This window comes from Mercenaria mercenaria, chromosome 16 (assembly GCF_021730395.1).
Source record: "Mercenaria mercenaria strain notata chromosome 16, MADL_Memer_1, whole genome shotgun sequence".
Taxonomy (NCBI): Eukaryota; Metazoa; Mollusca; class Bivalvia; order Venerida; family Veneridae; genus Mercenaria; species Mercenaria mercenaria.
In genome coordinates this window covers 23,090,221-23,162,309 of record NC_069376.1, presented here as the reverse complement: position 1 = coordinate 23,162,309, position 72,089 = coordinate 23,090,221, and the positions used below count along the sequence as shown (strand labels likewise).

General features: G+C 35.0%; 2 protein-coding genes and 1 long non-coding RNA gene across 7 annotated transcripts; 1 reads left to right on the top strand and 2 right to left on the bottom strand.

Moving 5' to 3' along the window:
• Positions 1 to 5,507: 5,507 nt before the first annotated feature.
• LOC123541258 (uncharacterized) lies at positions 5,508 to 10,090 on the bottom strand. The gene is made up of 4 exons (XR_006684477.2): positions 9,959 to 10,090; positions 7,005 to 7,124; positions 6,463 to 6,571; positions 5,508 to 5,607 (listed from the first exon to the last, which is right to left on the bottom strand). It is a non-coding gene; the product is annotated as an uncharacterized LOC123541258 (long non-coding RNA).
• A 4,426-nt stretch (positions 10,091 to 14,516) lies between these two features.
• LOC123540338 (glycoprotein-N-acetylgalactosamine 3-beta-galactosyltransferase 1-like) lies at positions 14,517 to 31,315 on the top strand. 5 transcript variants are annotated; one of them, XM_045325285.2, is made up of 5 exons: positions 14,517 to 14,701; positions 21,147 to 21,411; positions 24,585 to 24,653; positions 25,179 to 25,867; positions 30,334 to 31,315. In XM_045325285.2, exons 2-5 carry the CDS (start codon positions 21,294 to 21,296, stop codon positions 30,490 to 30,492), a joined length of 1,035 nt encoding a protein of 344 aa, XP_045181220.2. In that variant the 5' UTR covers positions 14,517 to 14,701; positions 21,147 to 21,293; the 3' UTR covers positions 30,493 to 31,315. The 5 variants fall into 5 exon arrangements, with proteins under 5 accessions (XP_045181220.2, XP_045181224.2, XP_045181223.2 ...); XM_045325288.2 differs by lacking the exon at positions 14,517 to 14,701 and adding an exon at positions 17,981 to 18,158 and having other exon boundaries at positions 24,588 to 24,653; XM_045325284.2 differs by lacking the exon at positions 14,517 to 14,701 and adding an exon at positions 17,984 to 18,158.
• A 5,347-nt stretch (positions 31,316 to 36,662) lies between these two features.
• On the bottom strand, positions 36,663 to 71,723 carry LOC123539667 (peroxisomal acyl-coenzyme A oxidase 1-like). Its single transcript, XM_053525806.1, has 15 exons — positions 71,519 to 71,723; positions 69,582 to 69,744; positions 69,095 to 69,255; positions 67,972 to 68,079; positions 67,618 to 67,737; positions 64,536 to 64,651; positions 63,094 to 63,263; positions 54,711 to 54,873; positions 54,121 to 54,298; positions 52,823 to 52,878; positions 47,092 to 47,258; positions 46,735 to 46,840; positions 45,817 to 45,963; positions 45,416 to 45,622; positions 36,663 to 37,293 (listed from the first exon to the last, which is right to left on the bottom strand). Exons 1-15 carry the CDS (start codon positions 71,631 to 71,633, stop codon positions 37,213 to 37,215), a joined length of 2,058 nt encoding a protein of 685 aa, XP_053381781.1. The 5' UTR covers positions 71,634 to 71,723; the 3' UTR covers positions 36,663 to 37,212.
• Positions 71,724 to 72,089: the final 366 nt, after the last annotated feature.

The following is a 72,089-nucleotide window of genomic DNA, read 5'->3' as shown; positions in this document are numbered from 1 at the left end:
ATACCCCGCAAATTGAAGTTTTTTTTTTACTTTAAATAGATCCATCTCAGTTCATATAGACTCTGTTGGAAGCGGGACAAAAATGACTTCTTCAAATGTAAAAGATTAAATATTTTCCGCAAAAAAAATTTAAAAAATTAATAAACGGTATCCCTAAAAATGTAGATAGATTACTAAATATTCAATTTTTGTTAGAAAATGTCCTATTTAGAAATTTAAAAGAAAAAACAACAACAACAAAAACGCACACACAACACACACATACACACATGCACGCACGCACGCACGCACACACGCATACTCGTATTGCCTACCATGTGGACACTGCAGTTTTAACCCTTACTGTGGACACTTTACTTTCTAATGGTATTATTCAAACAGAATTGATAATTTTCTTACTCTATCTTATTATTGAGGCTACTCATTCGATGATTTACTGAAAATAGCCAATATAAATGAAGAAGGGGTAACCCTCAATATGGACACCAATTAGTCGTTGTGGACACCAGCCTTATATGGTAGGTGTCCACACGGTCATATGGTTTCTAATGTGCGAGTGCGCATACTGTTTGATACAGGTAAAGGATAATGACTAAGGGATCATTCAACAAAATAGTATTTAAAGGCCTAGATCCACTACTATATAAGTGTCCCCCCACAATCCAATGAACAACTCCCATCTTATCTGCTGCTTATCAGCGATTATGTAACAGTAGCTAATTAAAGGGCAATTAGCTCAGCAGGGTCCCAACTAGACCATGAAGATGTGTGCAGTGGAGTTGAAAGAAATTAATTTTCCTTCAATGTGGAATACCGGTCATAATAATAATTACTATTATTTTGATATTATATAGATAACAATAATAATGTAACATTACAAATAAAATAATGAAATATATAGTAATATTATTACAAATAATAATGATGATAATAAAACACAGTTATAGTGAAAACTCAATGATTTCTTTGTGTTGACAAACAATATTTTCCAATATCATAATTATTATGAAATTCATATTGATGAAGGTGAACCTTATATTTATTTAGAATACATTTTTGTATTTACAAAAAGAATGGGAAAATGGTTTTCTCGTATTTATGCAATCACCATTATTTGAATATAATATACTGGATAAAATCAAATTATTGTGTTCCATCTATACTGAATTTTCAACTTCAGTAAGTTGCCAAAAGTGAACTTTTTTCATGCTTTATTTTGTAACAATGAAATGCACATTCGGTTTCAGTCTTAGACAAATGTTATATACAGTATTCTACAAGCATTAAACAAAACTTTTAGATAAGTGAAAGTCACATTTTCTGCAATATCACACGTCTTCATACAGAATTTGAAAAAAATAAAAGCCTGCTTTTTTCCTAAAATAAAGTTTCTTGTTATTTAATTATTGTGTTTGACCAACAGATATTTTCTTTACATAAAAATGCCAACAAACAGGTATAACTTTAAAAGTTATCAATATTTATGTTTCCCCTTCTCACTAATTGATACATTTGTAAGGTAGACTGACCTCCAATAAACAATCATCCTTGTTTATTGGAACTATACTGTGATAGTCATTATCCCAAACTGTGCTGGAGAAGATAGATAGCCCACTGCCAAGATCTAGGCATTTAATTAAAAATTTCTATCACTGTTAAGATGAAAACAAACACAGTGCAAAAGATGAATAGATGTATTCGGACCGCGAACACGTATTCATCGTAAATAAATGTAAATGAATGATAATGGACTAAACTTAAACAAAAGTTCTGTACAAATTCTGCAAGAATGAATTGTTTGAGAGGTATAACTTAGAAGAATGGAAAAATCTTTAGCTTTCATTAAGAACGACAACCTCAATTGAAGAACTACAATACTTTTGTTTCAGTCAATTTATTATTTTTTTCATGAACGAATCCGTGATAGTAATTTGTCGATATTTCATGACCTCTTAACATGAACATCCAGCAAAATAATACTGTACATGAACGAGTGTCTGGGGACTTTATGTAAAAAAAACACACATAAACATTTTTACATTTTGAAAATATATGTCTGTTAGATTTCATTGCAAGTTTAACGGATGTTTCTTTTTCTTTTAACTTTTTTTTTCTTTAATCTTTGTACTTCATGATGGTCACGGAATTTATTGTTCTTCCAATCACGAGAAAGCAACAGGCTCTCATTTTTCCTTGCTCGTCCGCATTCCTGCTTGTTAGGAACTCTTAAGCAGCGGATATTTTTGACGAATGACCTTCGCATGGCGCTAACTGCTTCTCTGTCCAAGGAACGACCTTGATCTTTTTGCCTGTTTGTACTGGAAATTCTAATATATACAAGAAAAGTGTTTCAGTTACTTTGTAAAAAACACATAAAATCATAGTACAAAGAATCATGAAGGATAAAAAGAATAAAAAAAAGAATAAAGAAAAAATAAATAAACAAAGCCTTGAAATTAAAATGAATTCAATTTATCATATTCAACAAAGGGTTCTAATTACATTTAAGGTTTAGAAAGTACAAGTGGTAAAGAAGAAATATAAAGTTGTTAAGCCTTTACATTAATGTCTAATTTATTTGAATGACAACTATTATTGACTGCAAACAATTCATGCAGTGATTGTGTTAACACAATACCTGCTTTGCGTTTCGAAGCCGATGTTACACCACTGTTGTTGTTCTCATGACCAATCGAACTGCAGACCTTCCTTTGGTATTCACACACTCTGCATTTTACAGGAGACTGAACTGGCTCATCGTCGCAGTTTTCATTACAAGTCAAATCTGAATGTGCATTAGACCAAAACAAAGTGAAGTACCCGGTAATGATTGAAAAAAAAACAGGTCTTTTTTTAAATTGTCCTACAAATGTTATTTAAAAGAAATTACTTCTGGAACAGTGAAGATTGAAATGGAAGTTCTTTTAGGCGAAAGATATATTGATAGAGTTGAACGCTCACTGACTTGGTGTCCACAGTGCGGCTTAATTAAAACAGTGAGAGGAATTGTTTACATTTTTGACATGTTATTTATGATATTTTATTGTTTGATATTGTTCAAATTATATTTATTTTACATATCTGTTGAAATTTATGTTTGTTTTCTCTTTCTGCAATGGCAGTTAGTCATTCGTTTAAACTGTCTCTAAACATTACACTGAAGCGCTATTTGACAGTAACTATACTTTTAATGGAAATTACAATTATACATTTACTTTTAATTCTAACTGTCGTATCTGTAAATATGTTAGGTCGTACTTATGTAGTATCAAGAATCTTAATAAACATGTTAATGTTTTATTAACCCCCGACTGCATTTAGTGTGGAGAATCTTAATTACATAATGACTACAAGTTCAACTGCTTAGATTATTCCTGTTTTCATAATCAAAACATGTTAGAAATACCATGTGTAACCAGTTACACATCAGTTAGATTCCGATTGTTAAAACAAATCGATATTAACATTATATAAACTACAATTACATTTTAAATTTGGTGTCCACAAGGCTGATAGAATGATTAAATGAGCTGTAACTTGGTGTCCACAGTGCAGACTGATAATAGTTGAACGCTCTCTGACTTGGTGTCCACAGTGCGACTTAATGAAAACTGTGAGGTGTAAATGTTCTCTATTTTTATCATGCGTTTTATCAAATATGATGTTTTATTGTTTGATATTGTTCAAATTACAATTTTACAGTTCTGTTGACATTTATGTTTGTTTTCTCTTTCTGCAATGTATATTAGTCATTCGTTTAAACTGTCTCTAAACAGTACAATGACTACAAGATCAACTGCTTAGATTATTAATGTTTTCATATTTAAAACAAGTATGAAGTAACACGCGTAATAAATCACACGTCATTGAAATTACATTTGGTAAAAAATAATCGATATTAACATTAAATTATCTACAATCACATATGTAATTTGGTGTCCACAAGGCAGATAGAATGATTTTGTGAGTTGTAACTTGGTGTCCACAATGCAGATTGATTGAGTTGAACGCTCACTGACTTGGTGTCCCCAGTGTGACAAGAAAACACTGATGAGTAATGTTCAATTTTTTATCATGTATTTTATTTATGATATGTAATTGCTTGATATTGTTCAGATTTGAATTTAACATATCTGTTGAAATTTATGGTTTTTTTTCGCTTCTGGCATTGACTGTTAGTAACTCGGTTAAACAGTCTCCTAACCATATATTTCATATATTTAATAATTGCTTTACAGTGACTATACTTTTGATGGGAATTACACAAATGCATTTACTGACTATTTGTAACTATTGTATTTGTAAATATGTCATGTTGCATTTACGTAATAATTGTTAATTATGAAGAATCTGAATAAACATGTTAATGTTTAATTTAAATCCCCTATTGTATTTCAAAACATGTCAGAAGTAACACGCGTAATAAATAACACATCATTTAAATTTCATTTGTTAAAAACTAATATTTATCAACATTAAATTATCTATAATTACATGTGTTTATATGTTATTTGGTGTCCACAAGGCAGATATAATGATTTAGTGAACAGTATCTTGGTGTTCACAATGAAGACTGATAGATTTGAACGCTCACTGACTTGGTGTCCACAGTGTGACAATAAAAACAGTGAGGAGTAAATGTCCAGAATGTTTATTATGTATGTTAATTACGATGTTTTATTGTTAAATATTATTCAAATTAGATATATTTTACATAGCTATTGATATGAATGTTTTCTCTTTCTGAAATAACCGTTAGTTATTCGTTTAAACTGTCTCTTAGCCAGATATTGAATCGCTGCTTGACAGTAACTATACTTTTGATGGAGAATCTTAATTATATAAAGAGCGCAAAATCAACTGATCAGATAATTCCTGATTTCATATTCATAACATGTGTAATAAATTACAGCAACAATTAACCTAGTCGCAAACAGTACAAGATGAGGAACCCCATTCACACCAATGACTGTTATTCTTGAATTTCTCTGTAGTTTTTTGTCTGCATGATTTACTAGCCGTCCTAACGATGGTTGATACAGTTTTGGTTCCTCTGAGGCATCAATGGTACCAAAAATATGATAATAACAAAAATTAAAACGTACTGAACAGACAAATGTGTCAAACTAGTGCGATAAAGTCTTAAAGTTAATTATTTTATCTTAGATAATCATTTATGAGACCAAATGTAATCATGTAGATTTCAAATGGATGTTTTTAATTTTGAAAATGCATTTTTATTCACACGAGTATTTTCATGGATTATACAAATAAAAGAAAGCATTAACATTAGTTTTCTTGAAACCGATTCACAAATAATGAATGTAAATGTTACACAGTACTGTCTTGACTTTGATTACCTTATTCTAAAACAGACACAGATCCGCCTTTGCGTTTGATATCCAATTTTGTAGCTTGAATTTAAAGGCTTGTATTATTTAAAGGTTGAAATATTTTACATACCAGTACTTGACACCATTAAAGTCAAAGAAATATGTGTAGTTGTATCTTTGTCCTTCATGTCGTCAGCTTTGGATAAAACGCCATGGTATTCCGCAAGGAATTTTCCATTTTTGATCATTTTCTTTTTGGCAAAAACACCTCGACCTGAGACATAAAAAGTGAACATAGTGTATTTCATATACGTTAAAAATAAATGGTTTTACTTAGACAGGTAGTGAAGAAATACTCCTATTTCTGTTTTTATTTACTGCAATTTATAGCGGCTGAAAGATGAAATCAACGATTCTTATATTATCTCAAACTATAAAATGTTTTCAGAGTAGATTTTTTGTTGCAACGTCTTTCAATTAGTAGTTTTGATAAGCTGGATATTGTTATACATATTAAATGATGCATTTGATTTACTAACGAGAGACCGATAAAATGGTCATTAAGCACAGCTATCTAATTATCTCTGACAGATGCTTGCTGCCGTCTAGTTTATCTGTAGCAGTAGAATGGTTCCTCTTGAACAGTAGTATCACCTTTCACAAAAACAAAAATGTAAATTTGCACTGCATTCATTATCAAAAAAATGTCATATAAAAAGACATCTTAAAGACCATTTTGCTTGTAAAGCATAAAGGATGTTCAGAAAGAAAAATAGAATACACTAAAACGTGTTTTTAGATTAAATCCTATGTTAATGAAATTCTAGCCTTAGCTTATCAGCAGTTACATGTGATTTATTGCTTTTTATTGATTACATGCTGATGAACTGGCTATCACCTCAATTACTATGAAGGCTGCGAGTAGTATCTACTCTCTGGGTCTGAGACAATCGAAATAAGGCATACTAAATCTTCGATCTAGCTCGTGCAGCATAAAAGAAAGTGATGTTACAGAAAAAAAGGTGTTTTCGAAGATATCACTGTTTTACTATTTACTACTGTATCGTTATCAAGTAAACTACTATAGAATGAAAGAGCTATTTATAAAGGTTTTCATTAACTAGTTTACCTATAAAATCGTTGATATATTTTTCGCATATATCTTCAGGGTCATGATGTCATAAAACGAACCTCAGAGCTTCCTCCACCGGGTTTATCCTTTTCTCTGTTCGCTGAACCTTTGACATCAACAAATAACTCATAATACATCTTGCGTTTTAAAAATAATAATAAAGAATTAATAATTTGTAACTGAATGCACGATTTATCTATTTATCCTCATTCAAAACATATTTCTTATAAAATAATGAACTCATTTACTACCACTGTCTGGAGTTGGCAGTCTCGTGTTTTATGTCATACAAGCAATGTACAAACAGGATTTAAATGCCTGTTAGGTGTGCATAATGTCTGTAGAATCGAATGGTTAAGTCCCATTTCCGTTCCTTGACACTGCCACATACATTCACTTCCATAATTATGGTTGTTCAAATAGTTATATTACTTTCAACTGTGTATACTCTTAGTATTTTCTTCAATACTTGAATGCAAAATTACAAATTCATTTTACATTTGCTTGCTAAAGATGCATCATACTTATTGTAAAAATACCTGTTTTAGAAATTGGAATTCTTTTCCATTTATTAATATGACCGCAACATCGGGAAGAAGGGCCACACCGCTGACGACTTGTCCATCGAGAGTAACTGGTTTGAAACATCTGAGGAATGCCTGAAAATTATATCGCAGGAACAAGATTAGGAACAAATTCCTCATGCATTTTTTGTCATTCTTTTTTTTTCTCTTCTTTAATTTACTAGTTTTTACTCTCCTCGTCTTTTTACCACATTTTCCAATAATACTTACATTTATAATTAAAAAAAAAAAGAATACTGCAGATTAATTAAGAATGTACTTCCTTTTCAATATTAGAAGAAATAACCTGTTACTGATGTATTTGTTGTAGATGTACTGTATTTATTGGAAAATAAAAATATATTACAAAAAAAGAGAAAAATATTTAAATTGATGTTACATTAAAATACAACAACCACTGTTCTGCATTCGACAAATTGATAATTTATTTTCATCAAGATACCCTTACAAGTAAAATCTGACCTCTAAGCCGTGACCTTATAGAAAAATGTGTATTTCTGCATGAAATGTATTTTATTGAAAAATGTTAGATCAAAAATTATAAGGAGAAAACAATGTTAAATCTGGGGGAATGATCATGTGTTATCAGTAAAGAATATAGGATCTTTCGATGCTTTTCTTCAGGGTCGTAGCTCATGGGTCAAATTCTCACTATATGTGGATTATGTACTTTTTAAAATAAAATCATATCAGCAGAATGTAAATACATCAATAAAAGAGGAATGTGTTTTTTCCCCGATCAGGGTAATTTCATCTAGTGCCACTAACTTTGAAATGTTTATTATCATGATTGAAACAAACTACCACTTGCTATTAATTCATAATCAATTACAAAAATAAAAAAGTATCACAAAATGGGGAAAATGTTCCCAGTGGGGATTCGAACCTATGACATTTTCGAATATTGATTCACTACCTCCGTCAAGCTAGCTTACGTAGGCTTAATTTTCTGAGAATTAAGATGAAAACAAAATCGTGTGGTAAATAAATGTGAAAAAAGGATCCTTTATCATGAAATTACTTACTCACGAATAATACCAACAGTCATTACAAACCAATATTTTGATAAGCATTTTTTTTCTTTTAAGGTATTAGACACCTAATAGTTTTGTTGAAAATGGTATGCTAGTATTCTTAAAGTTAACCTTATTTCGCACTGTTTCATTAATTTAGGCAATTTTCATCGTGGCTATTTTCATAAATTTTGTGTATAAATATTACTTCCTCAAACTTTTATAGACATATTTTAAAGCGACGGTATATGGGGCCGTCTTATCATTATCGTAACTTTACGAGAAAATTGCGAAGTCTATTTCTCGTAAGTATGTTGTTGAGACGGGTTCAATGTACATAATGCATTCAGAAAATTCATTACTTCAATGTAATGGTAAATAATTGCAAAACACATTATAAAACTTAATATAACTTTTTTTTCTAATGTGTCTACAGCAATAAGGATCTAATCAGACAGAAATCTGTTTCCGGCGTTAAAAAGTAAGGACCAGTCTTTTGAGACTGTTAAAAATGTTGCTTTCTACATTAGAAAAATAACCATGGGACTGCGCAATTTCTAATTTCTATTCCTGAAAATTGTTTTTTTTTCCAGCTAAATTTTACAAAGATTGCAATGCTCGATCTGGCATTTTATGTAAGTTAATGTTTATGACAATACGATTTTGCACCTATTTTGTTTTTAAAAAAGAAGATAAAATAGGCCCTCAAAAGTCAGTTTTGCTTAACGCAGGTAATGTGGAATGCCGCAATGGCAACTTTATAAAACAAGAGCTGTCGGAGGACAGCAACGCTCGACTATTCAACAGCCTTGTCAATTGAATGAATACAAAAGTTGAAAAAGGGGCATAATTTTGTAAAATGCAAAGTAGAGGTATTGAACCTCTGTACTGCATGTCATATCATGACAGTGAACAAGTGTGTGAAGTTTCAATCCTTTCCAATTTGTGGATACTGAGATACCAGCTTACATACAAAAACTTAACAAAAAACTGCTAAGTCAAAGGGGCATAATTTTGTAAAAATGCCAAGTAGAGTTATGGGACCTTCACAGTGCATGTTAGATCATGACAGTGAACAAGTGTGTGAAGTTTCAATCCATTCCAATTAGTGGATACTGAGATATCAGATTACATACAAAAATTTAACCAAAAACTGCTAAGTCGAAAAAGGGGCATAATTTTGAAAAAAAAGAGAGTAGATTTATGGGACTTGCTTAGTGCATGTCAGATCATGGTAGTGAACAAGTATGTGAAGTTTCAATCCATTCCCATTAGTAAGTACTGAGATACCAGCTTACATACAAAACCTTAACCAAAAATTTCTAAGTCGAAAAAGGGGCATAATTTTGTAAATAAGCAAAATAGAGTTATGGAACCTGTGCAATGTAGATCAGTTCATCACAGTGAATAAGTGTGTGAAGTTTCAATCCATTCCCACAAGTGGTTACTGAGTTACCAGCTTACATACAAAACCTTAACCAAAAATTTCTAAGTCGAAAAAGGAGCATAATTTTGTAAAAAAGCAAAATAGAGTTATGGAACCTGTGCAATGTAAGTCAGTTTGTCACAGTGAATAAGTGTGTGAAGTTTCAATCCATTCCCACAAGTGGTTACTGAGATACCAGCTTACATACAAAACCTTAACCAAAATCGGGACGCGGACGCGGACGCCGACGCCGACGCCGACGCGGACGCCGACGCATGGGCGAGTGCAATAGCTCACTATTCTATGAATAGTCGAGCTAAAAATCAATCATCTGTTAATAGCAGGCAGTGTGTCATCATAAAAAATGGTAATTAAAGCGCGCGCCTGTTATAGTCACAACTTGGTACTAGAATAGTAAAACAAATTTAACACTAGATCTGTATATTGTTGAACACTGAGTAAAAATGTACCTGCTTCTCAGAATTAAACTCTTTTGAAAATGCGTCGGAATCGTGTCTTTATATCACAGCCGTCAGCACTGAAGAATAAATCATTACATACTGATTCATTGACCGGTAAAGAAAAAACGCACATCAAATAACATCAAAACTTGATAACATTGTTTTGCCATATAACTATTTGCCATGCTTTAATTAATGATACTTAACTCGATAATATGGATAGAAATAATAATGTTCAACTACACGTGTAAAATAAATTATCTTCATTCGATTTGTAGAATTCTAATATTATTAATATGAATAGAAATAATAATGTTCAAATTCACATGTATAATACATTATATTGTTTGAATTATCTTAATTAGACTACTACCTTCCAAACAGACAGTATGGATTCATTATTGGATACACATGTCCTTTAACAACCACTTTTCTAAGTAAAGCCTCGAAGTGAGAGAAAATTTTTTCCTTATCGCGTAAGACCGCAATATTTAAAAATCTAACGATCAATAGCATATAAATCTTTCTCCATGATGATCAGTTATGTTATTAAAACACTTTAAAATCAGAGATTGGTAGCATTGTATTGTTTAACAGCATTCTTTAAACACATATCAAATACATAATTCTCAAATTAATTAAAGTAAGAAAAACTAAAATAACTATAAGTAAAAAGCTATGAAGTAATAAAAAACATTACCTTTCCCATTGTGAAATATTCCGCATTGAATTAACTTTCTCTGTTGACATAAATTAGGGACAGATGGGGTTCATAAAACATATTATCGCCTGCTTTATCAGAAATTACTGCAAATTGCCCTTCAGACTGCCTCGGTAGATATAATTGCTACACTGCGGTGTCAGGTTACCGCACGGATCTTTGTGTGAGCAAAACATAAAATTTACAAGTTTAATGCCCCAGTCAAGATGTGAGTTTCGCTGGTCCATAACGTTGGTTGACAGTTCCTGATTTAAAGGGAAGATAACCCCTCTCTGACTTGTCTGGAGGTGTGATCTTTGTGGACACCATGTTCCGGTGTCCACAACGAAAAATGTGTCCACAATGAAGGTCAAAATCATACAAATGTGTCCACAACGGTAGGAATATGAGGGCACGCACACGCATACACACACACACACACACAAAACAACAACAACAACAACAACAACAAAAAAAACGGTACCCCACAAATTGAAGTTTATTTTTTTCCGGTCTTATGAATATTTAAAAAAAAACTTTAATGTGGGGTTGGTCCTTTTTGTCTTTTGTTATGTGTTATTTGATTTAAAGTTAATACTGGTTATGATATGATATTTTTGGCAATAAATTGTGGGAAGGGAGATGTCATGCCACCAGAAATTGACAGCAGGTCCTGAGACTTGGTATCTTTGTACCCCATCCCCTTCCACGACGGAGTAGGGTTGAGTAGCCACCTCGCAGCACATTGACCGGCAAAGTATATTCATAAATGTACGTTTTCCGTGTAGGAATTAAAGAACTGATATTTTATTATGACTGAAGTTGAGTTGAACAGGTTAAACTATAATAATATTTGCTTTACAGTATAAACAGGTGCAGTGTTCGTTTAGTTTTGAAAGCTAGAAACTATGTTAACAGTGTAGATACAACAAATCCTAAATGTGAATTGATGTATTTGTTCTCCTTTCTTCCCTCGATTTTACTTTATTAATGGATAAATAACTTATTTACCTTTGACCATAGTGAATTAGGAAATAATTGATAATAACAATATTAACTTGTAAGTATTATGTAAAAATATAAGTGTAAGATTACTTTCGCTAGTATGACACTTTTTATTATCATAATATCGGCAGATGTTGTTTGTCAATAAAAGACTAAATCGTCGAGTTTTCACTAAACAAGTTCTAAATATCAAAGCCGTATCGCTTACAAACAGAAAAGATGTTGTATAACTCGTTTAAATGGGTCAACAGTGTTGTTGTACTTATAAAATAGACTGGCCCGGTTTATATGTTGGTCAGGGCTACGGATATGTATTGTATTTTTCCATCTAAATATGTCTATAAAATACTTCTTCCCCTTCAGTTTGGATCCGTCCATTTTTACAAACACGTTTATTTATTTTATGGACTGTAAAAACAAATATGGTCGTGCTAATATTTTCGTGGACCGAGTATTCATTATAAGTTGGTCTACAGTCTCTTTTACGGCAGGTCAGTTCACGAATTTTAGAACTCTAACAAAATATCTTGTATAATTATATTCATAATATACCTGCTCTTTTTCTTTAGATCTGTGTTGTAGACAATTTCAGCTGGATCTAAATGAAGCCGCTCTTTGGAAATTACAAAATCTGGCTTCTTCTACCATAAGCGTCTTGTTAGTTGTTGTTTTTGGAATTAACGCCTCGTCGGTTTAGATCATGATATAAATAGTTCTTCTTTTTTTTTTAAATTAGTTGTCTTATATCATAACTGGAATTTATTCGTATGTTTATATGTAATATGCATTCTGGTAAATACAAATAAAACTTGGTAAAACTTGGTTACATGACGAGCTTCTAGAAAGCTTTACCCATATACTTTAGAAGATGATGAGTTTCAAGAAAGCTTTTCCGGTATATATTAGAAGGTGGCAAGCTTCACCGATATATGTTGAAAGGTAACGAGCCTCTAGATTTTACCGATACATGTTAGAAGATGACGAGCTTGTAGAAAACTGCACCGATACATGCTAGAAGATGACGAGCTTGTTGAAAACTGTACCGATACATGTTAGAAGATGACGAGCTTGTAGAAAACTGTACCGATACATGTTAGAAGATTACGAGCTTGTACATGTAAGATGACGAGCTTGTAGAAAACTTTACAGGTAAATGTTAGAGTTAGAGAATGACGAGCTTGTAGAAAACTGTATCGTTACATATGTAAGAAGATGACGAGCTTGTAGAAAACTTATCGGTACATGTTAGAAGATGGCGAGCTTGTACATGTTAGAAAATGACAAGCTTGTAGAAAACTTTCAGGTAAATGTTAGAGTTAGAGAATGACGAGCTTGTAGAAAACTGTATCGGTACATATGTAAGAAGATGACGAGCTTGTAGAAAACTGTACCGGTACATGTTAGAGGATGACGAGCTTGTAGAAAACTTTACCGGTACATGTTAGAAGATGGCGAGCTTGTAGAAAACTGTACCGATACATGTTAGAAGATGACGAGCTTGTAGAAAACTGTACCGGTACTTGTTAGAAGATGGCGAGCTTGTATATGTTAGAAGATGATGAGCTTGTAGAAAACTGTACCGATACATGTTAGAAGATGACGAGCTTGTACATGTAAGAAGATGACTTGCTTGTAGAAAACTGTACCGATACATGTTAACAGATGACGAGCTTGTAGAAAACTGTACCGATACATGTTAGAAGATGACGAGCTTGTAGAAAACTGTACCGATACATGTTAGAAGATGACGAGCTTGTAGAAAACTGTACCGATACATGTTAGAAGATGACGAGCTTGTAGAAAACTGTACCGATACATGTTAGACGATGACGAGCTTGTACATGTAAGAAGATGACGAGCTTGTAGAAAACTGTACCGATACATGTTAACAGATGACGAGCTTGTAGAAAACTGTACCGATACATGTTAGAAGATGACGAGCTTGTAGAAAACTGTACCGATACATGTTAACAGATGACGAGCTTGTAGAAAACTGTACCGATACATGTTAGAAGATGACGAGCTTGTACATGTAAGAAGATGACGAGCTTGTATAAAACTTTACCGGTACATGTTAGAAGATGGCGAGCTTGTACATGTTATAGAAGATGACGAGCTTGTAGAAAACTTTACCGATACATGTTAGAAGATGGCGAGCTTGTACATGTTAGAAGATGACGAGCTTGTAGAAAACTTTACAGGTAAATGTTAGAGTTAGAGAATGACGAGCTTGTAGAAAACTGTATCGGTACATATGTAAGAAGATGACGAGCTTGTAGAAAACTTACCGGTACATGTTAGAAGATGGCGAGCTTGTACATGTTAGAAAATGACAAACTTGTAGGAAACTTTACAGGTAAATGTTAGAGTTAGAGAATGGCGAGCTTGTAGAAAACTGTATCGGTACATATGTAAGAAGATGGCGAGCTTGTAGAAAACTGTACCGATACATGTTAGAGGATGACGAGCTTGTAGAAAACTGTACCGATACCTTAGATGATGACGAGCTTGTAGAAAACTGTACAGACTGTACCGGTACATGTTACAGAATGACGAGCTTTTATAAAAACTTTACCGTAGCGTGTAAGAAGATGACAAGCTTGCAGGAATGGCACGTTTTAATCCATGAGGTATTAAAACTGTCTTAATCCAAATGAAACAGTAAAAACTGTGATATTTACGGTAGCTGGTAATATATATTTATTTGGGGTAACAGAAAAGTGACCATTATAAAGTAACATTATAATATTTTGTCAGTAAAGGCATTCCATAGCTTTGTTTGAACAGTATGGTTTATCACCAGCTCAATAGATAACACGCCAGGTCAGCTTTTGTCAAGTTAGTGCACTAATCTATACGTCATATTGGCTTAAAATAACCACGGATATGACAATTTTATAACGAGTTATCACATAAAAATACTCACACTGCTTTTTCCTATCTTGATACAAGGATTTAGTCGGAATATGATATAATACGAATGTTAATTGGATAACATTGCATTCTTGTTTCACTCATCGAAATCTATTTGATGTTCTCCGTAAAAGGTATGCTATGTGTTTAATTCATCTATTGGTTTAGTATTATACTAAATTGTGATAAAAGTTTCAAGCTTATTTTAACCACTCTGAGTGCGCTTCCTGGAAAAACCAGCACTGATGTCATATGAGAAGTCGAGGTCGAGACCCTTGTGGAACTCGAACCCTCGACCCTCGAGTTGAGCGGCCGACACCTTAACCACAAGACTACCGCAACTCATTTTTTTAATTCATCTGTATTAGAAAGGCTATGGTCAGTATCTTCTAATGCGCCTTTTATCATACACTTTTATAGCTGGAAAACCATTAAATAATTGTTTTATTACGTTACATCAGAAATAAATTTCAAACAGAACAGAATAGATCAAAACTTCTATTTTTGGGATTTTTTTCTTTGGTTTTGCTTGAAAATATATTCTGGCTTCTACATACTGAAATCACATACTGAAATACTCCCAAACACTGGAAAAAAATGTTTCCAAATCAGATTAATTTTTTTCCATATTCTTTGCTATGAAATTTCGTTTAGATTTAAGGTTTTATAATTATATAAAAAGGTTAGTATATATATCATAACATTTTTTCTTCATTATTAAGGAAGAGCAGCGTTTCAGTCAGCGTATAAATATGATGACGGGGGCGAGATTGATTTAAAAGTATTAAAGCTGTGTGGTGTAATTTTGTCTGCATTATGTTATACTAATAATTTCAGTACATGAACATGTAAACATAGGCGTAAGAGGAGGGAGGTGGGGAAAGGGAGCACCATCTTGTAAACGTAGGCGTAAGAGCTGGGAGGTGGGGGAAGGGAGCACCATCTTGTAAACATAGGCGTAAGAGCAGGGAGATGGGGGAAGGGAGCACCATCTTGTAAACATAGGCGTAAGAGGAGGGAGGTGGAGAAAGGGAGCACCATCTTGTAAACATAGGCGTAAGAGGAGGGAGGTGGGAGAAGGGGGTACCATCTTGTAAACATAGACGTAAGAGGAGGGAGGTGGGGGAAGGGAGCACCAACTTGTAAACATAGGCGTAAGAGGAGGGAGGTAGGGGAAGGGGGTACCATCTTGTAAACATAGGCGTTAGAGGAGGGAGGTGGGGGAAGGTAGCACCATCTTGAAAACATAGGCGTAAGAGGAGGGAGGTGGGGGAAGGCGGCACCGTAAGAGGAGGGAGGTGGGGGAAGGGGGCACCATCTTGTAAACATAAGCGTAAGAGGAGAGAGGTGGGGGAAGTGGGCACCATCTTGTAAACATAGGCGTAAGAGCAGGGAGGTGGGGGAAGGGAGCACCATCTTGTAAACATAGGCGTAAGAGGAGGGAGGTGGGGGAAGGGGGCACCATCTTGTAAACATTTTAGTATACAATATATATATACACACACACACACTCTCACACACACACACTCTCACGCACACACACACACACACACACACACACACACACACACACACACACACACGTCTTTCTTATTATATAAGACCATACTGATAATTTTATCTGAAAAGCTCGCTAGAAGTCAGCATTTGGTTTTTGAATTATTCAAAATCATCTACAGAGTACAAGGATATTTCATCCTAATAAGGATTTATACTCAAAATTCCTTTATTTCCAATCTAGTTGACATTATATAACTAAAACTAAAGTAATCGACAACCATAATTTTCAATGTTGAAATTCTCTAAGAATTCAGAATTTGGCATACACAAAGTGCAACATTTTATGCGGGAGAACCCCAATACCCTCCTATACAGAAATATTACAACACCTTCTCCAAATAAGATTCTATTGAGAACAGTTCTCAAACACATAGACCAAAGAATGTGCGTAACAATATTGATAATTTTTAACGCTTTATGATAAAGATTTCATTTAAAATATAAACTTTTCTTGAAGTAAAAACATAAAACACTTGTAAAACTTCAGTTAATGACAAAATACTTTCTCTTAAAACTCAACAAAATGCAGGATTTAGTGTTTAAAGTAACAAAATATTGCAGGAAGTGGTTTCCCCTCGAACAGTCTCTCCCACCCTCCAACACCCTGGTATACACTTTCTGAGTAAGGGGTGCACCCAACGCACCATTGTTCCTAAAAAGTCTACAAACATACATTATAAAGCCAAGGTTCAGATCTCGGGGCATTTTAAGAGAACTTTTCTAGTCACTGCGCTCGCAAATCTGGTATCAGTGGTATTATATTAAGTTGAAGTCCAAGAGAGAGCAGAAAACAGACCCACTGTCTTCTAGTTATACAAGATATTTTGCTTTTTCTCCACCCATCAGACTGCTTGTACATTGCATTAGATCTAGACAGTTATCACCAAAGAAATTAGTATTCAAATATATTGGTGAACTTTATTCTATAAAAAAAATTCAAAGTGGGGAGAGTATATCTCCAATGCACCAGAGCTGTTCTGCAAATCATTTTTTTTTCATTGGAGCATGCCCCTGACCCCTACTAATTTATCTTGATCAACATCCAGTTTTGGCTGGCTTTGCCCCTTGGGACTCATTTGTCGTTAGGTATCAATTATATGATATATGTACATGAACATTAAAAGCATTATTTGTTTACCATTTTTGCTTAAAGAAGTATTTTACTAAGCGACTGTAATTTGGGTCAAATCACTTCTTATTTAAACATTCAATCATAGCTATTTCATGTGTACAAAGGCAAATTACTCAATACAGAATATATCCCAGCATGTCTGTATATCTCGCGTTTTACAATGAAACCTTTGTTGTGCAGAGGTTGTTTCTGTGGAGGAGTTAATTTCACTAATAAGTGAGATATTGGATAGAAAGTAGTGAGCGAGTTTAAGCGCACGGAAATGATAGTGTTTGTGGCCGTACATGACATTATCATTATTTGTTGACGGATCGTTTTAAATGTGTGTACTTTTTTTATCATAAACACTTTCTAGATACTTAGTAATGAAGAGAGGTGTGGTGTCTATGTTTGTAGCTATCTTAGTCAAGGTCAATAGAGTGTAGGAAGTGATAAGGACAGTTTAAGTAAATATTGATTCTACACCAGGCTGTAATTGTTAGTTGTAAAACTCTTGGATTTCCTATTATTATAAGTGTCATTAGATAAAAGTTTATATGGGTGGATATTTTGCATTCAAAAGACGTCCCCGCCCCATCCCCTCCTCTACGAAAAGAAAAACATCGTGAAAATTTTATTTAGAAAAGCAAGACAATTATGCCTCCTGATGTTTTTTTTTAGACTGTGGCAGCTCTTTTTATAAGTGGACTATACTACATATATCAAGTTAATTGAAATTAATCTGGGGTTGTTTTGCAGGCGCTGAGATGTTATATAATAAACTATTTTACTTGGCCTAATATTGGTAAAGCAAGAAAAAGTAAACATCATATGAATGGTAGGAAAATTCATTGTGTTGTTCTGACGCGGATGTATTGCATTAAAACTGTCAATTAATCCACTGGATTTTAATAACCTTTGTGAGTACATTCTTTTGCACACTGCTACAGATATGTTATGATAATTTGGTGGTAAATAATCTCTCAAATACGATAGTAAAATGTATTTTACAAACAAAACTTCTTGTTTCAACGTTATTGATAATGTTGTCTAATTTTTGCTTTCATACTTATCACCGCTCGTACGTAACATGGTAAGAGACACAAGATAAGAGTTAAAGGTACAATGTGACAGCACAAATGGTATAGTATAAGGGCAAATGTATAGATGATACATACTTATTTGGCAGCAACAGGTTAAAAAGGTTATACATGCATACATACAAAAATGCACAGAAAAAAACAACATGTGGTTTGCACATAAACACGAATTTTTTCGTAGGCATGATATATGTTACTGACTTAGGCTCCCGAAACGTAGATATGTGATAACATATAGGGTACTATATGTCGTCGAAATATAGTGAGGAAAAAACACAACAGATGTACAGACAAGAAAACCTATCATAGTTATAATTACATGACTCAAAATAGATATAATGCGCATCCTGATCGTCAACTCAAGTGTTACAGGAAGAATACATGTCAACTCTACATTCTGTTGTTATACATTCCACACAATGAACATGAAAAAACAAGGACATTATAAATGAGGTTTGAACTGTTTCTATATTTGTGGTTATTTTGAACAAGAAACTGAACGATTATTATGAACAATTTGACAATCTGTCTTCGGTGAAAATACTTACTAAGGTCTAAGATATGCATGGCCGATCCTTTCTTTGTTGTTAGCGTTTATGGTGTAAGATAACCTGTTAAAGGTACAATATCATGAATATGGCTGTCACTTTTTTTGTTATGAACATAAAATACAATGTGTTAAATCCCATATCTGATGTTTGACATCGTTGAATGCAATTGTTTTTCATGCTTTATTCGTTTATTTCAGTCTCATCCAATACATTACAAATATACACACATAGATTTTAAAAACATATAGAACATAGTATTGGCCAGTCTTGAAATAGAATTATAAGAGGCTTTATATCATATAGCATATCAATGAGTAAAAAAAAAAAAAATGTGGACGCAACTTGATCCCGATGGTTGACCTTTGCATTATAATACATAATGAGGCACAACCTATTATTGAAAAGAAGCGTACGTAAAACACGAGCTGCACGAGAAAAAGGAAATATAAATTTATGTAAATATGAATTAGTGTATTGGAAAGTTTTAACTGATCACATGTAAGTATATATACTTTGATACTGCAATGTATACAAACTAATTCAATATAAATATACACGGCTACCCTAAGCACCCTTGATTACTATAATGAAATAATCGATATGAATAATCAGCCTAAGGTCAACCATCGCGGTCAAGTTGCGACTACTAGTAGACGCAACTTGACCCCGATGGTTGACCTTTCTATTACAATACATAATGAGGCACAACCTATTATTGAAAAGGAGTGTACGTAAAACACGAGCTGCATGAGAAAGTGGAATTTTAAATTTGTGAAATTATAAATCAGTGTATTGGAAAGTTTTAACTGATCACATGTAAGTATACATACTTTGATAATGCTCTGTAAACAAACTAATTCCATATAAATATACATGGCCCCGAAATAATCGACATGAATAATCAGCCGAAGGTCAACCATCGCGGTCAAGTTGCGACTACTATATATATCGATAAAATTATCTGGTTATCTAGTTAATCTCCAGTAAGATATTTTCATGCATTATCGCAGGAAGTAAAGAGTGCAGATAAGTTATCATATCCACCAGACATTAACTAGATAAGTTAAGATTCGCGTTAACAATGGGAATACTCTGGGCATATTTGCATTTTAGATAATAAGCCGATAATTTTATCTAGCTAACATGAATCTGTTCGTGTACCTTAACATGTTATCTTATTCGTGTAAAACGCTATATAGGTTATAACACACTAAATAGTTATTGTTCTTTATTCTATATAAAATTGACCTATTTCCATTGGCCGCAGCACACATCAGGACCCATTTTAAATGTCTGTAACCTACATTTTCTTGAAGAGTTTTGTCAATGCTAAATAACAATCAAAAGAAAAGTGGGTGTCATGTTTGATGCCAGAAAAATTTCAGTCAAACACACAAACTGCAAAATCAGCTAAAAAATGAGACCCCAAATAACACTGGTGGTGTATGATCTAAGTTTCCATGAAAAATTTTGTCATGTTGTTATTTCGTTATGAAAATGCTACCTACATGTCAAGCATAGATCTGTCATGTGATTTTAGCAAAAAAAATTGCAAAGAAAATAAGGAAAATAGCTCTACAGAGCAAAAAAAACCCTGAGAACTATTTGTATCCGCCATTATGCGATACCATATTTTTTCGCGCCATTTTTCTATTTAGTGTCTGTATGCCTATACACATGCGTAAATATTTCGCCATTTGAAACCAAACGTACCTAGAACAAAATCTTTAGGGTATATTTTTTACACCTAGCAGGAACTTGTACAAATCACAATTGCGCCTACGCATATTTTGCGCACATGTATATTTTGTCATGATAACCAAAAATACACCCCGCGCTGTTATCAGTATTTGTGATGGAACCTTCTTGAAAACAAAGAAATATAAATAACTTACTGACATACACGATGTCTAAAAGCTAGGAAAGGCTTTACAGTAAACAATGAGTCATCAAATTAAAAAAAATAAAGTAAAGCATAATGGTGAATGACATGTATATAACAACTTTCAATGAGTCAGATTAAAAAAAAAGAAACTTAGAATGAAATAAGTAAATATGAAACTTTAACAGTCAAATTGATTTAGCTTGAAAATATAAAAACAATATATAAAAAGTAAAATTTAAATTTACATACATAGCAACCGTTAAACCTGCTTGGTTTGAAAGAATCATCAGTACATACTTATTGAAGAGCAACATAAAGTATAAAGTGAAAATTGGCTTTAAGAGCTAACCAGATACATCTATTTTTTTCCAGGGGCAAAGCAGCGAACGCTTTTACCTCAGTCCGCATATACACACGGACATGACACCTGTCAAACTTCAAGAACTGGGACACACGAGAGGATTACTGTCATAAACAATCAACTGTGTTTATTTATGGACTTGTTTACCTCGGTACGGGATGACTGACTCTGCAGTACGGGCTGGGAGATGCCAGGTTCACTCGAAGACTGTATTGAGTTTTGTTTCCGCTCTAATGATATTGTTGTTGTATGCGGCATACGGACACATTGGGAAAGGTATAAACATTTACACAATATATAAGGCGTTACTACTGTGTCAAGATAATTGATTGATGATGAGCCTGTTTGTTATATCCGTTTTTCTCTCTCTGTTTTCGTGTGCGAAATTTGCATAAGCTTATTTGAAATACAACAAAATGTCATGCTTTAACGAAAGTAAGGACACGGCTGCTAAACCTTTATAGCTCTGTTACCAAAAAGTGGATGGAGTTGTCCGTGGTGCAGCTATTACCGGTTTCAAATTGTAATACTTTTATTGGTATAACTTTTATTGATATAATTTATTTCGAAAATAGGAGGGTTCAGACCCGGAACCGGGGTCGGACCCGAACCCATCCCCTCCCCCAAATCGGCTGAGAAGTGACATAAACTCATCAAAGTTGCACCCTACAATTTTGCCAAAGCAATAATATTTTCTCAAAATTTAGACAAAAAAATGAACCCGAGCTCACCAGTTCGTACCTACATTTAAAAATTTCCAGGTAGCCCCCACCCTCCCCCCTATCTAAAAATATATATAAAAGGCCTACATTTTATACCTATATTTCAAAAATTACAAGGGGAAACGCCCCCTCCCCCTTACTCAAGGGGGTGCCCTCCCTCCCATACCTACCTCCACTTGTTGCTATATACCTCGCCGATGACGCCTTCATTCTAAACTGGGAACCCTGGTTATTTAAGTGTTTACAAATGCACATGTATTATGAAACTATCAGATAGCGAAGGCATTCATAGTCTGAAAATGTCACTCGGAACAGTCGGCTTTGATCCCAAAATGTAACGTGCGGGCTACGTCAAAGCTACCCTTGCACCATTACTGTTTGTGCCTTACATGTTTTTACGAACAAAACTGATTGGGCCGAGAAATAATCCAATGAACAATTACTACTCAAGCACTTTATTTGCAACTATAACAAGTTTATGTTTTCATTTAGAAAAGGGGTACCGGGTAGTGAAACCATCATCCATGACAAAATAGTTGTACTACTTTTGAATCGTATTGGCTATAAAGAAAAGCCTGAATTATATGGTGGCATATTTCTGCCAACCACATATCTACTTATTTATCTCGAAAATGTTCGTAAAAATGTCACTTATTCAGTTATTATCTGGCAAGTGATAAAACTGCGTGTTATCCACATAAGTATCTTAACAAGACAAAACTTCCTGTTAGTGCCCATAACTGTCATCCACATATTCACTTATGTTAACTAGGTATCGCAATTTTTTGACACTTAATTATGATTGGCAATATCCCGTAATTTTACGGAATGAATGAAATGACATAAAGGGACATCCACGCATTCATTCCGTATACCGTATAGGGGACGAAAAGTCTTACTGTTAATCTCCAAATTTGGTACGAATATTAACTGGATATCAAGAAAACTTTCACTATAACCACTTATTTATGTGAATATGTGGGTGGCAGAAGTGGGCACTAACAGGCAGTTTTATCCTGTTAACATAATTATCTGGATAACATGCAATTTTGCCACTTGCCAGATAATAACTGGATATGTGTCAGTTTTAGAGAAAACTGTTTACATAAATAAGTGGATATGTATGCCACCATAATAAGTAGAAAATGATAACGAAAAATTATCGGAAAAGCCGATTAATTCTTTATTTGTAATTCTATGGTGGCATATTTCTGCCAACCACATATCCACTTATTTATCTCGAAAATTTTCGTAAAAATGTCACTTATTCAGTTATTATCTGGCAAGTGACAAAACTGCTTGTTATCCACTTAAGTATATTAACAGGACAAAACTTCCTGTTAGTGCCCACCACTACCATCCATATATTCACTTACGTTAACTATGTCAGTTAGTCAGTTATGATTGGCAATATCCCGTTATCGTCCGCTATCATTACGGAATAAATGAAAATACATAAAGGGGCATAACAATTATGCAAATTTATAATTCAAAATCATATCTATAGGCACAAACCATTAGGGGTGGTGGTAGGTGATAAGGCACATATACACTCTTTCATTCTGTCACAGGGTGAGAGAAATGTGAAGTCAAACCAAGACTCGAACACGGGGCCTCGTAATACCGTTCCGTTAATCTATCCGACCGCCAACACATTTTCTCCCTGTTTCAGTATTCAAGTTCTATACCGTGGCATATTTCCCCACCATTTTGAAATTCGTCCTCGAACTTCAACGGGTACTTTATAAATCAAGCAATTACAGGTGTCGAGACTAACCAGTCATACCAAACTTTTTTCTTCCTCTAAAGGCGTCTTATCAAGCCATTCGCAGCGGGGTGCGAGAACAGCCGTCACGGGCCCACGTTGGGCGCCAAATGTCACAGGATGAGAAAAATTTGCAGCCAGACCGGGACTCGAACCAGGGGCCTCGGAATACCGTCCAAATGCTCTACCGACTGAGCTACCCGGCCGCCTATACATTTTCTCCCTGTTTCAATATTCTATACCGTGACAATTTCGTATAGGGGACGAAAAGTCTAACTGTTAATCGCCAATTTGATTACGAATATTAACTGGATAACATGAAAACTTTCACAGTAACCACTTATTTATGTGAATATGTGGATGGCAGAAGTGGGCACTAACAGGCAGTTTTGTCCTGTTAACTTAATTATCTGGATAACACGCAATTTTGCCATCTGGATATGTGACATTTTTACAGAAAACTGTCTACATAAATAAGTGGATATGTGGTTGGCAGAAATAGGCCACCATATTTGAGCAATATTCAAATGCAGGATTCGAATTTATAATTTCCGGCGAAAGCGTTGCAATTGGTCAAATTAAAATGGGTGAATTAATTCATTTATACAAATTACAGCTCACACAGCTGGTAGCATTTATCTTCTATACATAAATAGATCAGTTTTTCATTGTTGTAAGTGTTGATTGTCTGATTAGCCTAACACAATTGATTTCGTAAGTAAACAATGTATTTTCTGTTGTTTCCGCCGTTCCCCCATACAAAGCAATCGTGACTTCATGGGTCTAGTCAAAATGTCTACGATCAGTGCCACTGCCATCTCGCTGATTTACCGATTTCAATATTGCTAAGTAAATTCTATGAGAACAACAAGTTTTTGTGAATGTTTTAACAAATTTTTCCATTCTGCGCAACTGCGTAAAATGTATCCCTGAAACTTAAAGCCTAACAATTTTATATAAAGCAGGAAATCACTTGAAGACAGACTACATGGACCGTGAGCAGTGGAATAAAGTTATGTACAACGCAACGGGTCAGTTATGTGCTTATCTAACTAAGTTGGTACCCCATATATAATTTTGTTCAAAAACTAGTATTTATAACATGAACTTTTCGAAAAACATTGTAACAACAACACTTGCTAGACACAATATATGAAGACACTTATAACAGTTGTAAAGTCACCCTTTTTCCATCATATAGTTAAAAATAAAATGTGTAATTTGCTCGCTTAAATATTGAAAGCAGAATTCCCGGCTCATATGCGTTTTGGAAGAATTTGTAATATTTTCAGACGACATTTTTTTTTGTTCGTATGCCTGGACCCGTTCAGGAGCTTCCGCAGCAAAAGATAGGTAAAACTTTAGATAACATTTAAAATGAACTACAGAAATGATGTTGCTCAGAGGCAAGGTCTAAAGGTCGCCGACCTCCTCAGGTGAGCGATTTAGGCCTAAATTAGGGCCTCTTGTTTTATTATAGTCTGCTTCAGCATTATTAGAGATTTATGTTTAGCAAATGCAGACGCTTTGTTGTGTTACAAGTCTACTATTTTCAGAGTCACATGCCATGAAACAGAAGCAAATGGCTGCGGCCGTGAAGAAGGTGCGACTATTATGTTTAATACTCACCATGGAAAAAGACTTGAACACTAAAGCGGCAGCAGTGAACAAAACATGGGCAACTCGCTGTGATAAACATTTTTATGTCATATACTCAACACAGAAGCGACATGACTTTCTAAATGTTGCTGTACCAGACGACAGACATAAACTGGTCTTTAAAATGAGAAAAGCTTACGAGGAAGTTTATCAAAAATATATAAACGATTTTGATTTTCTGCTCAAAGCGGATGACGACACGTATGTGATAGTTGAAAATTTAAAATATCTTTTGTGGCACCATGACGCCAATAAACCCGGTTATTTAGGATTTCATTTTAATAAGTTTGTAAACAGTGGTTATATGAGTGGTGGTGCTGGTTACGTCATCAGTAACCGTGGACTACGTAATTTAGTTGAACGGGGATACCAAAATGGAGTCTGTGAACTCCAAAAACGTAAAGATGATCCGGAAAATTCTGAAGATATTGAGACTGGAAGGTGTTTAGAGACTGCGGGAGTGCCTGTTTGGACTTCCCTTGATTTGCATGGTAGAGAGACGTTCCACGCTTATCCGTTAGAAAGACACCTTTTCGGGAATTTACCGCAGTATATATATAGCTGGGCGAAACACCCTATACGAAACGTAAGTTGAACACCTTTGCAGTTTCATTTCTAAGTGTGGTCACGTCAGATCATCTTCATAGTTGAAATCAGTTCAGTAGCAAGGCAGCAAGAAAACTTTTATAATATTTATGCTGTTTGACCATTTTTAAAATGGGAGACGTACAATGTATGGTGATGTCTTTTGTCATTTGCAATATGTTTGAAAATGCCTAGATCTTCAAATTAATCTTACCAGAGCACAGCGCGCTCAAGGTGAGCTGTTGTAATCACTCACTGCCAAGAGCCTATCATACAGCGTCTGTTAATTCTTCGTCCATTATAAACATTTAAAGCTGGTCGTTACGAAAGCCATTAGGATATTCTCGGCGTCGTATGTAGACAACTTTTTCAGCAAGCTCTTGTCCGTGTAATTACTACCAATAACTATATGAAACTTCTAACATTTATTTCCTATGATAATACCAACTGAATGGGGTTGGACCCATGACTTTTGCCATCGATTTGATGAATATTTTGCCCCATTTTTTAGCAAATTCTTTTTTTTTTTTCAACAATATTGTTTTCGCAATTTTCAGCGTAATATGAAAAATAATTCTCCACAAACGTATTTCTTATGATAAAACTAAATGCATGGCATAGGTTCCATCACACATGCTAGCATTTTGGTAAAAGTATGCCTTTTTCCCTGTTCACACATATGTGCGTCCGTCCATCTGTCTGTCCCTACCACTTTACACACTAAAGTACCAAAACGCAAATATGTATTTTTCCTTTACTTTTTGTGTCGTGATTTTGTTTCTTAGTATCCCGTCATACTTTACTAACGCCCATCCATTGTTTCGGTTACTGAAGTTTCTTGAAATGAGCCCTCATGTATTTATATTTATTTTATTTCACTAATTGATTTTCTACAATCAAACCCGCCCACCAAACATTCCACACTCAAGAAACCTCCTGTTCAGACTATGCTGTAGTTACACTTTTCATCTTTTGCAAGACAAACAAAAACTCCGTTATCCGCTGACAACACTTGTCTTCAAAACGACATCTCTGAAACCACGCAACGGAATTTGATGAAACTTGACATGGATGTTCTTTGGCTGCTCTCCTTTCAAAGCTATTAAGACGTTTCCACTCCACTGCAGACAGGGTTGCAAGAGCTAGGAATAGAAAACTTTTCAAACAATATCATCTTCTAAACTACTTGTCTGTTTTTTAAATAATTTAACAGAACTGTTCCTAAAGTGACCAACTACCAAACATTTTCAAATTATTGGCTGCGAGTGATTTCAAACTAATATAACACGAATAATCCCTGTGAACATGTACAGTGAATGTCCAAATTATTGCTAGTCATATAAAAATGTACCCGCTCGGGAGTTTGGTCACATTTCTCTATATAAATTGAGTGGAAACTTTAAAAGTCTTCTTGTCAGAAATCACCAGTCGGATTTTTATATAATTTCACACAAATCATCAGATGACTGTATATTCACTGCGATCCGTCGAAAATATGACTGCTATGCGCGTGGTCATATATGTTCTCCAGTATGAAGTGGAACCAAAAATGTTCTTTTCGGAAGCAGCCAGCCAGATATTAATATGACTTTAAACGAGTGTTTCAGGGTGACCTTAGACCAGTTTTTTAGCTCACCAGAGCCAAAGACTCAGGGTGAGCTATTCTGATCAGTCACCGTCCGGCGTCCGGCGTCCGTTGTCCGTCGACCGTAAACTTTTACTTTAAACGACATCTCCTCATAAACCGCTAGGCCAATTTCATCCAAACTTCACAGGAATGTTCCTTGGGTGAAGCTCTACAAAAATTATTCAAAGAATTGAATTCCATGCAGAACTCTGGTTGCCATGGCAACAGAAAGGAAAAACGTTAAAAATTAGATATTTGATGTGAAGCATTGCCCAGTGGACCTCTACCAAGTTTGTTCAAATCATGACCCCGGGGTCAAAATTGACCACGCCCTAGGGGTCACTTGATTTTAGATAGGAAAATCTTAAAAAATCTTCTTCTCAAAAACCAGAAGCCCTAGAGCTTAGATATTTGACATGTAGCATTTCCTAGTAGACTTCTACTAAAATTGTTTAAATCATGACCCCGGGGTCAAAATTGACCCAGCCCCAGGGGTCACTTGATTTTACATAGGAAAATCTTCAAAACTTTTCTAAAAATAAACCAGAAGGCCTCGAGCTTAGATACTTGACATGTAGCATTGCCTAGTAAACCTCTACAAAATATATTCAAATCATGACCCCCGGGGTCAAAATTGACCCCGCCCCAGGGGTCACTTGATTTTACATAGGAAAATCTTCAAAATTTTTCTAAAAATAAACCAAGAGGCCTAGATCTTAGATATTTGACGTGTAGCATTGCCTAGTAGACTTCTATAAAAAAAATTATTCAAATCATGATCTCCGGGGTCAAATTGACCCCGCCCCATGGGGTTACTTGTAAAATTTCTAAAAATAAACCAGAAGGCCTAGAGCTTAGATATTTCACGTGTAGCATTGCCTAGTGGCCCTCTACAAAAAATTTTCAATCCGGATCCCCGGGGTCAAAATTAACCCCGCCCCAGAGGTCACTTGATTTTACATAGGAAAATCTTCAAATTTTTTCTAAAAATAAACCAGAAGGCCTAGATCTTAGATATTTGACATGTAGCATTGCCTAGTGGACCTCTACAAAATTTGTTCAAATCATGACCCCCGGGGTCAAAATTGACCCCGCCCCAGGGGTCACCTGATTTTAAATAGGATAATCTTCAAAATTGTTCTAAAAATTAACCAGAAGGCCTACAGTTTAGACATTTCACGTGTAGCATTGCCTAGTGGACCTCTACAAAATTTGTTCAAATCATGACCCCCGGGATCAAAATTGACCCCGCCCCGTACAAAAAATTTTCATCCCGACCCCCGGGGTCAAAATTAACCCCGCCCCAGAGGTCACTTAATTTTACATAGGAAAATCTTCAAAAAATTTCTAAAAATAAGCCAGAAGGCCTAGATCTTAGATATTTGACATGTAGCATTGCCTAGTAGACTTCTACAAAATTTATTCAAATCATGACCCCCGGGGTCAAAATTTACCCCGCCCCATGGGGTTACTTGATTTGTACATAGAAAAATCTTCAAAATTTTCTAAAAATAAACCAGAAGGCCTAGAGCTTAGATATTTGACATGTAGCATTGCCTAGTGGACCTCTACAAAAGTTGTTCAAATCTTGACCTCCCAGGGTCAAATTGACCCAGCCCCAGGGGTTACTTGATTGTATATAGGGAAATCTTCATAAATTTGCTAAAATAAACCAGAAGGCCTAGATCTTAGATATTTGATATGTTACATTGCCTAGTATACTCCTACAAAATTTATTCAAATCATGACCCCCGGGGTCAAATTGACCCCGCCCCATGGGGTTACTTGATTTGTACATAGAAAAATCTTCAAAATTTTCTAAAAATAAACTAGAAGGCCTAGAGCTTAGATATTAGACATGTAGCATTGCCTAGTGGACCTCTACAAAAGCTGTTCAAATCTTGACCTCCCAGGGTCAAATTGACCCAGCCCCAGTGGTTACTTGATTGTATATAGGGAAATCTTCATAAATTTGCTAAAAATAAACCAGAAGGCCTAGATCTTAGATATTTGATATGTTACATTGCCTAGTATACTTCTACAAACTTTGTTCCATTCATGACCCCCGGGGTAAACTTGGCCCCGCCCCAGGGGTTACTTGATTGTACATCAGAAAATCTTCCAAAAATTATTTTCTAAAAATCATCAGTTTGACATTTGAAACATGTAGCTCATATTACTCTGGTGAGCGATCCAGGGTCATCATGACCCTCCTGTTCTAATTATTCCTGTCCGTTGTAGAGCTTGAAAATATTTAAAAAGACATCTGCTATTTAACCGTTATTTCGATTTCGAAATATTTAATAATTTAGCAGAAACGTTCCTTTCTGATCACCTACCAAGACTGCTGATATTATTAAGATTTGTCAAACAGAACTAAAACTATTTAAATGTAAACATATTTTGACGTCATATTCTCTGAACCGCAGGACAGGTCTGATTTTAAGGTAATGTCTAAAAAATGTTTGTTTGATGACCTCCTGCTAAAACTCTTAAATCCATCTTGATTCGCCAAAAACGAAAACCTGGCTCCTGGGCGGGTCTAGTGTTTTATCTAAGGCTCTATTTGAAACTTGGAAAATCTCCTGCTCTGAATCTGCAGGTCAGTTTTCAAAGTAATTTAACAGAAATGTTTCTTGTTATACCTGTTTGGGCTGTGAAACGCTGGTGGGCGATAAAGGGTCATCATGACCTTCTTTTTTATAATTTAATGAGGACTTGGGAGTAATTCGTTAATGAAATACTGCTATTTAAAGATAAAATTAATATTCAGCATGTATTTGTGTACCTGTGACATTTAGTCTGATTAAATTATTTGTTTATGTCTGTATATTTTTCAGGGAAAAGAATGTTGTTCGAGGTATGCGATATCTTACCACTACGTGAAACCAGATGCCATATACTTCCTGCATCACATGTTGTACGAGACAACCGTGTTCGGGTTAGCCGATAATTTGGAGATTAATGGACCCGTTTTTAAATTTGATAGAATCGAATAATTAAATTTTTAAATGTTTGCAAGCACGTGACACTAGTTTTTCCTGTGTCACATAAGATCTCACCTAAGATTTCAGACATTTTGTAGTTGTACTGGCACACAATCTATGCTACTTTTTTTATTCAGACTTTTTTATGTTGATCAGTTAGAGAGCTGTCGTAACTGGTTTTGGTTTTTGGTAACGACGTTCGGTTAAAATTTGGATTAAGACAGAAATGCCTATTTCCTTAATTAAACAGAGAATACTGTCAAAGTACGAGTTTATAGAAATCAAAATTTTACAAGCTAACTATATAGTCCTTATTAAGGCGCTGGGTCCACTATGATAAAATTGATAACGAAAGAAAAATGTTTCTATAGGTTATTTGTATGCATGTACTTTTTATACTTCGTATGCATCACATACCTTAAAGTGCTCAAGGCTTAAGATTTTTTGTTTATAAAACGATTAATGTTATTGGTGAAGACTGTCGCAAAATGTGCAATTTAGTCGTTTATTTCAATGACAGAGCAGGGAATATACATGGTAAAATGGCCATAACCATTTAGTTATTTCATTGCAGTTGACGGCTCTACTCCAAAAACAATGGAATGCTATTTCCATGGTGTCCACTTATTTATAGAGTAGAATGTTGATAGTTTAATCAAAATGTTGTGACTTGCAAAACAGGCTGAAATCGATTCAATTGTGAACCACATACCGACACAAATTCCAGTGTTATCTCCTGCATTCAATGCCTTATTTGTATTCGACATTGACCTTTCATATTATATCAAAAGTCAGCAAAATATGTTAAATATTACTTATAGATGTTATAAAACAATCAGACTTGTACATTCTGTTAATCCTCGGCCAGTCATTATATTCATCAAATAATCTATGGGGCGTTTTAGTGTAAAGAGAAAAAAACTGATTCTTTCTTAAACATTAATGAGTAAGCACTGCATTTCCCACTCTCCTTCACGCTTCATTTGGCCGCAATGCCCCTACCGGGTATCTTACGCTTTATTTATCAGCGTTTTCTCCATCTTCCCTTGGAATTCTTACTTTTGATAATTTTATTTCCATCTTGATAATCTTGATATATTTATGGACGTTGCATATCTGATTTATGTTTTTATGAACACACTTGATAGTAAACGAGGTTACCAAATTTGTAGCCTAACACTGAAAAAAGTATCGGCCGCACGACGAGTGAAGCGAGCTTCTCAGAACTTCATATCGTCGCATGTCTTAGAATCAAATGAACATTTATTAAGGCAATATTTGAAATACTTCACGCTTGAAACTACTGCCAAACTTTAAATTACAGTACATGTAGCTTTTATCTATCAGCATGGAAACAAGTCAGGGAGACAAATGCGAGAGGCAGGTTATATTTACGCCGTGTCTAACGAAGTGAACACAAATAGACAAGACTATGTTGTATAAATGAACGATGAAATTGTCAAAAATACCTGCCTGGTGTTCAAAAGCATCAGGTAGTAATTTTTCAGGTGAAAATAGCACCATTTTTAGCGCGCCTAGACGAAGTTTATGGAGAGCTGTCATACTCGAACCAACGTCGGCGTCCTTTTCGCGTTTGTAACACCTTTGTTAAAGTTTTAGTGCATTTTCACGTTATCTCTGTTATTATTTGACGAGTTTGCTTCAAACTTAAAGTAGTTGTTCCCCATCATCATACTAATCATATGACTTAAAGGTCATAACTCTGGCACCATTACTGTACGAATTATGCTTTCCCCTTTTACTTGGAATGTCGGGTTCGATGTTAATACACTTTCACTCTATCTCTGTTATTACTGAACGGATTTCCTAGTGTATAGTGTTAAAACACTATTTTGGTATGAATTATTTCGATTCTGATATGCCCTAAATCTAAAACAGTAGACAACCTACGCGTAGGAATATTGTCAACCTCCAAACCAATCACGTGACGGTGGTAAAAAATGGCGGCTAGCTTGGCAGCGTCTGATAAATTAAATGCTTGCCATAAGCTACATTTTTGCACATATTGAAAGTATCTTTTACGGAATGCGATACTTTGACTTCTCTCAAAATATTGTAAAACAATATCATCGTTTACATTTTAGAAGGTGCGCGTCACAACAACAGAAACAGTAAATTTCGTGTTACTGTATTATTTTCAGTTTGTTTATATATATGTGTTTACACGTACATGTATAATATATAATATTTAACAACTGAGATATAAACTTTGTACAAAAAAAAAATCAGAAATGAAAAACGATATAACCCGGCTTAAATTCAGACAAATTTATACGAGATGCCAGTTACTATTTTACCAGTAATGGGAAGTAACACTGTGTTGGTGTTTGAAAAACAGATAATCCGTCTCCTGCAATTTGGGTATGTGCTGGCTATGAATTTCATATCTGAGCTAACAATCGACAAATTGAGGAAGACGACAAAAGAGAGTTCTCAACATTTCTAATCCAAGTTCTTCAAGACTTTTTTTCGATGTTATATATAAATAGACATCGATCAGATGTGGATATTTGATGATCATGACGTGAAAGGTAAGCATTCAAGTGCCCAACGGCTGAGTCATAAACACCACCAAGTATCATACATTACCGTGGTTGGTAGCGAAGGTAGTACGAGGCTCATATCTCGGAGAATGGTATTACCGTATTTGATGGCCACGGTAGTTCTAGGCTCAGTGAATGGTATTACCGTGATCGATAGCCAAGCTAGTTCTGGACTCATATCTCAGTGAATCGTATTATCGTGGTCGGTAGCCAATGCAGTTCCAGGCTCAGATCTCAGTGAATCGTATTATCGTGGTCGGTAGCCAATGCAGTTCCAGGCTCAGATCTCAGTGAATCGTATTATCGTGGTCTGTAGCCAATGCAGTTCCAGACTCAGATCTCAGTGAATTGTATTATCGCAGTCTGTAGCCAATGCAGTTCCAGGCTCAGATCTCAGTGAATCGTATTATCGTGGTCTGTAGCCAATGCAGTTCCAGGCTCAGATCTCAGTAAAGGCTCAGATCTCAGTAAATGATATTACCGTGGCAGGTGGCCAAGCTAGTTCTGGACTCAGATCTCAGTGAATCGTATTATCGTGGTCGGTAGTTAATGCAGTCCTAGGCTTAAATGTCAATGAATGGTACAACCGGTCGGTAGCCGAGATAGTTTTAGGCTCTGATCTCATTAAATGGTATTGCAGTGGTCAGTACCCAAACTAATTTTGGCACAGATCTCAGTGAATTGTTTCACTGTGGTCGATAGCCAAGGTTATTCTAGACTTAATACTCGATGATTGGTTTTATAGTGGTTGGTATCCAAGGTAGTTTTACTTTCAGATGTCGGTGAATGATATTACCCTGGCCGGTAGCCAAAGACGTTCTAGGCTGAGATCTCAGTGAATGGTATCACTATGGTCGGTAGCCAAGGACTTTTTAGACTCGGATCTTACTGAAATGTTTAACTGTGGTAAGATCTAAGTGAGTAGTATTACCGTGGTTGGTAGCCAATGAAGTTCTAGAGTCATATCTCAGTGAATGGTATAACCGTGGTCGGTAGCCAAAGTAGTTCCAGGCTTAGATTTGAGTGAATAGTATAACCGTGGTCGGTAGCCAAGGAAGTTCCAGGCTCAGATCTCAGTGAATGGTATAACCGTGGTCGGAGGGCAAGGTAGTTAAAAATTCTAGACTCAGATCTGAGTGAATGGTATTACCGCGGTCAGTAGCCATGCTAGTTCTGGACTCATATTTCAGTGAATCGTATTATCGTGGTCGGTAGCCAATGTAGTTTCAGGATCAGATCTCAGTAAATGGTATAACTGTGGTCTGTAGCAAAGATAGTTCCAGGCTCCGATCTCAGTAAATGATAATACCGTGGAGGTGGCCAAGCTAGTTCTGGACTCAGATCTCAGTGAATCGTATTATCGTGATCGGTAGTCAGTGCAGTCCTAGGCTCAAATGTCAATGAATTTTACTACCGTGGTCGGTAGCCGAGATAGTTTTAGACTCTGATCTCAGTGAATGGTATTGCAGTGGTCAGAAGCCAAAATAATTTTGGCACAGATCTCAGTGAATTGTTTCACTGTGGTCGATAGCCAAGGTTATTCTAGATTTAATTCTCGATGATTGGTTTTATAGTGGTTGGTATCCAAGGTAGTTTTACTCTCAGATCTCGGTGAATGATATTACCCTGGCCGGTAGCCAAAGACGTTCTAGGCTGAGATCTCAGTGAATGGTATCACTGTGAACGGTAGCCATGGACTTTCTAGACTCGGATCTTACTGAAATGTTTAACTGTGGTAAGATCTAAGTGAGTAGTATTACCGTGGTTGGTAGCCAAGGAAATTCTAGGGTCATATCTCAGTGAATGGTATCACTATGGTCGGTAGCCAAAGTAGTTCCAGGCTTAGATCTGAGTGAATAGTATAACCGTGGTCGGTAGCCAAGGAAGTTCCAGGCTCAGATCTCAGTGAATGGTATAACCGTGGTCGGTAGCCAAGCTAGTTCTAGGCTTAGATCTCAGTGAATGGTATTACCACGGTCGGAGGTCAAACTAGTTCCAGGCTTAGATCTGAGTGAATGGTATTACTGTGGTCAGTAGCCAATGAAGTTCTAGAGTCATATCTGAGTGAATGGTATTACCGCGGTCGGTAGCCAAGCTAGTTCCAGGCTTAGAACTTAGTGACTGGTATTACTGTGGTCGGTAGTCAAGCTAGTTCTAGGCTTACATCTGAGTGAATGGTATTACTGTGGTCGGTAGCCAGTGAAGTTCTAGAGTCATATCTGAGTGAATGGTATTACCGCGGTCGGTAGCCAAACTAGTTCCAGCCTTAGACCTGAGTGAATGGTATTACCGCGGTCGGTAGCCAAGCTAGTTCCAGCCTTAGATCTGAGTGAATGGTATTACCGCGGTCGGTAGCCAAGCTAGTTCCAGCCTTAGATCTGAGTGAATGGTATTACTGTGGTCGGTAGCCAAGCTAATTCCAGGCTTAGATCTGAGTGAATGGTATTACCGCGGTCGGTAGCCAAGCTAGTTCCAGGCTTAGATCTCAGTGAATGGTATTACCGTGGTCGGTAGCCAAGCTAGTTCCAGCCTTAGATCTGAGTGAATGGTATTACTGTGGTCGGTAGCCAAGCTAGTTCCAGCCTTAGATCTCAGTGAATGGTATTTACTCTGGTCTGTAACCAAAGCATTTGTAGACTCAGATGCCGATGAATTGTTTACCGTAGAGAAGCTTTGCCATGTTGAATAGTCCATGGACCAGAAACAAGCTATGCGGATGACATGCATACTTTACTAGGAGAAAATTTGGAAATAAGCCACATATTAATAGACCTAAAGTCGTTTGAATGAACATATTTTATTGCAAAGAGGATTTCTGTTACTGACCGTTGGTATTTCTCATGAGCACTAAGTAACTGGTGTCGCTGTCTGAGACAACATCTTTTTCTTGTAATAGGGAGGATATTAGTAAAGATTGAATAAACGTTGACATCCAGAGCCGATATAGGAGTTAGACAAATAACCCCCACTCCATCCTCTCAAACTTTCATATGATAGTGAGTCCTTACAGTAATTGAAAATGAACCAGTATGTAAGACGGGACAAGTCGTAACAGTGGAACTCATTTCACAATATTTGAAACTGAAACGGAATACAAAAACTGGTATACGGAAAAATGTTTTGCCAGGTGACAAATATCAGTGCCTATGTATGTATATTTAGGAGAGATATTGGCAAAACCAGTGTTTCAATTGATTACTTATTACACAAAGCAAGTTGAAAAAAGCTGTCTGTTGTCGAATCGTCATAGAGAACATCTACCAGCCCGAGGATCAAACACAGGACCCCGTGATCCGTGGATCTACGCCCTCCCTATAGAGCTACGCGGAAAGGCGGAGATGGGTGTTTGTGTTAAAGGATGTTCGGGAATGCATAGAAAGCAACCAAGTACAGTTATAGAAGACTCGGTCCGGTTGGGTCTGTTCATTAGAGGTAGTAAAATGTGCAACACCCCATCGGGGACTATAGCACCGACTTAAGTGAAATTATATCATAGCAAAAGTAAATAGATCTAAGATCACAAAAGACCAGTGAATATAACAGCACTGGGTCCATCACTGGATCAAGGGGTTTGGAAGGTGTGGGGAATTCTCATTAACAAAAGAAAACGACATAAAATGTTCTAATTGTTGTTAAATCAACTTGTATTTTATTGAAATCACTTAGGGATATACATATGAAATATCTTATTATAAGGCGAACATTTAAACATTTGACTGATATTCAAAGAAACATTGTAGCCTGCATGTATGTTCATTTTTAGGATAGGCATATATAGGCGTATATTTAGTTCAACATAATGACGTATGCCAGTCATTCTCAAGGCATACTTATTTCAGCTTACGGTATAATAAATACACCCTGATGTCTTGTGATGCAGGTGATGATGATAAATAAATCTGTCTAGTAATAACATAGATAAAGTTCATCACAACGGAAACCGTAAATGTATGAACGCACTCTTTTTTTGTAAAGGAATGGTTCATAGAAGCAACAATTCACGACATAGCAATTCATGACGTAACTTGTTCAGTAAGCATTCATATAGATCTAAAACTAAAACTTCTCCATGGCACAGTTCTTTAAAAATATATTTTTGACTCAAAACACACACAAAAAATCTCCCAACAAAAAAAGTAGCTCTAAGGATCTTCAAATGTTCTTTTCCCTACAACCTAGCAGACGGCGAATCAAACTTGAGTTTGCCTTCCATCAATGGTTTTAGAGTAGTAGTGTATGTATCATGTACCTGAAATGAGAAAACAAATAAAAGGAGCATGCTAAAAAAATCGGAAAAAAACAGCAAAACGTGTATCTAATGATATTTTGAAAATACGGGTGCTGACGAAACTGAATCTTTTGAAACTTATTTAACTGCCATTAAAATAGCTTTTACACGAGATATAGATCTAGATAGAATCGTAAATGTCAGTTTTATAAATTGTTATTATTACATACGCAATCATAGACTCTGTTAAGTTACAGTAGAATATGGCACGTCAAACGTTGCTAAATTATATATGTATGTTATTATTATTGTATGTTTGTTATTGTTATTCAATGTCTTGTCATTCATATTCTAAAAGTCATTATTGTTATTCTATATTTCGTTATTCTTATTGTATCTTTGATATTGCATTTCAATGTCGTGTCATTCATATTCTAAATCTTACCATTGTTATTCTATATGTCGTTATTCTTATTGTATGTTCGATATTCTTATTGTAAAATCATTATTGCTATTCTATATTTCGTTATTCTTATTGTATCTATGATATTGTTATTCAATGTCGTGTCATTCATATTCTAAGTATTACAATGACACGACATTGAATAACAATATCAAAGATACAATAAGAATAACGAAATGTAGAATAACAATAATGACTTTTACCATAAGAATATCGAACATACAATAAGAATAATGACATATACAATAACAATGGTAAGACTTAGAATATGAATGACATGACACACTGAATAACAATATCAAAGATACAATAACAATAACGAAACATAGAATAACAATAATGACTTTTACCATAAGAATATCGAACATACAATAAGAATAACGACATATACAATAACAATAGCAAATTTTAGAACATGAATGACACGACATTGAATAACAATAACAAACATACAATAATAATAACATACATAAATAATTTACATAGGCGTAGGAGCAGGGGGGTGGGGGGCCAGCGGGGGCCAGCCCCCCCCCCAAGCTAAGAGAGGGGGGCCAAACTATAGTGTGCCCCCCCCTCCCCAATATTTTGGAAAAGAGATATAACTTGCAGTCTAATATAACATTTACTTAGCATCATATAATTATTTTCAACCTTATTTCTGATTGGCATTTAGCCTTCCCTTGTATTCTGACTTGTCTCTTTCCGTAGTGTGAGTAATGAAATCTGTACGTGCCACGCCAAGGATTGTTTGATTACATTTTATAAAAATAATATATCGTTGAGCGCAATCACTACCGTTCTGGTTTGAGTGTCTGCAAAATCTATGTAACTATTAAGCCTGTTTACGCATGTAAACGTTATGTATTTTTTTGTTTTTCATTGTCCATTCAAGGGAAATGATATTTCCACAACTAGACAAATGCAGCGCTAACTGATTGTATGTCCAGGGCTTCAACAGAAGAATTAAAAAAAAAAATGGCACACTTAATCAGAACAATACATAATATGACTGATTAAGACAGTTCAGTGCCTAGTCGTATGAGTATCATCTGAAAAACTCAATGATTGCTAAAACATAGAGGCTTGAGGGGGGCCTATGGCTCATTTGGCCCCTGTACAAGGCTTTGAGGCTTTGTCATGAATAATGCACCGGGGATACCTTGCCGCACCCCCCTCCCCCTCTGCCGGTCGGAAAGGTTTGCCCCCCCCCAAGAGTTAAACTCCCTCCTACGCCCATGATTTAGCAACGTTTGACATGCCATAGTACAACGAACCTGAAGCGTCAATATTTTCCACATCAAATTTCATGTCGGGTGCGTGACGTCTTTTGTGACGTCAGTTTTATGTGTCGTCGCGTTTAGACAATATTTTAAGTTTTACTCAGGCCAAATAACAAATCTAGAGCTAGATCTATATCATTTATGTAATAATTATAAGTGTACAGCAGTATGTGCACTGTGGGGAAACGGACACCGGATATAGCTCAGAATGTGACAATACGTCTGATTTTGACACACGGTATTGTTTTTGCCATTTTTTGTAGATTCTATTTTATGGTGGTCGAAGTTTCTAAAAGCTTGATTATATGCAATATAGCTCTTATGATGGAAATGTGTCTCCTCTCTTGTATCGAGCGATTTTTTCGAAATTACATCATTCAGTATTGTGTAAGATATCAATACGATATGTTTTGTTGTTACGGTTTTGATGACCTGAAAGTGTACTGGGGATAGACAAAGCAAATAAATAACTGGATAGGGGATAGCTATTTTGTGGACTGAGGATAGATCTAAAGTCTGTCCCACCTATCTGGTTAACATCATTTTTAAAATTATGATATGCGTTATGATGCCCTAAAATATGTTTTTATATAGCGCAGATCCATATCTCTAGGCACTTTTTTCATTTTTCAAAAAACCAATTTTTTGAAGTTGATATGTTCAATTTTGTATTTTCTCCATAGACCGTAATGCTAAATGACGTCGCGTCGCTTCTTGTATATAAACAATATGGCGGCGCCCTGTAATACTTTTTTAGGGGACAACTCAAAATTATCGACGTTTAAATGTATTAGAAAATAAAACTCGGGCCGAGTTCACTCTGTATTGCTAAAAAAGTCTCACTGTTGTTTTATGAATTCAAATTAATTTTATTAATAAAAGATGATACGGGGAACAATTGGCATGTTTAACTTCCAGTGTTACAGAGTAATTTAAACATATTTTTGATGTTTGAGTATTAATCGTTAGTAGATCAAAATGTTTTAAGAGCTTCCCAAAATTTGGGTCGATTTTAAGATTAATATTACCCGTAAAGCAGAAAAAGGTAGAATATCTTACCCTTTCTCATGTCCAGCTTAATTTTTCCCTCGTGCGTATCTGGGTCGCCAGCATTTGCGTTATGAATTGTTTTTATTTTTTAAAAATACTTAAATATAACTTGCCTAGATCTACCTGCATATTAATAAAAAGACATATCTTAGATGATAGCGCTTTGAACATTCTCATGAACAGAATACGGACAAGATTCCCGATTTCCGGGATGAACCAATTGACATAGTGGAAGAAACACTGGTATTTATAGTTCCGAATTTAATAGCGGATATCAGTTACTTGATTTTTTTATCATGAAGTTTGTCTTGATAACTTTGTCATTTAATCTTTTTTTTTTTTTATAAAATTCTAAAATAAATACTGAATACACAAATCGTCGGCCGGCGTCAAAAATCTCGTTTCTTAACTTTTAGGATATTTTACAAAGCAATCCTTTTTTCATGACAGATAGATAGATAAAGATACAACCCGATATCTTAACGTCTGTTTTGAATTAAGATTTAAAAATTGTCATTAGGCCCTACGACATTTTTGCAGAACTTTCATTAGCTAATTTTTTAGTAACTACGATAAATTGGCTTATTTTCGGGATGTAATATATGGATATGTAAGTCAAGGTAGCCGGCTTTGATAAACTGTATTATAAAGGATCATTATTTTAGTTAAATAAATTACATTTCTTGTGATTTATTATTTAAGATCTTTTCATGATTTACCTATTTATTTCGCCGTATTTACTCGCTCATATCATATCGGCCGATATTGTGTTTAGTTGTCAACAAATGATCAGAGTGTCTTTGTCGTCATCGGCATGTTTATAGCTTCCTAAAGTAAAGTCTTTAATAAAGTTTTGTAGTTTGTTACATGTTGAAAATCATTTTTGATAGAAGATGTCAATTATCGGCGGTCATTTAGAATTAGGTCTTTTGATATGTAATTATCTTACAATACAATTGCCTTAGAATAAAGAGTTCACCATTTTGTTCAAACAAACAATAAGAACCAATCAAGCTAAGATTATTGACTTATGTTCATGTATGATATGTAGATGTAGAGCTGGCTACCTAGACCTTTTAGACTAAAGGTTCCGGTAGAACCGGCTACCTAGCCACTGCCAAATTGAAAACTGAGGATCTTTCATAGTATCAATAGAGGTCTGAAAGTTCATTTAAGAAATAATAAATATGTGCCTATATTTTATCAGTTAATAAAATATGGGCAGGAGTTCGGATGCGTAATAATTAAATCACGAGTGCGTAGCACGAGTGATTTAATATTCGCATCCGAACGACTGCCCATATTTTATTAACTGATAAAATTATTGGAAAATATTTATTATTTCGATTCTAACCACGTAAATTCTTCGCATTTTACAGCACTACATTTTAGCGCGATTGTCATTCGGCTGGCCATATGCTATTATAAAAACCTCCCCACGAATGGAAAGCGTTGCATCAAACGGAATTTTCCGATATTCAGTAAATTTTAATTAAAGTATTAAGTAGTTATTGCCGTGAAAATGTTATTTTCAATAACATCAAAGGTCGGATATAGAAATCAGAGGTAAATACTTAATTCAAGGTTTATATATGCAGTTTCTAAAAATAGTACACGTCACCTACATGATGGCACTGAAACATACACGCCAGAACAGTGCTGCGGCATATAAACACGTAAAAACTTGAGTCTGGAAGATTGGAAAATTAATTATAATTTATTTACTGTCAAAGTAGAATCTAGTTGACATTTGTGGTGCCTACAACGCAGAAATTGTAAACTACACACACGACCAGACATAGATGCACTGGTGTTGAAGTTGAAACTTACCGGGCTGAAACATATTCTTACGGTAAAATATAAACAAATAAATTCATCAGTTAGATATTGTTTGTTTCAGAAAATTTGATGTACTTTTTATTACTACTACATAACACTGAAAAAGTCGAGTATTTAGTCGGTATATAACGGAAGCAGAGTAGAATCTCAGTCGTGTTACAATCGTAGGGCGGAATGGAAGAGCTATATTTTATCGTGGATTCATGTATAGGCGATTTCGCTATATGTTTATATAGCAACTGCTGCGGATCGTGTTAGAATATTATGATAGTAACTGTTATGCCTAAGTTCTTGCAAAAATATTACTCATTTGTGTTTTATAACTTGCTTTCCTTATATTATATAAAGATTGCCCTCTTTTTGAAATCATTGAGAGATAATAAAATCTGGAAAGTAGATCCCTCGGAAGCACCGAGAACAATGCAAACAGTGAGAATTGCAGACTCGGTTTGACTGAGTCTGTTCATGAGCAGTAATGGAAAATGCAACACTGCCCACGCCCCCTAGCACCGGCTTAAGCAGTATTCAATCTTCAAATCTAAATGAGTTGAAATCAATGATCCCGAAGGACCAGAAAATATAACAACACTGAGATGAAGTAGGGGCGACTTTTAACACCCGCTGTTGTGTAGTAAATAAAACACGGATTACCACTGTATGTGTAATGTTGGTTCGTAAATGTGACTTTAGATACATATGTTTTATAGTTCTATTCAGTCTATAATTCATGAAGGTCGAAATATCTACCAAAAAAATTCATATTAATGCATGTACAAAAATTATCCTTCATATTCAAAAGAACCCGATTACGTTCAACCTCGTAAACCTGTTTGCATGGGTATCAGGAAGGCGGTACACGATGTTGAAAGTTGAGACTTTGATGATGAAAAGCCGAACCTACAATGATGAAAAGTCCAAAATACAATGATGAAAAGTCGAATGTATGATGGTGAAAACTCGAATCTACGATAGTGGAAAGTCGAAACTAAGATGCTAATAAGTCGAAACCTCGAAACCACGATGGTGAAAATACGAAATGATTTTGACTTTCAATATCATAGTTTCGTGGTTTCGACTTTTAAACATCGTAGTCTCGTTCTGACGTTGCTTCGAGCTCACATACGTTATGAGGCGATGGCCCTACCGGAACACCGTGCGTAGACATCATGCGCGGTTCCAGCCATTTTTCTCAAGTGGTGTTCCGAATTATGAGATTGTATTCATATTTTTTAAAAGTTGCACAATAATGCAGACTTACAAGTGTGGCCCCTCTTTGTATCAAATCAGATTATACAAATTCTAGTTTAAGTGATTTAAGGATCATTCTAATACTTTTAACATTTTCTTTTTATAAACATAGAAGGATTTTACCGTGTAGTGTTTTGCCAATTGAAACATGTTTCACAAAATGACCTACTTTTGGTAATGCGTCCATTTACGCCTAAAAAGGATTCCAGATTGAAATCCCTTCAATGGAAATAGATTTTAGTTTTGCCTGCTTTGTGGACAAATAAAACTTTTTTCCGTTCATATGCGTCGTAATTAGGCCCTAATCATCTCTCTTATCTCACTGGTCAGGATAAGGCGGACCCGATGATGCCATTTTCAAATTTGGTGCCAAAATATTTAGTACAGGGTTAAAAAGCGCTTATAAAATGTTAACTACAAGCTGCAAGCAATGTCTATTTTCCGACATTAACAAAGTTGCAGGGCGATATTTTGCGGGGCCGTGGTATACGAGCGAGATAATAGTTAAACTACTGGTATCTGTTTTTATCAATCATGGAAATAAAATTAATAAGCTCTAATTACATGTTCAATACGGATTTTTAGATTATCATGAGCTCCTATAGCCTTACCCCCTTACCATTCCATTTTTATTGCTTATTTAGCATTTTTATTTTTCGTTTTCTCGGATATCTGCAGGCCTAGGCCTGCCGTGCCTTAAAGAAGCGTACGCCACTGATTAGATGAACAGTACTTAAGGCAAGTCTACTGTGACGTCATTTAGTTTTATGTCATTTGTGATGTCACTTTCAAATCGGACGCGATAGAAAAGTGTAGTGTGTTTTCAAAGCAGTAGATCTAGTTTTATGGAAATTAATTTTGGAAAGGGTAATATATCGAGGATAATTCTTTGAAATACATTCAATGGGAAGGAAGGATTTTTAAATCGTAGAATACGGGTTATTTTTTTGAGACATGCGTATGAAAAATGGTGTAGATTTCTAATCAACGCATTGTTTCATATGTATGGTGCAATTGGTGCCTGAATATCATCTATAGTGCCGGAGCCACTTACTGAGTGTAATTGTTCGACATAGAACAAAAATGAAGTTGTATTCCGATTGAACGGTGGAAAAATAAATTGGGAATTGATAATTTGTAGAAATCTAAATCGGACCTTGGGATACAGCATACAGTTAACTTGGAATTTGAAAGTTGCATGTGAGTAAATTTGTCTTCCTTGCATTTGAAATTTGTTTTGAATATACGAACTGTTCAATCTATTGAGCTATCAAGGTATTTCAGTTCAAAACGACGATTATTCATTTTTAAATCCATTTTGAGTGGCTCCCCAAGTAATTCACGTGAACATTCATGTTCTCCTCCTTTTTAGAGAGTAAACGCCAATGGCGGCCGATTTTTTACAACAGTGAGCTGCCGTTGGAAAAAAATATGTGGCATTCATTTAGCAATTCGAGTACTTAGAGAAAAATCCTTGAAATTCTCGAGGGTGACTTTTTTGTAGTTTAACTAACGCTATTTACTTTACCGATAGCTGCTCCAGTTTTGTCACCGTGCATCCAAGTTGATGTTAACCGATGGGATGGACAGACTTTAGTAACGATGTAGATCTATTTTGAATAATGAGACTGTGATAATGATTACGGCTTTTTACCTCTACGCAAAGTCGTGGGGATATGCTTTTATCATCTCAGATTTGAAGTAGATTTTTTAACATTTTTCATGCTCTGCTAAATCGTAAGCATTAAACTATACACCATAGTCAAAATTTAGCATTCTGCTCAAATACTGGTTTCATTTATGGATACAGTAGATAAGCGTTAATACAGTAAAATCTTACCTCTGATAAAGAAAAACAAATTCACATTTGTCTATCTATTTATCACCTTCTGAGCTATATCCGGTGTCTGTTTCTCCACAGCGATGTGTGCATAAAAAGATTTTTAGATATGCACTCGTTCTTTGCGGAATATTATTAAGCTCGTAATGTCGAGCAATATTTCCGCCTCAAAACTTGTGCATATTTCACGATACAAATCTAATAGCCTATAAGTCTACGCATCCAAATGTTGTTTTTTTCCCAATAGAACACACAATGGATCTAGGGGTTTCCATTGAAATTGTTTTTATAGATCTAGAATCTACCTTAGTTCAGAATAAAATGTATTAATCGACATACGAGTATCCTGAATAAGTTTATAGACGAAACTGTCAATAATGATAAACAAACCAAAGTTACGACTTGTACTCGTATTATGTTTACCTCTTCTTTGTTGAGCGGTGAAGTTTTGGCATATTCATACAGGGCTTCGTATACTTTGCCATCGTAACGTCCGATACAGCTTTGCAAGATTTTGTCGGAATAGTCAAAAGCGTCCACGAGGGCAACAGCGTTTGGTCGGATTTCAGCAAGCAATGAAAGTGTTTTGTTCAGGATCATATCAGCTTGTTGACCATCCAAGAAACCATCCTGGTAGAGAAATGTGTATGTAATGACTATTCTGTAATAATATATAATAACCGTTACGATAGAATGTTGAAATACTATGTTGTGTCCTTCATTTTTCATTTTACAATGGAACTTTTTAAAGAACATACAATCTGACATACATGTTTAGACCTATAAATGTTACATTTAGCAGGTAAAATAAAACAATACAAAACCTGTATAAACTCTCCTAGTCTCTCGTTGATTCCGCTGACAGCATAAAGCTTGCATAAGGTCTCGAGAACTCGTGCAACAGGAGGGTCAAGGTCGGGTCTGTTCACTACACCACTAAACAGTTTCACCACGTACGATTGGCAATGAGCCTAATGTGTAAAATGTAGAATTTATATAAGCCACGCCCTTGTACCACAAGATATGTATCGTCGTGAAATTTTTAACAAAAAAGAAAAATGAAAACAATCATGGATTCGCTTCGCTGAACATGAATTGTAGCACGACTATTTGTGACTTTGTTTCTGTAAACATTAATATAAGAAGATCAAAGGAAAGAAATCTTAATGTTTTATCAAAATAATTCATTGCCTATGAGCTGGGACAGAGACAATTATAAAAGACTTTCTCCATTAACAGAAGTACAGAACAGAGACAGGACTTGTAGGTATCACACGATTTATTGATATTGCATTGAAATATACTTGATCTTACATTCATTTTCATGGTTTTTGCGAAAGTTAAACATGTATACTGTACACCATCAAACAAGATGTTCAAAAACGTTTCCTTTAAAAATATTTAATACAACGGCAAAAGTAATGAACAGCAGAGCCCCTTCAAGCCAGCCCCATCTAAACGAGATCCCTCTCTAAACTGGACATTTCGATTAGATCCCGAATATGTTTGATCCCTGTCCTTAATGGGAAAAAAGCGAACAAATGAACAGTTCTGACGTCTTAGATACTTACCAAATGGAAGCGTAAATAGGACCTGTCTTACACATTGTAATTCTCCTATCAAAATTTTGTATTATGATTATATTTTTAAATTTGGAGGAAAACAATACACAGGGGATATTACGGTGCTTAATTAAATCTGATAAGTACTAGCTAAACTATAAGATTCGTAAAATGATGTACCTTTGCAGCTGTGACCAATGGCACTCCACATTTATTTCTAGCCTCCTCTATAGGCAGGCCTCCTTTTACCAATGCCTGTAGTCTGGAAGCTGCAACCTTGATTAATCTGAATTGAAATTCGAGGTCATCGTTTCGTAAATAAAACAACAACATAAAAGTGACAATCAGTTTACAACGTTAAAATGATAGTTAATTAACAGCTCGGTATAATACAATCTACTTGTTTCATTAGAAATAAAAATACTTTTTGAAATTATTTAACAAAAATCATATATGTAACATTGATGCACAAAACTGATTACTAAAAGCTATAGCAAACTAAATAAAAATGATTTATTTGAAAAAAAAAAACTATACCTTGCAGCTGCGTGTTCATACGCCTCAATCAGGTCTGACATGTTGAGAGCAGCATTTAGTGCACTTCTCTGCTTAACTGGATTGTTGAGGTAGGACATAAACCCTACAAGTTTCTGTCCTCTGGCTGCCTGGGCATACTGTTTGACTAGATACCTGTTACATAATATCTGTGTTTATAAAATACTATATAAGAGGTATTACATATACATTTGCTACTGTATTATATGAAAGGAATTTTACAATACCTATCTACAACATAATTATGATGGTATTGTATATACATTTAGTTCAGTAAGGTATTGTACAGTATCTGCATTCTCGCATACCAGAGGTCTACCGTGGTTCCCGGGATTTTGACGAACATCTGATGGATGAGAATGAGTATCTGAAGAAGCTTTCGTGTGTACGGGCCCTCCGTAAGGATTTTAATTACCCAACATACAAAACTTTTTCACCTATATAAGAATACAGTTCGGAAACAAATGGAGGTTTTTAATGAGGTCGTAGAAATTTAGCGGTGTGCCGTAACCATGGAAACGGCTTCTGAAGCTGGTAATCGCGGAACCTAAAAATCTTTCTTTTGTCATATTTCAAAAAGTAATGGTATTAGAAACTTGATTTTTTTCATATTTTTATTAAGTTATGAATACCTATTGTTTGCAGTGATTATATTCTAAATATCTTATTAAATTTTTTAATTGTCGTCAGCACGTGCAATTTTAGTTATTAGCACGTGCATTTAGTTGTGAACCAAAAATGTGCCTCTTTTAATCAAAAAATGTTTTCTGGACTTATTTACAACTATGGCTGATTTTTGGCTTGAAAATGTATAATACGCATGCAATTAAAATTCTAAGCATTTTGATACGTCCGTTTACCACAATTTCATATATTGCATGCCATATACGTTATTCATTCGCTTCCTTTTTCAATACACATGGACAATGAAGTTAGGGAATTACTCGTTGAATCTCGGCTTGGAATATTTAACATATATTATATGAAAAAAACTGTTTATCAAATTAATTGTTTGAAAACATGCGGATAAATTATGTTGTGTTTTTTTGTGGTTTTTTTTTTGTGACAGTGTTAGCTGTCAGTATTGTACAGATATGCTTAACATATAATGCATGCATAAAATTGTTCTCATTTTCGTTGACATTTTTAATATTACTGTTACGAATTCAAGTATTTTAGATTTCATACTTCTATCACTTTAATAATTAATCATATTGCCGGACTTCTCTCCATAATTTACCGGTACAATAATAGGAGTAAACGACTTCCAGTGTATGTAGAACGGTTCTACCAAAGTGATTCTAATGTACATGTTTGTATGGAAACCTGGTGCGCCATGTTATTTGTCAATCGCTAAATAGTCAGATAACAATGCTAAATGCCAGACACCTTATGCAAAATGTTTTGAAAACAAAATGACATTTATTAAGTACTATGGAAGGCTATGGAAAGACGGTGTCAGGGTTCGAATTTAGCCAGATTTTCTACTTGCATTTTTTCGCAAGTGGTATTTTTTTTAACTTGCTAAATGAAAACACAACTTGCATTTTCCGCGACTTGTCACTTTATTACAACATTAACACAAACATCCACGTGATGAGTCAAGCCAATCGTATCTGCGCTATGTAAATAGTAACTTATTATAGATTACCAAAAAACCCACCGGATGCGGTAAACGTCATCAAAATTAGCGCAGGTACTTGTCAGCAGTTGAAAAGACATGCGCACGGGACATGTATCGAGTGTAAACTTCCGTTTACGACGAAAGATGAAAGAGTGCTCCGAAATTCGTTCTGCAAATGACAATGCCCTGCAATGACCGCGAGTTGTTAAAGAAAGAACAGTGTAAGATCGAGACGACCGTTAGAAATGTACATTATTTGGCCAAAAATTTTCACTCGCAAAAAAATGCTGGTGTCTGAAATCTCACTTCGCAGTTTGAAATTTGCACTCGCATTTCGCGAGTATGCGAGCTTAAATTCGAACCCTGGGTGTGCCATGCTAATTGCCAAATGTTAAATAACAGTTATTGCAAAATGCTATTTGCTATATGCTTAATGTCAAACGTTGCCTGTGAAATGGTAATTGCAAACAAAAATGAAAAATTGTAATTTTGAAAAATCCCAAAATCGTATTCAAAGTATTTTTTCAGATAAAGAGTAAATGGTTTAAAGCATCCTTAAAATACTTTGGGCCTTTTTGTAACTAACTTTTCACTATTAAAAAATTCTTAACATTTTAGGGGAAACGTTTCACATTTAAATTTTTAAAAACCCTCAGAACATGTTATGTTTAAAAAACAGGATATAGAATTTTCTATTTTTTTCATGGATTAAAAGTCATTATTTAAGGGATACAATCATTAACTCGCAATGTTAAAAGCTTTTTGCGGTACATTTGCATTTGGAAATAACTATAGGCTTTGGGCCAAAGGAATGCTTTTGGGCATTTGATAGATTGAACCCGGGTGCGCCATGAATATACCCAAAATGTTAATGACAATTGTTTAAAGAAAAATGCCATAACTTTAAACTAAACAAAAATTACTTTGCTAAATCCCAATCACTTAATGAAAACCCCAAAAATATTTATAAAAAGCAAAAAACCCAAATGCGATTGCCTAGGGAAAAAGGTCAAGCGCAAGGGTAACGAAAAAATTTAATGCAAAGAAATTTAAATATGGTTTGAACGGAAATTTCCAAAATGATAAATCTTTTTTTTTTAAAACAAAAAATGTAAAAATTGCTTTTTTGCTAAGTTTCCTTGAATAAAAGCTAAATTTTAAATCAGAAAATTAATCATTGCCCTTCATTACAAAACTCTCTGTACATATTTTATCTTTAATAATAAAATTTTCAGCAAAATGTTTGGGTTTCTTTCCCTGTAATATCTTCAACGTTATTTTTTAAATTTCAACGGGGACACTTTTTTTTTTCCATTGAGTAAAATTTACTTCATTAGTTAAAGAGATAAAGTCAAAAGCCCGTAATTTGAAAATTCCTTTTTTATCTTTGACAAAAAAAAATTTTTTTTTTATCTTTCTCGTTACAATTACATTGTCAGCCCAGTAGCCTGATGAACTTGGGGTTTGCCGCGACCCTCGATCCCCTACAGTTTCGGGTCATTGAGAACTATGGGCCAAGTCGCAGCTCGCTCATGGCATGCCTTTTTACTCTCCAAAAAAATTCCACATTGGTCTTCCTCACCACATAAACAATTGGGCGATAACAGACGTGCAATGTTAGAAAGACGACGAGGGCTTTTTTTCCCCGGTCTTCAACCATTGGAGGCCTTCAGGGTGCTTCAGTCTCTGCCTTGTAATGCTCACGTTTTCCTGTGGCTGCATGATTTTTTTACATTGCTTTTTGTAACGGCTTTTAAAGAATTATGTAGATTTAGCTTAAATATGTGTCTTTAACATTAACTTTTGGAATTAACATCAACAACTTTTATTGCATTTGGCAGTTACATACGCATGGGCCCCCATAATGCGCAGGGACAAGAGCCCAGTGTCAAAAAGGGAAAAGTTCCCCCAAAGCATGTAAGATGAGTTAGATTCTGTTTTGCAATTAAAAATGTATTCCATTTTGTTGATGAATTTTGTAATGATCAGATGTGATAGTTACAGTTTTGGCTTGCTGTTTTGTAATTGAGGAAAAAAACTAGATAACTTTACTTTGTTTCCGGTCCATGATAGGGTTTTATCGCTAAATGACAAATTTCAGGGAGTTTTTCGATATGATGTTTTTTCAGAAATAGTTTTTTTTAAATATATGAAAACCTAGCACCTCAATATATATATTTTTTTGTCATTTTTGGTGAGAAACATTTAATTTGGTAAAAATTTTTTTAAACATTAAAAACTTAAAGCAATAAAAAATTAAGTTCAAGATTTAAAAATTTTTATATGAAACAAATGAAATGAAACCTTGTACCTTTCGGTATTTACTCAAAAAAAATGATTCTAATATAGTGTGCTATTGATAAGTCCCGGGCCAGTACAAATTTCAATAAAAAAATTACCTAGCACGGGGTTTGCTAAATTTTTGAGAAGGGGTAGGCGTGGGGGAGGGGACCCGGGGTTGGCCAATGCAGTTATTCATTACCACTTAAAATTCGTCCTTACACTAGTCCTAATTTAAGTTATGTTTGCTTTTAAAAGGGTTTTAGGGTATATTTATGTTTTTTAAGTTTAAAATGTAAGTCATCATAGAAAACCGATCTTGGATTTCTTTTTGTTTTTAAATTTTGTAAATAAACGTAAATGTTTTGTATACAAAAAACTAAAAATGCGCATATTGAAGCGAAGGCCCGGAATGAAAATGTATAAAGATAACATTTCTCCCCTCCTTTGCAAACGTAATTTAAACATAGTTTTTCTTTCTAACCGCATGCAGGGGGATGTTATTGCTACACAAATGTGATGAAAAAAAAACAACATACCTTTTAAAAAACATCGTATTTTCTTTTTTTTCCACCCGCTAATAAAAAAATATAAGACTTGAAACAAAACCAATGGTGAGATATCTCCGGAAAGTGTATTGATAAAACGAGTTTCAACAGGAACAATAAGTGCCCAACCCCAAAAATAAAAAATAGCAAAACATTATTATTATTTCGCAAATTTCTTCTTTCTATAGTAATTAAAATCATTTTGGAAAACCGTTTACACCACTGGAACCCCTTTTATTTTTGGGCCTCGTTTCCCCTCCCAAATTTTTCCGCTGAATTATGAAGAAAACCCGGGAAATATGACAAATTATTAAAACAATAAATATCAAATATAAAAATTTTTTTTTATCAAAAGTTTGAGCGGGGGAGTGAAATAAAGCCTTTAAATAAAAATGAAAAATAAATTAGTGTAAAAAGTTTTGAGTCTACGTTTTATAGTATATGAACGTTGGTAAAATGATTTGTTTTTAAGTAAAAGAAAGTAAATTTTTTTATTTTTGCAGAAAGGTAACATTATAAAAAGAATAACATTTGTGACTTTCCACACTAAATTTTTTAAAAACTTTTTGAAAAAAAATTGATAAAATGCTGGGCAGAGCCTCGCATTTTTTATTTTATTCAACCTTTTAATAAATTCAGATGAAAAACACTCATAAATATCCCATTCGTAACAAAATATAAAATATCAACAAAAAAAGGGAAACAATTTATGCATGCATTATAAAATTTTTAAGCTATCTATCAACAGACACTAACAAAAGGGAAAGTCACAAAAAAAAATTTTATCCCATGTTTTCCAACAATCAATTAAAAAAACTTTGTTGTTTTTCATAAATTCATTAAAATTCCAACCGATATAAAGCATTTTAACTTCATTTCCATAGTATTGAAAAAGGAAGCGAATTAATAGCCTATATGGCAGCAATCCCCTCATTTAAAAATTTATAAAATGAGTTTTAAAAAGAGTACAATTTTTTTTGAATTTTTAAAGCATGGATTAAACAACATTTTAAAACAAAAAACACAATAGTTGTAAAAGTCCAGAAAACTTTTCGATTAAAAAGGGGATCTTTGGGTTTTTACACTGAAGCACGGCTTTTTACTAAAAATTGAGTGCTGCGACAATGAAAATAAAAAAGAGTTTAGAATAAATCCTGCAAAAAAAGGTATTTATAACTTAATGAAAATTTTTAGAAAAAAACAATTTTTAATCCACTATTTTTGAAAATGACAAAAAAAGTTTTTGGTTTCCCCCGATTACCAGCTTCAGTAGCCTTTTCCATGGTTTCGGGACATCGCTAAATTTTTTTCGACCATCTTAAAAAGTCATTTTCCCTTTTCTTAAATTTTTTATCATAATAAAAATGTTTGTAATGGGTAAATTAAGTTCGCAATATTTTGAAAGATTCCGTAAAGACATAATACGTGCAATATCTGAGAGGGAAATTTTTTATAACTAACTACCCGAATTAAAAGAGTAATTTTTTTTGGCTTTTGCAATACTATCCAGATTAAAAAATACCGTATAGCTTTGTTCTATAATATATTTTTAAAGTAGGTACTGACACCAGTTCCAAAAGAAAGTGTGCACTTATTTTTTTTATTTTTTTCCGGGTTTTTTTCTGAAAACTTATGTTGGTACCAAAATTTTAAAACAGTTCGTAAACAAATTGGTGTGCATTTTGATTTTTGGTTTTTCCCAGAGTGAGTGTAAAAAAATGAAACAAAATCGTCGGGGAATTTTTTAAATATTTAAACTAAAAAAATGCACCTTTCTTTTGGAACATATATAACCGAATCTACAATTAATAACTAAATTTTATGTCTTTTTTTTCCCGCCACAGTTGAATAGTATTACAAAAAACCCAAGATTAAGAATTATTGCATAAACGCTTGATACCTGCAATATATGTGTGGTATTTAAAATACAATGGTAGCTGATGTAGAACATTTCGTAATGTTGTGTTGCCGTGCGTGCGTGTGTGGGTTTTTTTTTTTTTAGACAATTTGTTTGTCGTTTTGGGCATTTCAAAGTGCCATAATAATCTTTAAAGTTTTGTCTTCGTTTTTTCGCACCACCAACACAACAAAAAGGAAAATAACAACGGAAAATAAAAGAAACAAGAAGCGACAGAAAAAAAAATTTTATCAAGCGTTGGTGTGTGCCTTTTAAAAAAAATTTCGTTTTTTTGGTTTGGCGCGTGGCCAAATTTAAAATAATACTTATTTGGTGCTATGAGCTGCGGCTATTAAAACATATTTTTAAATTCGCTTGGGTACGCTCGTAAGCGAGCAATGAAACATTTTTTTAATTTTTGGGACATGCCCAACCAAAAAAAACGAAAAAACTTTGAAGTGGGACCACAGCCCCCCACAAAAGAACGAACATTTTATCTCGTTCGGCGGGGCGGGGACAGCAGCACAAAACTTTTCTTATGGGACGTGCTACGAAAAATGACATCTTTTGTTTGCGCTTTTTCGTTTCGTTTTACCTTGTTTTTTTTTTTTGTCGCATTGTGAAAACAAAATTCAAAGTTTTGGGGGTTTGGGGGGGTATACCCCCTTCACACTGGAGATCATGACAGTGTTTTCCCCTTCGTATGTACATGCGGGGGATGTCCCTCCAGATTTTGGGATCCCCCTGGCAGTAAAACCCGTCCCCACACTTAGAATTGTCTATACCGTTACTTGTGACCTCTGCGGAAAATGCTTTTAAGCCAGAAGATAGACCATGAAGCTGTAAAACATGTTAACCCGGATTTCATACACTGAACTTAAAATATTGTGACCAATTTGTTTTATAATTATTGGGAAATACTAACACATTTCTACTGATATACCGAAGGAAAAAAGGCTGGACTAATATTATCTTTTAAGCTCATCTTTTCCTATATTTTGATATACATGTACTTTAAGAAATAGGTATTAAACAAAGACCGGTCTTCTTCTAATGTGTAGTTTTCTTGTTGACCCAAAATCAGCAATCCAACACAGCCACACATTGTCAGTAAGACTGCTAGTGTATTTATTTATTAAAATTTTACAAAAGCTAAACAAATACCAAAGAAATCAATATTATAAACGAAACATTTTTCAAATTTATACAGATTTAGCAAAGTGCATAAATGTAGGGAAAATAAAATTGTCACCGCAGCCATCTCATCCAGGATTCCCTTCTCCATATCTGCATTTATTCTCATGTATTCCTTTACCATCATATTTCCGCTGAAGATAAACGCATACGCTGCAGCCAACAAGGGGACTATTTTCTCTTGTTGTGTCTGATAGTCTATCACTTGGGGCTCCTCGCCACTAAAAGCAAAACAAGAAACATCAAGTTCGTCTTTTGTGTGACAGGAAAGGCCGTACCGGCGACAGTAACCATCAGAACAAATCAACACCCTTTACAATATTTACAAATTTATTTACATAAGATGATTATTAACAATGAATAGATGGGAAAAGAAAAAAAAACTAATTATAAGAAAGAAAAAAAAAATTCAGTATCTCTAGATACAAAAGTTCTTATAGTCCATTCTAATCTGACGTGACACAGGTCTTTAATGTAATTGTGAACTTTAAGTAGCACAAACAAAACAGATTTCTAAATTCAGTCCCTTTAAACCGTGAATACGTTGATTCCGTGTTGGCTCCCTATGGTGATGGGTGATTGATCCCTGAGCTGACTTCAGAGGATAACAAAAATCATCGTCTTTGCGGTTTACGGCACAACCATGGGACGAAAGCTCTGCGCTGGGAATATCACATCCAGGCGAGTGAAGACAAGTGAACCTCGGGCATTGTACTTCCGGGTTATGACATCACCAGGAAAAATCGTCTGGCGGAAGAAGCTAAAATATATAACATATGGTAAGCACCCAATAGCAAAACAAATAAGTCAGGGCATAAAACTGCTCCTTTGGGTATACCATACCTCCGTAGGCCCCCATAAATAATACGTGCTATTTAAATACAAAATATATGTGCTACTAAGTTCAGACGTCACATGATTAAAATACGTCACTTATTACTTCCATTATTACAAAGAATTACTTACTTAAAAGACTAAAGTTAAAGTATGAAAAAGATATGAAAAGTATATGATGAAACCATTATAGATACGGACATGATAAACTGCAGCTATTATTTACAACTACAAATTAACAAAATTCAATGTAAATCAAACGTTATATGAGAGTTGGCATCCATATAATATCTAATGCCATACACTACAACGGACATTAATTAGATGTGCTATAGACTGGCACACAATTACAAATTACAATAATATATTACATACAGGGTGCTAGACTTGCCATATAGATTTATACATAACAATACAATGCAGTAATGGCGTTCCATAATAACGAAATGTTTGACATAAGTTTTTGAAACAAAGTACTTTATAAATATCATGTTACAAATTTCAGTACAAATTTACATCTTATATAAATGAAACATTTTAGATTCCTCTTTCCAAATAATTTACAAAAGTCTGAAAAAATTTAATAAATCATCCTGACATACCGAAACTAGCTAAAATCATATGCCGAAAAGTAAATGTTACAGAATTCTATAGAATGAACAAAAATTTACCAAATAAAAATCGTAATGCAAAAATCATACAAAAATCTAACAAATAAATTTCTTACCTCGATCGAGCATAAATTTCTAGCAAGAAAATAATTCAGACATAGATTCGTCTATAATGTCGTAAGGTGGTTTTGCGCAAGGCATATCTAGTCCAGTCTATTTAAAGGATAATGTCCCGCCAAATACTAAATTTCATGGGATTCACGGCTAAGCCGTGGACTCCGACTATTTGTGTTTCCACTGGATTCACGATATAGCCGGGGAATCTAACTACTTTGGCGCGGATTTAAATTGACAATTTGAGACCCATTATAGTGGTTTTGGGGATAAAAACATAAATTACTGAAGTTTATAAAGTATTAACTTTCTTATTACTGAACAGAATTTAATGAAATTTACATGGAAATTTAAGTTATGAAATACAGAAAAACATGAGAGGTATTTCATGCGTGAAATCTGACATTTACCTCAATAACTCAAAAATTTACAAAAAGATGATGCAATACCTGCATTTACAATACATATAACATAAGGCCCGTATGTCAATTTGTGACACACGTCCCCCCTTAAAAAGAAAATTTATAATTTTCTTAAATGAAAACAAATTGGCATACTGCACATAGCAAACACAACAACAAAAAAAAAAAAAAAAAAAACACGCTGTCACTATCTGTACACCATATAATATAGCCACCTGTCTACACTCTACTTAAATAATCTGCACCTACATTTTCTCTACCAGGAATTGCTCTAATACTGATCCTATATGGCTGTAATGCCAATGCCCATCTCATCAGCCTGGAATTGCTAAGTTTCGCTTTATTCAAATAAGGTGAGCGGCTGATGATCTGTCTCTAATACAAAGTCTTTACCGAACAAATACCGGTGAAACTTAGCTACTGCCCATACTATCGCTAAACACTCCTTCTCTATCACTGAGTACTTTTGCTCCCTAGGTAGCAATTTTCTACTAGCATACGCTACAGGTAATTTCTCTCCATCACTTTCCTGAAGTAATACTGAGCCTAAACCTAAATCTAAAAGCATCTACTCTCAATATAAAAGTCTGATCTAAATCTGGCAACTTCAAAATAGGCGGACCCATTAAGCTAGCCTTCAAAGTCGGGAAAAAGCCTTTTCTTGACTTTCACCCCACTCTACAAGATTTGGCTGACCCTTTTTCGTCAAATCTGTGAGTGGAACTGCAATGGCGCCGACATTTGAGATAAACTTAAAAAGTATCAATAGAAGTATGCATACAAAATAAATATCTGTCAATACCTTTGAGAAATTGTCTAACAAATCTACTACTTCCTGTTTACATTCTACTGGTAACTCTGGATTTACCTCTACATCTTTGTACGTTTCTGTACCCTGCTTTATAGGACACAAAACTATATCCTTTTCTACTCTACTCGAAAACTCATCACTACTTTCATTCGGATCTAATCTGTCATAATCTCTCTGATCCTCCTCTACAATAGCTGCTCCAACCTTACTTAATATACCCTTATCTGGTATAGACTTACTATCATCCTTCCTTTCACAGTACTGTTTGAGCATTTTTTGCATGAAACTTTTTTCAACTTTCCGTCTACATCTATCCTGTAATCTAGTCTATTTACTACCTCTACTACTACGTAAGGACCCTTCCAATGTAACAACAATTTATTATTTTTTCGTAGGTAACAATACAAGTACCTTACTACCTGCCTTAAACCTCCTATCTCTAGCCTTCCTATTGTAATACTTCTTGTATCTAGACTACTTTTTGCTAACTGTTGCTGAGCTATCTTACACTATCCTCCAACTTGTCTTGCAAATCCATAACATACTGGTAAGTGGTTTACCTCATCATTCTCCGTCTTACCAGCCCATAACTCTCTTAGCACAGTTATCGGTCCACGGATTGTTCTACCATAAAGTAACTCAAAGGGAGAAAATCCCAAACTTTTCTTGCGGAACTTCACGGTAAGCAAACAACATAGCATTCAAATACCTATCCCAATCTCTAGGTCTCTCACTACACATACGCTTCAACATTTGCTTCAAACTACCGTTAAACTTCTCTACTAAACCGTTACACATAGGGTGTTTACGGTGTTGTAGTTAACTGCCTTAATGACAATAACCTACTAACTTCTGCCATAAGGTCTGACGTAAACTGCGATCCACAATCGGTAAGCATCTCCTCTGGCACTCCTAATCTACTGTACATATCTACTAATGCCTCTGCTACTCTCTCAGTTTCAATACTAGGTAGCGCTATGGCTTCTGGATATCTAGTAGCATAATCTACCATAGTCAAAATGTACCTGTTTTTCCTATCAGTCATAGGTTCGATCGGACCAACGATATCGACGGCAACTCTCTTAAACGGAGTATCAATCAAAGGCATTTTTCCTAACGGAACTTTACTTACTCTACCCTTAGCTATAGTACGTTGACAAATACTACATGACTGACAGTACCTCCTAACCTCTGCCATTACAAGTACCGGGTTTTGTAGGACATGTACTTACACTAAGCATACCTAACTCCTCAACATCACTTAGTTCTATAATGCTATTTCCACTCTCTGACCTACTTGACTTACTATTTCTATTCTCCCCTTTACTACTTTCCTGTTCCTGCTCTACTTCTAACTCTGCTGCTGCATTAGCACTGTTACCGCCGTACTTTCCACTCCTACAGTAATATGAACTATGCCCTATTCGACCACACTTATAACACTTCAGTACACCAAAGGGTTGAAAACCTCTACCTCTATTAGCAACATTGCTACTACCTCTATTACTAGTGCCTACATTACGACTACTAGGATAGTGTCTCTGAGGTATTTCATATGGTTTATAGCTCCGGTCCTTATTGGTTCGATTCACGACATACTTGGGACCTCCACGAGTCTTTGCAAACAAATCTGCATCTTCTGCTACATCCTTAGCTTTAACTAACTTCTTACTACTCAAATTCTGGTATAGTTCTCTATTACATACATCTAAAAATTGGTCCCTAAGAATAAAATCTAACAATCCTTGGTACGTTTTCTCTACCTTACTCAAGCTAAGCCAACCATCTAAATATCTACTTATTCTGGCTAGAAACATCACAAAGGTCTCATTATCCCGAGGCCTCTCAGTTCTAAACTTTTTCTTATAGCCATCGTCAGTGAGTTCGAACTGACGTAGCAAAGCGGCTTTCAGTTTATCATAATCCTTCCTATCTTCCAACGGAAGCCTATCAAAAACCTCTCTTGCCGTACCCTTTAGAAGGAACGGTAAGTTAAGTGACCATATCTCTTTATCCCAATCCTGCGCAACAGCGTACGTTTCGTACACATTCAAGTACGCATCCATGGAATCAATTTTCTCATCAAAGGGAGACATCTTAACCTTTACCTTTTTCTTACTCATCTTTTCTAAGTCTGTCTTAAACTTATGCTCTGTTTCTAATTTCCTACTTTCTGCTTCCTCCTTCTCTGTTTCTAACTTCCTAGCTAACATTAACTTCTCCTTTTCCATTTCTAACTTATCTTGTTCTAACTTACGTTCATATTCTATCTTTTCCTTCTGCAACCTAGCCTCTAACTCTAACCTTACTCTCTCTGCTTCTAATCTTTCCTTCTCTGCTTCTAAACTACTTTGTTTTTCCTCACGTTCCCTAGCCTGCTCTTCCTTAACAAAGTTACGTAACTCCTCTCCTTCATAACCTAACTCCTGTCCTACCTTCGTTAACTCTACTACACTAGTCATGATTACACTACGTTAACACTATATAACACTACAGTACAACAGCTACTATAACAACCTGAGACACTAGTTAAACAAACGTGAGGGAATACTAGACTACACTAGTTTACACTAAGGCTATACAGTTACCACTGAAGCCAAAACAAAGTACTATACACTACGTATATACTACACAAAACGTCCTCACTAAAATAATACACTAAGTTGCGCAACAGTACTATGTGTCAATCAAGGTTGCATAGGCAACAATGACAGTAGGCTGTAACAATACCTTAGCCTTATCAAATATCAATCAACTGTAACTGGTGTTAACACTTTAGTGTAACAAATAAAACAAAAATAAACCAAAGTGCTTTATCCTAAGATAAAGAATAGGTATAACACAACAGTGTAGCACTAAAACATAAGAGTAGGTTAAAATAAATGCAAGTAAACAAGCTTGCTAACACACACAAATGAAAAAAAAATAATATGTATCTGGTATGTATAAAAGCACACTAATACCTAATAGGATCACTGGGAGAAGTAGGGCGACGCACAAGTAAGAGTGAGTAGGATAACTCTCCTTGTCAAGGGCGGGGCACTCTCAGCACAGATATATGATGGCTTAATCATAGAGTGACACAAAAACCCCAAAAAAAATAAAGGAACGAACTCCCCCCCAGAATCCAAGTGTCGTAAACAACTGTCTATCAGTCTGTGACCACTAAAGCTGGTTAGCTGAAGCTATGGATCTGTCTTGTCTTGTCTGAGGTAAGACGTCACTCTGAAAAATGAATAAAACTATTATATGTGTAACAATAAAACAAAACAAGAGGAATCTTTACAAATTATTGCTGCAGTTAAATGGGTGTTAATAATGTTCGAATAGCTACTGTGTCTGGTCGACCCAAACCCACTTCTGACACCATTGTGACAGGAAAGGCCGTACCGGCGACAGTAACCATCAGAACAAATCAACACCCTTTACAATATTTACAAATTTATTTACATAAGATGATTATTAACAATGAATAGATAGGAAAAGAAAAAAAAACTAATTATAAGAAAGAAAAAAAAAATTCAGTATCTCTAGATACAAAAGTTCTTATAGTCCATTCTAATCTGACGTGACCAGGTCTTTAATGTAATTGTGAACTTTAAGTAGCACAAAACAAAACAGATTTCTAAATTCAGTCCCTTTAAACCCTGAATACGTTGATTCCGTGTTGGCTCCCTATGGTGATAGGTGATTGCATCCCTGAGCTGACTTCAGAGGATAACAAAAAATCATCGTCTTTGCGGTTTTCGGCACAACCATGGACGAAAGCTCTGCGCTGGGAATATCACATCCAGGCGAGTGAAGACAAGTGAACCTCGGGCATTGTACTTCGGGTTATGACATCACCAGGAAAAATCGTCTGGCGGAAAGAAGTAAAAATATATAACATATGGTAAGCACCATAGCAAAACAATATGTCAGGGCATAAAACTGCTCCTTTGGGTATACCATACCTCCGTAGGCTCCCATAAATAATACGTGCTACTTATACAAATATATGTGCTACTAATTCAGACGTCACATGATTAAAATACGTCACTTATTACTTCCATTATTACAAAGAATTACTTACTTAAAAGACCCAAGTTAAAGTATGAAAAAGATATGAAAAGTATATGATGAAACATTATAGATACGGACATGATAAACTGCAGCTATTATTTACAACTACAAATTAACAAAATTCAATGTAAATCAAACGTTATATGAGAGTTGGCACCATATAATATCTAATGCCATACACTACAACGGACATTAATTAGATGTGCTATAGACTGGCACACAATTACAAATTACAATAATATAATTACATACATGGTGCTAGACTTGCCATATAGATTTATACATAACTAATACAATGCAGTAATGGCGTTCCATAATAACGAAATGTTTTGACATAAGTTTTTGAAACAAAGTACTTTATAAATATCATGTTACAAATTTCAGTACAAATTTTACTCTTATATAAATGAAACATTTTAGATTCCTCTTTCCAAATAATTTACAAAAGTCTGAAAAAATTTAATAATCATCCTGACATACCGTAAACTAGCTAAAATCATATGCCGAAAAGTAAATGTTACAGAATTCTATAGAATGAACAAAAATTTACCAAATAAAAATCGTAATGCCAAAAATCATACAAAAATCTAACAAATAAATTTCTTACCTCGATCGAGCATAAATTTCTAGCCAAGAAAATAATTCAGACATAGATTCGTCTATAATGTCGTAAGGTGGTGTGGCGCAAGGCATATCTAGTCCAGTCTATTTAAGGATAATGTCCCGCCAAATACTAAATTTCATGGGATTCACGGCTAAGCCGTGGACTCCGACTATTTGTGTTTCCACTGGATTCACGATATAGCCGGGGAATCTAACTACTTTGGCGCGGATTTAAATTGACAATTTGAGACCCATTATAGTGGTTTTGGGGATAAAAACATAAATTACTGAAGTTTATAAAATATTAACTTTCTTATTACTGAACAGAATTTAATGAAATTTACATGGAAATTTAAGTTATGAAATACAGAAAAACATGAGAGGTATTTCATGCGTGAAATCTGACATTTACCTCAATAACTCAAAAATTTACAAAAAGATGATGCAATACCTGCATTTACAATACATATAAAATAAGGCCCGTATGTCAATTTGTGACATTTTGTCTTCTGTCACTAATTTGGAAATGTTATAGTACATTTGTTTATCAAATGTTTACCACGACACAGACGACAGATGCACAGGAATTGAACCACGAGTGCGTAAAGCCAGATCTGAATGATGAATCGTGTTAAATAAAACTATAAGCCACGTGAAGGTTATTATTTTTTGATGAATATACAACGCTTTACTTCATTTTTTTAACTGATAGAAGAATCGAGCAATCTTATATAGAAAGTTTTAAGCACTGCGTTTGAGTGTTTGTACAATCGCTTCGACGACATTGTTGTTAATATTATTTTCAAAACTTTCAAAATGAACGAAGTAAAAGATGAGGACCTACTTGTTTTTCACAAAGGCAAAACAAGACTTAACTCATATTTTGATTAGTAGCATCGAAGATAAGACTTTAGCAGCTGCGTTTAGTATATTTCATAACAGACCATAATATTCATATGGACAATACAAGTGTCAGTAACCTACCCTGGTCTTATTTCAGTCTGTCGCCGGACAGCACTGTATCTTGTTGTTATCACACAGGCTTGAGCCAGCGACTTTGCACACTGTCCAACAATTAATGCACGAACTAGAACCATTGTGCCATAAGCCAATCTAGGGGTCTCTGGTGCTATATATGTACCATCTCTCTCAACCTTTATGTATTATTGAAAAATAAATTCAAATATAGAGCTGCAAATACCTTATAAAATATTCCAAATGAATTATTGGCAAGCAACATTCAAATAATAATTGTCATTATTTTTGAGCATGGATCCCCTTCAGTTTGGAACCATTCATGTTTACAAACACGTTTGTTTAACTTATGAAGAGTACCTCCCGCTTAGCTCAATAGGAAGAGAGCAGGTCTACGGATCGCGGGATCGTGAGTTTGATCCATGGGTGAGGCGTATGTTCTTCGTGACGATTTGATAAAAGACATTGTGTCTGTTCAATCATTCATCCTCCACCTCTGATTCATGTGGGGAAGTTGACAGGTGCTTGGGAGAACGGGTTTGTACTGGTAGTACAGAATCCAGGCACACTGGTTAGGTTAACTGCCCGCCATTATATTGAAAAACTGTGTTAAACACAAAACAAACAAACAAGAAATAACAACAACAACAATAATAATAATAATTATTATTATTACAGTGACATTACACAGTTTCTTCAATGAAGGTTACTGTGACTGGATTTCATTTATGATTTGGCTTCTGAAAACAAATGCAATACCCGGCCTATTTTTAGCATTATCAACTTAAAGGTGAATCTAGTTTACATATTGAGACAGACAGACAGACAGGCAGACAGACAGAGACAAGCTCCGACACGGTTTAATAGGAGGGGTAGTGTTGGTGCTAAAGTCACGCCATAATAAAGGTGGAGATTCATATTATCCGTCCGGGTATTATTGCAGGCACGGACTGGTGCCGGGCTGCCGACCTTTCGTAAACCAGCTGGAAGCTTCCTCATCATTATACAAAGACACAGAAAGAGAGAAAGAGGGAGATACGTCTGAAGAAAGTAAAATTCCTTTAAAAAGAAATATAGTGGCGTTTGAAAAGTTGATTTTTGCTATAAAGCAAATGAAAACTTTGTGTTCCTGTAGGTAAATGCAAACATACCGGCATTTAAATGATCGCATCTGCATTGGAAATAGAAAATTGATTGTTTTCTTCTTACTTTATAGTATAGGTCTACTAGCACCTGTAGCTTCTCGTTAATTTCATATAATTTAATTTATTAATCTTTACCATCTTTACATTAAATATAGATGGCAGAAAAGCTTACACCATTCAATTTGATTCTTAATAGATCTCAGAGAGATGTATACTAGCTGTTTTCCACAAGCTGACATGACGAAAAAGTGGCAGACACATTTTTTATCAAAGAAATAACAGTCTGGACAAATCCTCAAGCTTTACCTTGGCATATCTGGACAGTAAACTTTCTCTCGGAATCCGAACATTGTCAAATTTGAGATATCCATTGTCCTGCGCATTGAATCCCAACTTGTTTCCAATGTCTCCAGCAGACACTCCTAGGATATAATGTAAAGTCTTCGTTTCACATTCAGAGTAAATATTACATTAGCAAAGTTTAAATACTTCAGGTGTTGTTTTAAGAAAACTTCTTCAGGTGACATGTCTTAAGAAAGCGTAAGGGTTTCAGATGCTATGTCTTTTGAAAAGGTTTCAGGTGCTATGTCTTCGAAAAGGGTTCCGGTGCTATGCCTTTCAAAAAGGTTCCGGTGCTATGCCTTAAGATCAGGTGTCCCTGGAAATGGTTTCAGGTGTGATGTCTTCAGAAAAGGTTTCAGGTACTACGTCTTCAGAAAAGATTTCTTGCGTATTGTCTTTATAAAGGGTTTCCGGTGTGTTGTCTTAAGAAAGAAGTTTAGATGTGATGTCTATAGGAGTTGATGAGATGTAACGACTTTAGAGCTTTACAAACGCTACGTCATTAGAAATTGTTTCAGGTGCTGTCTCTATAGAAACGGATTCAGGTGCTATGTATTTTAAAAGGGATTCATGTGCTATGGCTTTAATAGGGTTTCAGGTACAATGTCTTTAGAAGAAGAGTTTCAGATGCTATGTCATCAGAATGGGTTTAGGGGTTTCTTGTGTTATACCTTTAGAAAGAGTTCTGGTATAACGTAAGTAGAGAAGGATTCAGATGTTATGTCTTTATAATTTGGTTTCCGGAGATTTGTCTTTCGTAAAAAGATTCAGGTACTATTTATTTAAAAATTGACTAAGGTCCCATGTCTTTAGTAGGGGTTTCTTGTGTTATGTCTCGAGAAAGGGTTTCAGGTGTTACGTCCCTAGAAAACGTTTCAGGTGTAATGTGTTTAGAAAGGAATTCAGGTGATTTTAAATTGGAAAGGGTTTCAGTGCTGTGTCTTTCGGAAAATGTAAGGTTTAATGTGCTATATCTTTCGAAAAGGTGTAAGATTTGATGTCTATAGAAATGTTTTCTGGTGTTATTTCTTTAGAAAATGTGCCAAGAGCTATGTCTTTAGAAAGAGTTAAGACTTCCAAAAAGATTGCAGGGACGATGGCTTTTGTGAAGGATTCAGGTTCTATATCGTTTGAAAAGGTTTAAGGTGCTACGTCTTAATTAAGGGTTTCAGTTGATATACAATTAATAAAGGTTTCAGTTCCAATAACTTTTAGAAAATCTTCAGTTGTGGTGTCACTAGTAAGGTTGTGATTTCGTCGGAAAGGGTGTCATATATGATGTCTTTTGCTATGTCAGTTGGAAGAGTACCAGGTTCTGTGTCTTTTTTAGAAAGGATTTCGGATGTGGTGGTCTAGAAAAGGTTTCAGATATGATGTTTTTAAAAGGGGTTTCAGGTAAGATATCCTTTAAAAGGGTTTCAGCCTTCAGTTATTATGTCTTTAGTAAGTTATTCAGACGCTATATCTTTAAAAAGGGCTTCAGGAGTGATGTCTTTAGAAATGATTTCAGGTGTGATGACTTTAGAAAGTGTTTCAGATGCAATGTCTTTAGAATGTTACAAGTGCTATGTCTTTAGAACATGTTTCAGGTGGTAATTTTTAGACAGAAGTTCAGGTGCTTTGTCTTTAGAAAAGTTTCTTTTGTGTATTGCCTTTAGAAAGAGTTTCCGATGTGATGCTCTAGTATGGGCTTCAGATGTTATGTCTTTATAACTGGATTTCAAGTGCTGTGCTTTGTCTTGAGAAAGGGTCTCGGGTGCTATATTTTTGCAGGAGTTTAAGATGTTATGCCTCTAGAAAGGGTTTCATGTGTTATGTCTTAAGAAAGGAATTTAAGTGACGTGTAATTAGAAAGGGTTTCAGGTACTATGTCTTTAGAAAGGGCTTCAGTTCTTATGTCATTCGAAACAGTTTCAGGTGAGATGTCTTTAAAATGTTTTCAAATGTTATGTCTTTCGAAAAGGTATAAAATGTGATGTCTTTAGAAATGCTTTTTGACAACATGTCTTCAAAGATGTTTCAGGAGCCATGTCTTTAGAAAGAATGTCAGGTGCTAAGACTTCAGAAAGGTTCCAATTGCACTGTATTTAGGAAAGGCTTCGCGTAATATGCCTAGGGAAACAGTTCCAGTTTTTTTTTTATCTCAAAAAGGTTTCAAGAGGTATAGAAGCTATATTTATAGTAGGGGTACTGAGAAGCTGTGTCTTTTGAAAGAGTTCACAGCTGCTATATATTTCAAAAAGGTTTCAGGAGCAATGTCTTTAAAAAAATTCATTTGCTTTTTCTTTCGAAACGGTTTCAGGGGCTTTGTCTTTTGAGATGATTTCAGGAGCTATGTCTTTAGAAAGGGTTTCAGGTGTGATGTTTTAAAAAGGATTTCCTATGTGAAGCTTTTAGAAAGGAATATAGGAGCGATGTCTTTCGAGTTTCATGTGATTTCTTTAGAAAGGCTTATAGGTGCTATGTCTTTCGAAAGGGTTTCAGGTGTGATGTTTGTAGAGAGGAATTCATGTGTGATTTTTTTAGAAGTGATAGTAGGAGCTATGTCTTTCGAAAGAGTTTCAGGTGCGATTTCGTTAGAAAGGATAAGAGGTGCTATATGTCTTTCGTAAGGGTTTCAGGTGTGATGTTTTCAGAGGGGATTTCAGGTGTGATGTTTTTAGTAATGATCGTAGGAACTGTGTCTTTCGAAAGGGTCTCAGGTGTAATGTCTTTAAAAGGATTTTAGTAGCTTTGTCTTTCGAAAAGGTTTCTGCTGCAATACTCTAGAAAAGATCATTGGAAAGGGTTTCAGTTGTGATGTCTCTAGAAAGGCTTTTATGAGCTATGTCTTTCGAAAGAGTTTCAGATGTGATGTCTTTAGAAAATGGTTTTAGGTGCTATATGTTTCGAAATGAATTCAGCAGCTGTACTATTAGAAAGGGCTCAAGCTGTTATGTCTTTCGAAAAGGTTTCGGGAGCTATGTCTAGATAAAAGTTTTCAGGTGCTCTGTCTTGAGAAAGTGCTGCATTTGTTTGTTTATTTGACAGATCTCTTGTATCTCACCTGGTAATGTCCTATTGTCCTCCATACTCCTTATCTGCAAGATAAATGCGTGAATGCCGTGACACTTTCCCTTGCTGTATAACTGAGCCATTAGTACAACGTGGTTACATGTATTTCCCACTAAAATGTATAAAGTAGAAAACTTATGAGATGAATCAGTTATTGTTTATGCAGGAAGTGACGTTTAAAACAAAAAATGTACACAGTGCTATCTTCTTACTTACGAGACAGACAATATTGACATTTACGTATGATGTGATGTTCCGTTCATACATACCGTTATATTTGGTTCAAACTAACGAAATCTTGGGGAACTTCTTTTTCATAGGTAAATGAAAGCAAGTAAATACATACATGCAGCTGGCCAGTATTTAATAGACGACACGGTTGGACTGTTTACGACGAACTCCTCCGTCTTTGGGTCATATGTAGCTGTTGTTTCTAACCCACGAATAAATGTTCCTGAAATTACAGATCATGACAATATGTACATTCTCTGTAAAGGATCAAACCAACTGAACTCACAAACCATGTATATGCTAGCCTTTATGAACAACAAAATTAATAATGATAATGATGTGTTTAAAATTAGAACGAATAGGAAAAGCCAACCATTTAGCTCATAGGCCGTTGCCTTGGAACTCATATTCCTGAAAGAGTTCACAATAAGCTGTTTCCAAGTTAATATATTATTGAGCCAAGTTCTCTCTTGAACAATCTGTTTTGTCTTGTGTAAGGTTACAATTGAGCTGAAGTTGGCAAATTCTCTCATGAACAATCTGTTTTGTCTTGTGTAAGGTTACAATTGAGCTGAAGTTGGCAAGTTCTCTCATGAACAATCTGTTTTGTCTTGTGTAAGGTTACAATTGAGCTGAAGTTGGCAAGTTCTCTCATGAACAATCTTTGTTGCCTTGTCAGAAGTCACAACTAAATTGCAGTGGCAAAGTTCTCTCATGAACTGTCAAAGGCTACAAACGAGCTGCAGTGGCCAGTTTCTCCGATGAACGGTATATGGCGTCTTGTAAAAGGTTGCAATTGATCTGCAGTGGCCAAGTTCTGCCATGAACTCTATATTGTCTCGTCCATGGTTACCATATAATTGAAGTCGGCCAGTTCTCTCCTGAACAGTCTAGTCATCTTGTCAAAGTTTACAACTGAGCTGCAATCGGCAAGTTCTCTCATGACAATTTTATGTTGTTTTGTCCATGGTTACAATTGAGCTCCAGTCGACAAGTTCTCTCATGAACAGTCAATGTCGTCTTGTCATAGGTTAAAACTGAGCTACAGTTGCTAAGTTCTGTCGTGAGCAGTCTGTCTTGTCTTATCCGAAGTTGACGTGTTTTATATGTGCTGTTCAATAAACATGTATGTGGAGCTTAGTTTTCCAGTACGTGTTTAAAATTGTAGGTGTTAAGTGCAACGATTACCCTAAAAATACTAAATCATACGTATAGCACGGCATATATTTCAGCCTTACCGTGACCCATTTCTGTCTGAGCATAGGTTCCTATAATCTTGTACTGCTTGGCAGGTTCTACATACTTTTCGACTTGTTCTCTGGTTCCCAGTTTCTCGATTGTAGGTATAAACATACCCCGATGTACACTCAGCGGGTTACCCTCATGCCCTGAGCCTGCCCTGTAATGAACAAATAACTCCCGGTGGGTTACCCTCATGCCATGAGCCTGCCCTGTAATTAGCTAAATACACCCGAAGGGTTACAAACAAGCCCTGAACCGCCCCTATGACAAATTACACCCGATGAGTAACAACGAATGAGATAGCATCATTTCTCTGAGAAACATGTACTTACTCGCTGGCGTGTGCCACTTCTTAATTTTAAGTCAGTAGTGTTGAGTTCTTGCATGATTTATTCAAGTATGTACTTACACGCTGACTTAAACCTGTTCTATTAAGTCATTAGTGTTGAGTTCTTGTATGATTTATTCAAGTATGTTACTTACTCGTTGATGTAAGCCTGTTCTATAATGTCGGTAATGTTGAGATCCTGCATGAGTTTGTACAAGTAAGCATTTTTCTTAATAGATGTATCATACTCTTCGACACGAGTTCGATTCCACCATGGCGAGAATGAGTTCAAGTACTTGTCTTCGAATATGATATTTTCTGCGAGTAAATAAAACGTAAAAGCAGTTTGATAAAGTCAGAAAACGTTATATACTTTGGATGAGGTGTGCTTTTTAAAAATTTGGTGTTTCGGTGGTTTCAGCTTGAAGAAGAAATAGTGTTTAAAACAATGAACGAACAAGGAAAATTACAATTTAGCGGTGCATAGAAACAGTTTGGAATAACGCAAAAACGGTTTCATCCTTACAGAAATACACGGTCAAATCAAATTTAAAAACTAATGTATGTTGGAGCTACATGGACTAATGCTGAAATTGTACAAATATATGTATGTTAAAGTAAATAGGACTCAGTATGCTGAAATGGTACAAGCAAGTGTTTGTTGCAGATATAGAGACTTATGCTGAAATGGTACAAACGAATGTTGTTGCAGTTAAAGGGACTAATGCTGAAATGGTACTAACGAATGTTATTGCAGATATAGGGACTAACGCTGAAATGGTACTAATGAATGTTGTTGCAGTTAGAGGGACTACTGCTGGAATGGTACTAATGAATATAATTCAAGTTAGAGGGATTAATGCTGAAATGGTACAAACAAATGTTTGTTTTGAGTTGGAAAGACTAAGGCTGAAATGGTATAAACAATTGTTTATTGGAGTTAGAAGGTCTAATGCTGAAATAGTAAAACGAGTGTTTGTAAAGGGACTGATGCTGAATTGGTATTGGCAAATGTTTGTTAGAATTAGAGGATATAATACTGAAATGGTATAAACAAATGCAAACAAACGTTTGTTGGAGTTAGAGGGACTAATGTTATCAATAACTGTTTCTTGGAACGCTGGCACTTTTATTTATAAAAAAATAAAAACCTATCATTGTGTGTCTGTTTTTTATACAGATAGCATAAACAAGTTTGCACAACATATAAACTCTGTACATACAAACAAATTTTCACGACGAGAAGACAGTTCCGGTGGTCCATAAGCGGGTATCATTCTTGTAAAGCCTTTTGAAACCCCACCTCGCGTAATTTTTTGTTTTAGTTTTCTACGTTCCATAGGCCTTTGGTTATCATAAAGAATATACTAAACTGTTCATAATAAGCAGAAGAAACTTTCAAGCAGATTAATTTCTATTAAACAGTACATTTTGTCCTATATCACATGTTCTTGAACTGTTCACGTTCTATTTTGTAGAAGATGTCAAGCTTCTTTTTCAAAAGAACTCTGCCCTAACTTTTATGGTTGCTGTGTGTCTAACATAATTATTATTCCATGTATTCCAGGAGTTGAATGTGTGACAAACCATGTATATTTCAAACAAATGCAAAAAAAAGCAAAATGGAAGTGAAAGTAGAACTTTTAAAATAACAAAAAAAATGCAATGTTAAAAATTATTAGAGTTAACTATTTTCCATTTTCAGGAGTACCCAGATAAGTATGTTCGACACACAATATAAACAAATTTAGAGAAAAAATATGTTTGAAAAAGAAGTTTGATATTTTCTACAAAAATAAAATGTCGACAGTCGAAGTACATGTGTTGTAAGACAAAAAAATACGTATTATCAAACAAAGTTACCTTTATAGCAAATATTTTCTCCTTCAGAACAATTCGGTAAATACATGTTATGAATATTACGGGTCTGTCAGGTATAATTTCCAAAATGAAAATTTACCCGAGGGGTGGTCTCAGAAACTTTACAGGATGCATCTAGACAATCTTACGTTGATTAAAACTGTCCGGAATTGCAACATCTAAGCTTATATACAGAGTTTCCATACATAGTTACAAAATTAGCAAGACTCACGTAAATATCTCCGACGTCTAACCATTTTCTTGCCACCATACACTACTTCTGTTAGCTTTTCAGTGTCGAAGGTAGCCGACTGTCTTTCCTTCTGTATATCTGGATTCACTGCCATTTTCACAGTTTACTGTCCAGCTTCTGAAAAATATATCCAACTAACTTGACAGCTATGCCACTTACTCTTTTTTATTATAACAACGAAATTTAGGCCAACATATTAAATTCACGTTTCAGATGAAGAGATTTGAATAAAAACCTCAAATATGTTTAAATGATACCTTATCTGAATGCAGTAGTCAATTAATGTTAATAAATTGAATAAACAACCCTTAACTGCTATTTAACTAAAATTCAATACCAAAAGTAATGTAGAAATGACACAAGATTAATAATACAAGTAGACTAAAATACAATAAATACCATTTTATAACCTAAGTAAACAGTTATCATTCTTAACCGTATAGAGGCCTGTATTTTAACTGAAACTGAACAGTTAAAATCCAGGTCATCACTTGTAAGATATGTTATCCGCTATAATACCAGCGTTAAGTAGTATAGTGGAGAATTGTTG

Bases quoted from the DNA above. Each gene is read 5' to 3' on its own strand.
- LOC123540338 (XM_045325285.2), top strand. From the start codon at position 21,294: ATGACTGACTCTGCAGTACGGGCTGGGAGATGCCAGGTTCACTCGAAG. The intron at 21,412-24,584 runs GTATAAACATTT...TTTTATATAAAG, and splicing joins ATACGGACACATTGGGAAAG to CAGGAAATCACTTGAAGACA. The intron at 25,868-30,333 runs GTAAGTTGAACA...TATATTTTTCAG, and splicing joins CGAAACACCCTATACGAAAC to GGAAAAGAATGTTGTTCGAG.
- LOC123539667 (XM_053525806.1), bottom strand. From the start codon at position 71,633: ATGGCAGTGAATCCAGATATACAGAAGGAAAGACAGTCGGCTACCTTC. The intron at 45,964-46,734 runs GTACATCATTTT...TTTACACATTAG, and splicing joins CATTGGTCACAGCTGCAAAG to GCTCATTGCCAATCGTACGT. The intron at 37,294-45,415 runs GTAAACATAATA...TTCTCATTTCAG, and splicing joins CACCGCTCAACAAAGAAGAG to GTACATGATACATACACTAC.